A 72,089-nucleotide genomic window follows, 5' to 3' on the forward strand; every position below is an offset into this window, starting at 1 on the left:
GGCATCGAACTGGACGTTGGAAGATTTAACTATTTTCAAAGAAAACGTAAATACGCAGATCCGCGATTGGATTCAAAATTTGTCGAGTATAGACATAAATGTTGCGTTGAGTAAGCTAGAGTTACATACAAATGGAACGTTTTTCGAACGCGCTAATAGGCTCTATAGAAGACTAGATGGCAATTATTCTGCCGAAGATTTTATCGAAACACAAGCTTTCAATCAAGATGAAGATCAAGCTACTATAGAGGCGAGACGCGACGATTTGTGCCGCACATTTATTCTTTCGGATGCCTTTCCGGAGGAAATACGCAAAAATCTTATAACAGCTTTGACAATAGAGGGTGAATTAGCATCAGGCTCCGAAGCAAGTCAGATGGTTGACCACGAGCACGACGACATGTCTTTGACCATGACAGTCGACACTGTACCACATGGTAGACGGGAAAATCGGCAAATTACGAATATGCCTATAGATTTTTCACTCCCTTGTTTAACAAGTATAACCTCTACGTCCTCGGTAACGGCAGTAACAACGAGCGTGAGTTACAGCTCGAACACAAATTCCAATGGGCCAGCGCCAACATATACACACACGTCACACCATACTATAGTAAATAGTACAACATATCCGTCCTCGGCTGGAAATCCAAGGCTCCTCGTACGCATGGCATTGCCAGACGGAAGCGTACAATATATACAGGCCGCTGTAGCTGAAGAATTACAAAAAGCTTGGACAGCAAAAATCCAACTACAACAAGAGACGGAGTATTTAAGAAATCAACTCGCTTCGCAAGCAGTAGAAATAAAAGAATTTTCGACACTGAAGTCATTCTACGACGAGCAGATTAGACAACTAAACGAAGTCGTAAATAGGCTTAGCATAGACAAATCGAGATTAGAAAATTTAAATAAAGAATTGGAAGCGCAGTTAAATAAATTAAAATCAAACGCACAACGACAAACATTAGAAAATGAATTACGCAGCACCTAAGGTCCCCCGCACATTTGCACAACATATTGTTTCAAGTGCCGGCGCAGCTTTTGCCCCTTCCTGCGGCCCTTTAGGATACTCAGCTTGGCAGACACCGCCAGCCTATTCGTTGCATGCTGCCATCCCTGGCCAGCCAGTAAGCTCGATCTGGGGTGGGGGGATTAGGCCGAACGCGACTCCGAATTCGCTCTCGCTTACAAGCCCTCAAGCAGCACACCAGGCGGCCGGAACACTACCGAATAGTACACTTTACTCCGACATCTTTCGTCCTAAAATTCGTAACTTAGGGAAAACTGTGCGGGAATGGAAAATTAAATTCTCGGGTGATAAGGGAATTAGCATAGAAGAATTTCTGGAGCAAGTAGAAGAAAATCGACGGTTAGATAGTGTCTCTGACGAAGAATTACTCAACTCCATGACCCCGATGTTTGAGAAGCCTGCACTCTTCTGGTATCGTACGTTACGACCTTCATGGAATACATATCTAGACTTCAAGCAAGCAGCTTTGAACACGTACAGCAAGACTAGACGTAACAAAAGGAGTCTAATGGTGGAAGCTCATCTACGCACCCAGGGTGCGGACGAGTCAGTGAGAGATTACATTGTATCTCTGCTTACAATCCTTAGTCGATTCGATCAACCGTGGGACACTCAAGATCAAGTTAATTTAGTGATCGATAACATGCTTCCCAAGCTTAAGAAGAAGATGAAAATTTATAAAGGAAAACTAACGAACATTCAGGAACTTCTAGAAATAGCTCAAGAAGCGGAGGACGATGAAGACGGCCAGTGGCGACCGCCTCCTGCAGCTGAACAGAGCATGTTGCCGGAGACTGCCTACAAACCTTCGGCTAAGGCCAATAAAGGCAAGCCCCCAAGTATCGCTTCGATGGATAGTAAAGCGTCTACACTATCCGAGTCTGATCTTGAGAAACAGTTCGAGAAGTTTTTCCAGAAGAAATCTAAGGAATTTGCTTCTTCTTTCCAGTCACCAACGGCTTCTGGATTGAATACGTCCAGAGATAAAGCTACCGCAGCAGGAACCGATTCGCCGTCAAAATCCACAGAATCCCAGCGAGAATCTTCCCGCGGTGGCGGAAGAGGCCGCGGCAGTAATCGCAGTAGGAGTGGCAGACAGGGCAGTAATCGTGTAATTACCCCTAAATCCGATAAGAATGCGGGTAAAGAAGCAGGTTCCGATGGCGATAAAGCCCTCTGCTGGAACTGCAGTTGGCCTGGTTATACCAAGCTTACCTGTCCAGAGTGTTCACAAGGACAGGCAAAAAACGAATCCAGGAGCGAGTAGATAAGGTCCCTACCGCTCCACAGCATCCAGAGACCTTCAACACCGATGGCGTTACAGGAGTAGCGCAGACACCTCACAACGCGGCGAGTAACTCACCGCTAGCAGCGAGTAGCTCGACCGACGTGGAGTCGCCCTGCGACGGAGGTACTGTTGCCAGCGCCTTGGTAGAGAAGTTTCCGAGATGGTGGCTTACCGTAGAAGTAGGCCAATACAAATTTAGAGGACTCTACGACACTGGAGCTTCGCGCACCGTCCTTGGCCCCATAGGCTTATCGATCGCCGCAAGTTTAAATAGGCGCGTAAAACCATATGTTGGCCCTGGCGCTAGAGCCGTTGATGGTCATTATATCCCTATAGTCGGTAGCGTTAAACTGCCCTTTTCTATGGGTGGAGTCACACGATTCGTTGATGTTCTAATTTTAAACGAAGTCGACACCGAGTGCACTTTAGGCGCAGACTTCGTTCGTGCTTTTTCGGCAATGCTGGATCCAGTAACCAATACGCTTAAGCTCAAAGGCACTGACACCGAGGTACCCGCAGTACTCTCGTCGATGCGCACTGAAGAGCTTATGTCTCTAGCTTCGCTAGGCATTGAATTAGTCACCGAAGAGCAACGTGCAGAGATCACGAAGTTGATGAACGAATTGCTACCCGAAGCCTCCTGTGAAAAGTTAGGCTGCACGGGATGGATTCAGCATGATATTGACGTCGGCAGTGCCCGCCCAATCAAACAGCGTTATTACCCTGTTTCGAAAATTATAGAGGACGAGATGCATGCGCAAGTTCATAAATGGCTCCAGGCCGGAATTATTAGAAGATCCACCAGTCAATGGTCCAGTCCAGTTGTATTAGTACGTAAATCTGATGGTACATATCGCTTTTGTATAGATTACCGAAAAGTCAATGCCGTTTCGAAAGTAGCTGCATATCCGCTCCCGTATATGGACGTGATTTTGCGCAAGCTACGACACGCTAAGTATATAAGCGCGCTTGACTGCTCTGGAGCATTTTTGCAAATTCCTCTTACAGAGCGATCCATACCAATTACAGCTTTTACTGTACCCGGACTTGGTTTATTCGAATTCGTTCGCATGCCGTATGGCTTGGCGGGAGGTCCTGCAACCTTTCAGATGTTAGCAGATAAATTGATCACGCCTGAAATGGAACCGCATGCTTTTGCATACTTAGACGATCTTATTATTGCAACCGAGACTTTTGAAGATCACGTCAAGTGGCTGGCTTTCATCATGAAAAGAATAAAAGAAGCTGGTTTGACAATCAACCATAAAAAGTCGAAACTTTGTATGAACGAGGTACGTTACCTCGGTGTATTAGTCAACAAGGACGGTTGCCGTCCCGATCCCGAACGAGTTCAACCAATTATAGAATACCCGGCGCCCAGGAATATTAAGCAGCTCCGCCGATTCCTTGGTATGGCCTCGTGGTATCGAAAATTTTTGAATGATTACGCCACTTTGTGTGAACCGCTCACTGCGCTTACCCGTAAAGATGTCAAATATGAATGGAACGATGAGCAGCAAACAGCCTTCGAGCAAGTCAAAGCACTTATTGCTACGGCTCCTGTTCTCGCTAGACCAGATTTTAATGCTCCATTCATAATAGAGTGTGACGCCAGTGACACTGGACTTGGTAGCGTACTGTTGCAGTGCAGGGACGGCGAAGACCGTGTACTCTGTTTTGCAAGTCGCATTTTGAGTACTACAGAGCGTAAGCTATCGGTGACCGAAAGAGAATGCCTCAGTGTAATTTGGTCAATAGAAAAATTCAGACCGTACGTGGAAGGTTATCATTTCATCGTCGTGACAGATCACCATAGTCTACTTTGGCTTCAAAATTTACGTCATCCAAATGGAAAATTAGGACGTTGGTCTCTTCGTCTCCAAGCATACGATTTCACGATCGTACATCGTAAAGGAAAAGATAATGTGGTGCCTGACGCACTCTCCCGTATGCATGAGACCGAAGAAGAAGAAATTGCTGCTTTAGCATCTCTCACGATCGATGAGTCGATCAAAGACCCTTGGTATTTGAAAAAGGCCAAACAAGTGGTCGATGATCCTACTGCACACCCGTATTGGAAAATTGTGGGTGGAAAACTCTATCATTATAAACCTGATCCAGTTGTAGATGATTTACTCGGACAGGATGAGGATGCTTGGAAGCTTGTAGTACCAAGAGGACAGCGTGAGCAAGTCCTAAGCGAGTGTCATAATGAGCCAGTCTCCGGACACCTCGGTAGATTCAAGACTCTTCAACGAGTCACACTCCGGTACTACTGGCCTAGTCTATATAAAGACACTGCTCACTTCGTTAAACACTGTCAGATTTGTCAGCAGGTAAAAGTTGAACAGTTAGCGCCGGCAGGCCTTATGGGTAAACATATGGTTACCCGTCCTTGGGAAATTGTGGCTGGAGACACTATGGGCCCTTTTCCTAGGTCAACTCAGGGACATGAATATCTGCTCATCTTCATAGATATATTCACGAGATGGATCGAATGTATCCCTATTAGAAAGGCCAACGCGAAGACTATTAAGCGCGAACTTAACGAGAGAGTTTTTCTTAGATTCGGAACTCCCGAAAGGTTTTTATCTGATAACGGTACGCCTTTCAAGAATAAGCTGGTCGACAATTTCTTAGAATCCCATGGAGTTTATCATGGCACTTGTGCACCGTATTCGCCTAAGTCGAACCCGACCGAGCGAGTGAACCGCACAATAAAAACAATGATTGCTGCGTTTATTGAAACCAAGCATACTACTTGGGATGCGCACATTGCCGAATTTGCCTTTGCCTATAATACGGCCATCCATGAAGCTACTCGATCCAGCCCCGCTTTTCTAAATTATGGAAGAAACCCAGAGCCGCCTCATACAACTCGTAGAGAGGAAGAACAATCCGCGAGGCAGAATCTCGAGCGAGCTACTCAGAATGATTGGCATGCTCGTATGGAAAAGTTGGATAATTTCCGAGCTAATGCTCTCGAAAACTCAATGGCCGCTCAGAACAGGCAGGAAAAATATTACAATACAAAGCATCGCGACAACAGTTATGAAATTGGCGACAAAGTGTGGGCCAAAAATCGCGTACTTTCTTCTGCAGCCCAAGCAATTGCTGCGAAGCTAAGTCCCAAGTATGCGGGACCGTTTATTGTCACCGCTCGTCTTGGCATGAATTCTTATCAACTCGAAAACGATAAAGGGATCGACGTCGGTAAAGTCGCCGTTTGCGATCTAAAACCATGCAACGATGAAGAGCAATTTCCAGATCAAACGCAAGAGGCAAATGATAAAGAATCAGGGTCGGAGGCGGAGAAATCACAGCAACTTGAAGATTCAATGCTGTTAGCCTCGCCTAAAGGTGATGTGCACAATACTACGGCGCAGTCCCAACATACGAGCAAATTATTAGATGATCAAATTGTAAGTGCTGCCCAGCAATTGCCCGAAGCCAAAAAGAAGAGAGGTAGGCCCCCCGGCAGTAAGAAGAAAACTGTAAAAACGCGAGATATTTCGCCTAGGCGCCTACGCCCCAGAGGCAATCGTAATTAGCCGAACCACTAGGCCCTAGAGGCCCTGGCCCGGTTGCCCTACAATACAAGGACGCTGTAGTACCCTGCGACAAGATGGCTGGGCCACGCATAGACTTGAGGTATCGCAGACACTGCGACGTCTGCTGTCTCACGGGGGTATCCAGAACCAAGAACTGCCCCAACTACTTCTTACATCCAAGGTTCATCAGCGGCAAATTCAAGAAGTACGAGTACTGAAGAGCTCCAGTTCACAATTTTTTTTTTTTATATGCTTCAAAGCGCCAAGTCAATAATTACTTTAGTTTATTTTGTTAACCTACAGGCGTTTCTCTTTTTCCCTTCTTCCCTTTCTCTATTAGGCACTGACGCCCCCTTTCATTTAAATACATAGTTACCATTATTGTAAGAGAGAGAGAGCCTCGGCATTGATATTTTTTTTTGTACTTTTCTATAATAAATTCACTTATTTCTCAATTTTGAACCATATTACTTGTTCGAGAGAGAACAATATTCTCGAGCTGGTACCTTCTTGCTACCAGCGTCTGGGGGTGGGGGATATAACGAGTTGACGTTCGTACTCTCGTTGTGTCTCTCTCCTCACCATTTATTTGTAATACATTATATATATTACTATTGTCACTCTCGTTATGTACAGCTACACAGCAAGGTAAGTGAGTGTTTTAAGTTTAAGGAGCGACATCTTTTCCTCAGCGTGGGTCTTATGTGTATTATTTCTATAAATGCTACTTGCATATAGCTAGGAGTCAACTATAAAATTGTAGTTTCAACTGGCGTGAGGGAAGCCAGTAAGCCAAAGTCTAGACTTTCGACCCTCGCATTCTGCCAGAAAATGCCTCAGAATGCGTGGATCTTGTACATATTATTTTTATAAAAGCTACTTGAATTTAGCGAGGAGTCAACTATAAAATTGTAGTTGCAACTGGCGTGAGAGAATTTTGTAAGCCAAAGTCTAGACTTTCGACCCTCGCATTCTGACGAAAAATGCCTTACTGTGGCCGCCATCTTGTCGTGGACCCTAATACTTTTGAGTTTAAGGAGCGACATCTTTTCCTCAGCGTGGATCGTAAGTGTATTATTTTTATAAAAGCAACTTGTATATAGCTAGGAGTCAACTATAAAATTGTAGTTACAACTGGCGTGAGAGATGCCAGTAAGCCAAAGTCTAGACTTTCGACCCTCGCATTCTGACGAAAAATGCCTTACTGTGGCCGCCATCTTGTCGTGGACCCTAATACTTTTGAGTTTAAGGACCGACATCTTTTCCTCAGCGTGGATCGTAAGTGTATTATTTTTATAAAAGCAACTTGTATATAGCTAGGAGTCAACTATAAAATTGTAGTTACAACTGGCGTGAGAGATGCCAGTAAGCCAAAGTCTAGACTTTCGACCCTCGCATTCTGACGAAAAATGCCTTACTGTGGCCGCCATCTTGTCGTGGACCCTAATACTTTTGAGTTTAAGGAGCGACATCTTTTCCTCAGCGTGGGTCTTATGTGTATTATTTCTATTAATGGTACTTGCATATAGCTAGGAGTCAACTATAAAATTGTAGTTTCAACTGGCGTGAGAGATGCCAGTAAGCCAAAGTCTAGACTTTCGACCCTCGCATTCTGCCAGAAAATGCCTCAGAATGCGTGGATCTTGTACATATTATTTTTATAAAAGCTACTTGAATTTAGCGAGGAGTCAACTATAAAATTGTAGTTGCAACTGGCGTGAGAGAATTTTGTAAGCCAAAGTCTAGACTTTCGACCCTCGCATTCTGACGAAAAATGCCTTACTGTGGCCGCCATCTTGTCGTGGACCCTAATACTTTTGAGTTTAAGGAGCGACATCTTTTCCTCAGCGTGGGTCTTATGTGTATTATTTCTATAAATGGTACTTGCATATAGCTAGGAGTCAACTATAAAATTGTAGTTTCAACTGGCGTGAGAGATGCCAGTAAGCCAAAGTCTAGACTTTCGACCCTCGCATTCTGCCAGAAAATGCCTTACTGTGGCCGCCATCTTGTCGTGGACCCTAATACTTTTGAGTTTAAGGAGCGACATCTTTTCCTCAGCGTGGGTCTTATGTGTATTATTTCTATAAATGGTACTTGCATATAGCTAGGAGTCAACTATAAAATTGTAGTTTCAACTGGCGTGAGAGATGCCAGTAAGCCAAAGTCTAGACTTTCGACCCTCGCATTCTGCCAGAAAATGCCTCAGAATGCGTGGATCTTGTACATATTATTTTTATAAAAGCTACTTGAATTTAGCGAGGAGTCAACTATAAAATTGTAGTTGCAACTGGCGTGAGAGAATTTTGTAAGCCAAAGTCTAGACTTTCGACCCTCGCATTCTGACGAAAAATGCCTTACTGTGGCCGCCATCTTGTCGTGGACCCTAATACTTTTGAGTTTAAGGAGCGACATCTTTTCCTCAGCGTGGATCGTAAGTGTATTATTTTTATAAAAGCAACTTGTATATAGCTAGGAGTCAACTATAAAATTGTAGTTACAACTGGCGTGAGAGATGCCAGTAAGCCAAAGTCTAGACTTTCGACCCTCGCATTCTGACGAAAAATGCCTTACTGTGGCCGCCATCTTGTCGTGGACCCTAATACTTTTGAGTTTAAGGAGCGACATCTTTTCCTCAGCGTGGGTCTTATGTGTATTATTTCTATAAATGGTACTTGCATATAGCTAGGAGTCAACTATAAAATTGTAGTTTCAACTGGCGTGAGAGATGCCAGTAAGCCAAAGTCTAGACTTTCGACCCTCGCATTCTGCCAGAAAATGCCTTACTGTGGCCGCCATCTTGTCGTGGACCCTAATACTTTTGAGTTTAAGGAGCGACATCTTTTCCTCAGCGTGGGTCTTATGTGTATTATTTCTATAAATGGTACTTGCATATAGCTAGGAGTCAACTATAAAATTGTAGTTTCAACTGGCGTGAGAGATGCCAGTAAGCCAAAGTCTAGACTTTCGACCCTCGCATTCTGCCAGAAAATGCCTCAGAATGCGTGGATCTTGTACAAATTATTTTTATAAAAGCTACTTGAATTTAGCGAGGAGTCAACTATAAAATTGTAGTTGCAACTGGCGTGAGAGAATTTTGTAAGCCAAAGTCTAGACTTTCGACCCTCGCATTCTGACGAAAAATGCCTTACTGTGGCCGCCATCTTGTCGTGGACCCTAATACTTTTGAGTTTAAGGAGCGACATCTTTTCCTCAGCGTGGATCGTAAGTGTATTATTTTTATAAAAGCAACTTGTATATAGCTAGGAGTCAACTATAAAATTGTAGTTACAACTGGCGTGAGAGATGCCAGTAAGCCAAAGTCTAGACTTTCGACCCTCGCATTCTGACGAAAAATGCCTTACTGTGGCCGCCATCTTGTCGTGGACCCTAATACTTTTGAGTTTAAGGAGCGACATCTTTTCCTCAGCGTGGGTCTTATGTGTATTATTTCTATAAATGGTACTTGCATATAGCTAGGAGTCAACTATAAAATTGTAGTTTCAACTGGCGTGAGAGATGCCAGTAAGCCAAAGTCTAGACTTTCGACCCTCGCATTCTGCCAGAAAATGCCTCAGAATGCGTGGATCTTGTACATATTATTTTTATAAAAGCTACTTGAATTTAGCGAGGAGTCAACTATAAAATTGTAGTTGCAACTGGCGTGAGAGAATTTTGTAAGCCAAAGTCTAGACTTTCGACCCTCGCATTCTGCCAGAAAATGCCTTACTGTGGCCGCCATCTTGTCGTGGACCCTAATACTTTTGAGTTTAAGGAGCGACATCTTTTCCTCAGCGTGGGTCTTATGTGTATTATTTCTATAAATGGTACTTGCATATAGCTAGGAGTCAACTATAAAATTGTAGTTTCAACTGGCGTGAGAGATGCCAGTAAGCCAAAGTCTAGACTTTCGACCCTCGCATTCTGCCAGAAATGCCTCAGAATGCGTGGATCTTGTACATATTATTTTTATAAAAGCTACTTGAATTTAGCGAGGAGTCAACTATAAAATTGTAGTTGCAACTGGCGTGAGAGAATTTTGTAAGCCAAAGTCTAGACTTTCGACCCTCGCATTCTGACGAAAAATGCCTTACTGTGGCCGCCATCTTGTCGTGGACCCTAATACTTTTGAGTTTAAGGAGCGACATCTTTTCCTCAGCGTGGATCGTAAGTGTATTATTTTTATAAAAGCAACTTGTATATAGCTAGGAGTCAACTATAAAATTGTAGTTACAACTGGCGTGAGAGATGCCAGTAAGCCAAAGTCTAGACTTTCGACCCTCGCATTCTGACGAAAAATGCCTTACTGTGGCCGCCATCTTGTCGTGGACCCTAATACTTTTGAGTTTAAGGAGCGACATCTTTTCCTCAGCGTGGGTCTTATGTGTATTATTTCTATAAATGGTACTTGCATATAGCTAGGAGTCAACTATAAAATTGTAGTTTCAACTGGCGTGAGAGATGCCAGTAAGCCAAAGTCTAGACTTTCGACCCTCGCATTCTGCCAGAAAATGCCTCAGAATGCGTGGATCTTGTACATATTATTTTTATAAAAGCTACTTGAATTTAGCGAGGAGTCAACTATAAAATTGTAGTTGCAACTGGCGTGAGAGAATTTTGTAAGCCAAAGTCTAGACTTTCGACCCTCGCATTCTGACGAAAAATGCCTTACTGTGGCCGCCATCTTGTCGTGGACCCTAATACTTTTGAGTTTAAGGAGCGACATCTTTTCCTCAGCGTGGATCGTAAGTGTATTATTTTTATAAAAGCAACTTGTATATAGCTAGGAGTCAACTATAAAATTGTAGTTACAACTGGCGTGAGAGATGCCAGTAAGCCAAAGTCTAGACTTTCGACCCTCGCATTCTGACGAAAAATGCCTTACTGTGGCCGCCATCTTGTCGTGGACCCTAATACTTTTGAGTTTAAGGAGCGACATCTTTTCCTCAGCGTGGGTCTTATGTGTATTATTTCTATAAATGGTACTTGCATATAGCTAGGAGTCAACTATAAAATTGTAGTTTCAACTGGCGTGAGAGATGCCAGTAAGCCAAAGTCTAGACTTTCGACCCTCGCATTCTGCCAGAAAATGCCTCAGAATGCGTGGATCTTGTACATATTATTTTTATAAAAGCTACTTGAATTTAGCGAGGAGTCAACTATAAAATTGTAGTTGCAACTGGCGTGAGAGAATTTTGTAAGCCAAAGTCTAGACTTTCGACCCTCGCATTCTGCCAGAAAATGCCTTACTGTGGCCGCCATCTTGTCGTGGACCCTAATACTTTTGAGTTTAAGGAGCGACATCTTTTCCTCAGCGTGGGTCTTATGTGTATTATTTCTATAAATGGTACTTGCATATAGCTAGGAGTCAACTATAAAATTGTAGTTTCAACTGGCGTGAGAGATGCCAGTAAGCCAAAGTCTAGACTTTCGACCCTCGCATTCTGCCAGAAAATGCCTCAGAATGCGTGGATCTTGTACATATTATTTTTTATAAAAGCTACTTGAATTTAGCGAGGAGTCAACTATAAAATTGTAGTTGCAACTGGCGTGAGAGAATTTTGTAAGCCAAAGTCTAGACTTTCGACCCTCGCATTCTGCCAGAAAATGCCTTACTGTGGCCGCCATCTTGTCGTGGACCCTAATACTTTTGAGTTTAAGGAGCGACATCTTTTCCTCAGCGTGGGTCTTATGTGTATTATTTCTATAAATGGTACTTGCATATAGCTAGGAGTCAACTATAAAATTGTAGTTTCAACTGGCGTGAGAGATGCCAGTAAGCCAAAGTCTAGACTTTCGACCCTCGCATTCTGCCAGAAAATGCCTCAGAATGCGTGGATCTTGTACATATTATTTTTATAAAAGCTACTTGAATTTAGCGAGGAGTCAACTATAAAATTGTAGTTGCAACTGGCGTGAGAGAATTTTGTAAGCCAAAGTCTAGACTTTCGACCCTCGCATTCTGACGAAAAATGCCTTACTGTGGCCGCCATCTTGTCGTGGACCCTAATACTTTTGAGTTTAAGGAGCGACATCTTTTCCTCAGCGTGGGTCTTATGTGTATTATTTCTATAAATGCAACTTGCATATAGCTAGGAGTCAACTATAAAATTGTAGTTTCAACTGGCGTGAGAGATGCCAGTAAGCCAAAGTCTAGACTTTCGACCCTCGCATTCTGCCAGAAAATGCCTCAGAATGCGTGGATCTTGTACATATTATTTTTATAAAAGCTACTTGAATTTAGCGAGGAGTCAACTATAAAATTGTAGTTGCAACTGGCGTGAGAGAATTTTGTAAGCCAAAGTCTAGACTTTCGACCCTCGCATTCTGACGAAAAAATGCCTTACTGTGGCCGCCATTTGTCGTGGACCCTAATACTTTGAGTTTAAGGAGCGACATCTTTTCCTCAGCGTGGATCGTAAGTGTATTATTTTTATAAAAGCAACTTGTATATAGCTAGGAGTCAACTATAAAATTGTAGTTACAACTGGCGTGAGAGATGCCAGTAAGCCAAAGTCTAGACTTTCGACCCTCGCATTCTGACGAAAAATGCCTTACTGTGGCCGCCATCTTGTCGTGGAACCCTAATACTTTTGAGTTTAAGGAGCGACATCTTTCCTCAGCGTGGGGTCTTATGTGTATTACTTCTATAAATGGTACTTGCATATAGCTAGGAGTCAACTATAAAATTGTAGTTTCAACTGGCGTGAGAGATGCCAGTAAGCCAAAGTCTAGACTTTCGACCCTCGCATTCTGACGAAAAATGCCTTACTGTGGCCGCCATCTTGTCGTGGACCCTAATACTTTTGAGTTTAAGGAGCGACATCTTTTCCTCAGCGTGGGTCTTATGTGTATTATTTCTATAAATGCTACTTGCATATAGCTAGGAGTCAACTATAAAATTGTAGTTTCAACTGGCGTGAGAGATGCCAGTAAGCCAAAGTCTAGACTTTCGACCCTCGCATTCTGACGAAAAATGCCTTACTGTGGCCGCCATCTTGTCGTGGACCCTAATACTTTTGAGTTTAAGGAGCGACATCTTTTCCTCAGCGTGGATCGTATGTGTATTATTTTTATAAAAGCAACTTGTATATAGCTAGGAGTCAACTATAAAATTGTAGTTACAACTGGCGTGAGAGATGCCAGTAAGCCAAAGTCTAGACTTTCGACCCTCGCATTCTGACGAAAAATGCCTTACTGTGGCCGCCATCTTGTCGTGGACCCTAATACTTTTGAGTTTAAGGAGCGACATCTTTTCCTCAGCGTGGGTCTTATGTGTATTATTTCTATAAATGGTACTTGCATATAGCTAGGAGTCAACTATAAAATTGTAGTTTCAACTGGCGTGAGAGATGCCAGTAAGCCAAAGTCTAGACTTTCGACCCTCGCATTCTGCCAGAAAATGCCTCAGAATGCGTGGATCTTGTACATATTATTTTATAAAAGCTACTTGAATTTAGCGAGGAGTCAACTATAAAATTGTAGTTGCAACTGGCGTGAGAGAATTTTGTAAGCCAAAGTCTAGACTTTCGACCCTCGCATTCTGACGAAAAATGCCTTACTGTGGCCGCCATCTTGTCGTGGACCCTAATACTTTTGAGTTTAAGGAGCGACATCTTTTCCTCAGCGTGGATCGTATGTGTATTATTTTATAAAAGCAACTTGTATATAGCTAGGAGTCAACTATAAAATTGTAGTTACAACTGGCGTGAGAGATGCCAGTAAGCCAAAGTCTAGACTTTCGACCCTCGCATTCTGACGAAAAATGCCTTACTGTGGCCGCCATCTTGTCGTGGACCCTAATACTTTTGAGTTTAAGGAGCGACATCTTTTCCTCAGCGTGGGTCTTATGTGTATTATTTCTATAAATGCTACTTGCATATAGCTAGGAGTCAACTATAAAATTGTAGTTTCAACTGGCGTGAGAGATGCCAGTAAGCCAAAGTCTAGACTTTCGACCCTCGCATTCTGCCAGAAAATGCCTCAGAATGCGTGGATCTTGTACATATTATTTTTATAAAAGCTACTTGAATTTAGCGAGGAGTCAACTATAAAATTGTAGTTGCAACTGGCGTGAGAGAATTTTGTAAGCCAAAGTCTAGACTTTCGACCCTCGCATTCTGACGAAAAATGCCTTACTGTGGCCGCCATCTTGTCGTGGACCCTAATACTTTTGAGTTTAAGGAGCGACATCTTTTCCTCAGCGTGGATCGTAAGTGTATTATTTTTATAAAAGCAACTTGTATATAGCTAGGAGTCAACTATAAAATTGTAGTTACAACTGGCGTGAGAGATGCCAGTAAGCCAAAGTCTAGACTTTCGACCCTCGCATTCTGACGAAAAATGCCTTACTGTGGCCGCCATCTTGTCGTGGACCCTAATACTTTTGAGTTTAAGGAGCGACATCTTTTCCTCAGCGTGGTCTTATGTGTATTATTTCTATAAATGCTACTTGCATATAGCTAGGAGTCAACTATAAAATTGTAGTTTCAACTGGCGTGAGAGATGCCAGTAAGCCAAAGTCTAGACTTTCGACCCTCGCATTCTGCCAGAAAATGCCTCAGAATGCGTGGATCTTGTACATATTATTTTTATAAAAGCTACTTGAATTTAGCGAGGAGTCAACTATAAAATTGTAGTTGCAACTGGCGTGAGAGAATTTTGTAAGCCAAAGTCTAGACTTTCGACCCTCGCATTCTGACGAAAAATGCCTTACTGTGGCCGCCATCTTGTCGTGGACCCTAATACTTTTGAGTTTAAGGAGCGACATCTTTTCCTCAGCGTGGATCTTATGTGTATTATTTCTATAAAAGCTACTTGCATATAGCTAGGAGTCAACTATAAAATTGTAGTTCAACTGGCGTGAGAGATGCCAGTAAGCCAAAGTCTAGACTTTCGACCCTCGCATTCTGACGAAAAATGCCTTACTGTGGCCGCCATCTTGTCGTGGACCCTAATACTTTTGAGTTTAAGGAGCGACATCTTTTCCTCAGCGTGGGTCTTATGTGTATTATTTCTATAAATGCTACTTGCATATAGCTAGGAGTCAACTATAAAATTGTAGTTTCAACTGGCGTGAGAGATGCCAGTAAGCCAAAGTCTAGACTTTCGACCCTCGCATTCTGCCAGAAAATGCCTCAGAATGCGTGGATCTTGTACATATTATTTTTATAAAAGCTACTTGAATTTAGCGAGGAGTCAACTATAAAATTGTAGTTGCAACTGGCGTGAGAGAATTTTGTAAGCCAAAGTCTAGACTTTCGACCCTCGCATTCTGACGAAAAATGCCTTACTGTGGCCGCCATCTTGTCGTGGACCCTAATACTTTTGAGTTTAAGGAGCGACATCTTTTCCTCAGCGTGGATCGTAAGTGTATTATTTTTATAAAAGCAACTTGTATATAGCTAGGAGTCAACTATAAAATTGTAGTTACAACTGGCGTGAGAGATGCCAGTAAGCCAAAGTCTAGACTTTCGACCCTCGCATTCTGACGAAAAATGCCTTACTGTGGCCGCCATCTTGTCGTGGACCCTAATACTTTTGAGTTTAAGGAGCGACATCTTTTCCTCAGCGTGGGTCTTATGTGTATTATTTCTATAAATGCAACTTGCATATAGCTAGGAGTCAACTATAAAATTGTAGTTTCAACTGGCGTGAGAGATGCCAGTAAGCCAAAGTCTAGACTTTCGACCCTCGCATTCTGCCAGAAAATGCCTCAGAATGCGTGGATCTTGTACATATTATTTTTATAAAAGCTACTTGAATTTAGCGAGGAGTCAACTATAAAATTGTAGTTGCAACTGGCGTGAGAGAATTTTGTAAGCCAAAGTCTAGACTTTCGACCCTCGCATTCTGACGAAAAATGCCTTACTGTGGCCGCCATCTTGTCGTGGACCCTAATACTTTTGAGTTTAAGGAGCGACATCTTTTCCTCAGCGTGGATCGTAAGTGTATTATTTTTATAAAAGCAACTTGTATATAGCTAGGAGTCAACTATAAAATTGTAGTTACAACTGGCGTGAGAGATGCCAGTAAGCCAAAGTCTAGACTTTCGACCCTCGCATTCTGACGAAAAATGCCTTACTGTGGCCGCCATCTTGTCGTGGACCCTAATACTTTTGAGTTTAAGGAGCGACATCTTTTCCTCAGCGTGGGTCTTATGTGTATTATTTCTATAAATGGTACTTGCATATAGCTAGGAGTCAACTATAAAATTGTAGTTTCAACTGGCGTGAGAGATGCCAGTAAGCCAAAGTCTAGACTTTCGACCCTCGCATTCTGCCAGAAAATGCCTCAGAATGCGTGGATCTTGTACATATTATTTTTATAAAAGCTACTTGAATTTAGCGAGGAGTCAACTATAAAATTGTAGTTGCAACTGGCGTGAGAGAATTTTGTAAGCCAAAGTCTAGACTTTCGACCCTCGCATTCTGACGAAAAATGCCTTACTGTGGCCGCCATCTTGTCGTGGACCCTAATACTTTTGAGTTTAAGGAGCGACATCTTTTCCTCAGCGTGGATCGTAAGTGTATTATTTTTATAAAAGCAACTTGTATATAGCTAGGAGTCAACTATAAAATTGTAGTTACAACTGGCGTGAGAGATGCCAGTAAGCCAAAGTCTAGACTTTCGACCCTCGCATTCTGACGAAAAATGCCTTACTGTGGCCGCCATCTTGTCGTGGACCCTAATACTTTTGAGTTTAAGGAGCGACATCTTTTCCTCAGCGTGGGTCTTATGTGTATTATTTCTATAAATGGTACTTGCATATAGCTAGGAGTCAACTATAAAATTGTAGTTTCAACTGGCGTGAGAGATGCCAGTAAGCCAAAGTCTAGACTTTCGACCCTCGCATTCTGCCAGAAAATGCCTCAGAATGCGTGGATCTTGTACATATTATATTTATAAAAGCTACTTGAATTTAGCGAGGAGTCAACTATAAAATTGTAGTTGCAACTGGCGTGAGAGAATTTTGTAAGCCAAAGTCTAGACTTTCGACCCTCGCATTCTGACGAAAAATGCCTTACTGTGGCCGCCATCTTGTCGTGGACCCTAATACTTTTGAGTTTAAGGAGCGACATCTTTTCCTCAGCGTGGGTCTTAAGTGTATTATTTTTATAAAAGCAACTTGTATATAGCTAGGAGTCAACTATAAAATTGTAGTTACAACTGGCGTGAGAGATGCCAGTAAGCCAAAGTCTAGACTTTCGACCCTCGCATTCTGCCAGAAAATGCCTCAGAATGCGTGGATCTTGTACATATTATTTTTATAAAAGCTACTTGAATTTAGCGAGGAGTCAACTATAAAATTGTAGTTGCAACTGGCGTGAGAGAATTTTGTAAGCCAAAGTCTAGACTTTCGACCCTCGCATTCTGACGAAAAATGCCTTACTGTGGCCGCCATCTTGTCGTGGACCCTAATACTTTTGAGTTTAAGGAGCGACATCTTTTCCTCAGCGTGGGTCTTATGTGTATTATTTCTATAAATGCAACTTGCATATAGCTAGGAGTCAACTATAAAATTGTAGTTTCAACTGGCGTGAGAGATGCCAGTAAGCCAAAGTCTAGACTTTCGACCCTCGCATTCTGCCAGAAAATGCCTCAGAATGCGTGGATCTTGTACATATTATTTTTATAAAAGCTACTTGAATTTAGCGAGGAGTCAACTATAAAATTGTAGTTGCAACTGGCGTGAGAGAATTTTGTAAGCCAAAGTCTAGACTTTCGACCCTCGCATTCTGACGAAAAATGCCTTACTGTGGCCGCCATCTTGTCGTGGACCCTAATACTTTTGAGTTTAAGGAGCGACATCTTTTCCTCAGCGTGGGTCTTAAGTGTATTATTTTTATAAAAGCAACTTGTATATAGCTAGGAGTCAACTATAAAATTGTAGTTACAACTGGCGTGAGAGATGCCAGTAAGCCAAAGTCTAGACTTTCGACCCTCGCATTCTGACGAAAAATGCCTTACTGTGGCCGCCATCTTGTCGTGGACCCTAATACTTTTGAGTTTAAGGAGCGACATCTTTTCCTCAGCGTGGGTCTTATGTGTATTATTTCTATAAATGCAACTTGCATATAGCTAGGAGTCAACTATAAAATTGTAGTTTCAACTGGCGTGAGAGATGCCAGTAAGCCAAAGTCTAGACTTTCGACCCTCGCATTCTGCCAGAAAATGCCTCAGAATGCGTGGATCTTGTACATATTATTTTTATAAAAGCTACTTGAATTTAGCGAGGAGTCAACTATAAAATTGTAGTTGCAACTGGCGTGAGAGAATTTTGTAAGCCAAAGTCTAGACTTTCGACCCTCGCATTCTGACGAAAAATGCCTTACTGTGGCCGCCATCTTGTCGTGGACCCTAATACTTTTGAGTTTAAGGAGCGACATCTTTTCCTCAGCGTGGGTCTTATGTGTATTATTTCTATAAAAGCAACTTGCATATAGCTAGGAGTCAACTATAAAATTGTAGTTTCAACTGGCGTGAGAGATGCCAGTAAGCCAAAGTCTAGACTTTCGACCCTCGCATTCTGCCAGAAAATGCCTCAGAATGCGTGGATCTTGTACATATTATTTTTATAAAAGCTACTTGAATTTAGCGAGGAGTCAACTATAAAATTGTAGTTGCAACTGGCGTGAGAGAATTTTGTAAGCCAAAGTCTAGACTTTCGACCCTCGCATTCTGACGAAAAATGCCTTACTGTGGCCGCCATCTTGTCGTGGACCCTAATACTTTTGAGTTTAAGGAGCGACATCTTTTCCTCAGCGTGGATCGTAAGTGTATTATTTTTATAAAAGCAACTTGTATATAGCTAGGAGTCAACTATAAAATTGTAGTTACAACTGGCGTGAGAGATGCCAGTAAGCCAAAGTCTAGACTTTCGACCCTCGCATTCTGACGAAAAATGCCTTACTGTGGCCGCCATCTTGTCGTGGACCCTAATACTTTTGAGTTTAAGGAGCGACATCTTTTCCTCAGCGTGGGTCTTATGTGTATTATTTCTATAAATGGTACTTGCATATAGCTAGGAGTCAACTATAAAATTGTAGTTTCAACTGGCGTGAGAGATGCCAGTAAGCCAAAGTCTAGACTTTCGACCCTCGCATTCTGCCAGAAAATGCCTCAGAATGCGTGGATCTTGTACATATTATTTTTATAAAAGCTACTTGAATTTAGCGAGGAGTCAACTATAAAATTGTAGTTGCAACTGGCGTGAGAGAATTTTGTAAGCCAAAGTCTAGACTTTCGACCCTCGCATTCTGACGAAAAATGCCTTACTGTGGCCGCCATCTTGTCGTGGACCCTAATACTTTTGAGTTTAAGGAGCGACATCTTTTCCTCAGCGTGGATCGTAAGTGTATTATTTTTATAAAAGCAACTTGTATATAGCTAGGAGTCAACTATAAAATTGTAGTTACAACTGGCGTGAGAGATGCCAGTAAGCCAAAGTCTAGACTTTCGACCCTCGCATTCTGACGAAAAATGCCTTACTGTGGCCGCCATCTTGTCGTGGACCCTAATACTTTTGAGTTTAAGGAGCGACATCTTTTCCTCAGCGTGGGTCTTATGTGTATTATTTCTATAAATGCTACTTGCATATAGCTAGGAGTCAACTATAAAATTGTAGTTTCAACTGGCGTGAGAGATGCCAGTAAGCCAAAGTCTAGACTTTCGACCCTCGCATTCTGACGAAAAATGCCTCAGAATGCGTGGATCTTGTACATATTATTTTTATAAAAGCTACTTGAATTTAGCGAGGAGTCAACTATAAAATTGTAGTTGCAACTGGCGTGAGAGAATTTTGTAAGCCAAAGTCTAGACTTTCGACCCTCGCATTCTGACGAAAAATGCCTTACTGTGGCCGCCATCTTGTCGTGGACCCTAATACTTTTGAGTTTAAGGAGCGACATCTTTTCCTCAGCGTGGATCTTGTACATATTATTTTTATAAAAGCTACTTGTATATAGCTAGGAGTCAACTATAAAATTGTAGTTACAACTGGCGTGAGAGATGCCAGTAAGCCAAAGTCTAGACTTTCGACCCTCGCATTCTGACGAAAAATGCCTTACTGTGGCCGCCATCTTGTCGTGGACCCTAATACTTTTGAGTTTAAGGAGCGACATCTTTTCCTCAGCGTGGGTCTTATGTGTATTATTTCTATAAATGCTACTTGCATATAGCTAGGAGTCAACTATAAAATTGTAGTTTCAACTGGCGTGAGAGATGCCAGTAAGCCAAAGTCTAGACTTTCGACCCTCGCATTCTGCCAGAAAATGCCTCAGAATGCGTGGATCTTGTACATATTATTTTTATAAAAGCTACTTGAATTTAGCGAGGAGTCAACTATAAAATTGTAGTTGCAACTGGCGTGAGAGAATTTTGTAAGCCAAAGTCTAGACTTTCGACCCTCGCATTCTGACGAAAAATGCCTTACTGTGGCCGCCATCTTGTCGTGGACCCTAATACTTTTGAGTTTAAGGAGCGACATCTTTTCCTCAGCGTGGGTCTTATGTGTATTATTTCTATAAAAGCAACTTGCATATAGCTAGGAGTCAACTATAAAATTGTAGTTTCAACTGGCGTGAGAGATGCCAGTAAGCCAAAGTCTAGACTTTCGACCCTCGCATTCTGCCAGAAAATGCCTCAGAATGCGTGGATCTTGTACATATTATTTTTATAAAAGCTACTTGAATTTAGCGAGGAGTCAACTATAAAATTGTAGTTGCAACTGGCGTGAGAGAATTTTGTAAGCCAAAGTCTAGACTTTCGACCCTCGCATTCTGACGAAAAATGCCTTACTGTGGCCGCCATCTTGTCGTGGACCCTAATACTTTTGAGTTTAAGGAGCGACATCTTTTCCTCAGCGTGGATCGTAAGTGTATTATTTTTATAAAAGCAACTTGTATATAGCTAGGAGTCAACTATAAAATTGTAGTTACAACTGGCGTGAGAGATGCCAGTAAGCCAAAGTCTAGACTTTCGACCCTCGCATTCTGACGAAAAATGCCTTACTGTGGCCGCCATCTTGTCGTGGACCCTAATACTTTTGAGTTTAAGGAGCGACATCTTTTCCTCAGCGTGGGTCTTATGTGTATTATTTCTATAAATGCTACTTGCATATAGCTAGGAGTCAACTATAAAATTGTAGTTTCAACTGGCGTGAGAGATGCCAGTAAGCCAAAGTCTAGACTTTCGACCCTCGCATTCTGCCAGAAAATGCCTCAGAATGCGTGGATCTTGTACATATTATTTTTATAAAAGCTACTTGAATTTAGCGAGGAGTCAACTATAAAATTGTAGTTGCAACTGGCGTGAGAGAATTTTGTAAGCCAAAGTCTAGACTTTCGACCCTCGCATTCTGACGAAAAATGCCTTACTGTGGCCGCCATCTTGTCGTGGACCCTAATACTTTTGAGTTTAAGGAGCGACATCTTTTCCTCAGCGTGGATCGTAAGTGTATTATTTTTATAAAAGCAACTTGTATATAGCTAGGAGTCAACTATAAAATTGTAGTTACAACTGGCGTGAGAGATGCCAGTAAGCCAAAGTCTAGACTTTCGACCCTCGCATTCTGACGAAAAATGCCTTACTGTGGCCGCCATCTTGTCGTGGACCCTAATACTTTTGAGTTTAAGGAGCGACATCTTTTCCTCAGCGTGGGTCTTATGTGTATTATTTCTATAAATGGTACTTGCATATAGCTAGGAGTCAACTATAAAATTGTAGTTTCAACTGGCGTGAGAGATGCCAGTAAGCCAAAGTCTAGACTTTCGACCCTCGCATTCTGCCAGAAAATGCCTCAGAATGCGTGGATCTTGTACATATTATTTTTATAAAAGCTACTTGAATTTAGCGAGGAGTCAACTATAAAATTGTAGTTGCAACTGGCGTGAGAGAATTTTGTAAGCCAAAGTCTAGACTTTCGACCCTCGCATTCTGACGAAAAATGCCTTACTGTGGCCGCCATCTTGTCGTGGACCCTAATACTTTTGAGTTTAAGGAGCGACATCTTTTCCTCAGCGTGGATCGTAAGTGTATTATTTTTATAAAAGCAACTTGTATATAGCTAGGAGTCAACTATAAAATTGTAGTTACAACTGGCGTGAGAGATGCCAGTAAGCCAAAGTCTAGACTTTCGACCCTCGCATTCTGACGAAAAATGCCTTACTGTGGCCGCCATCTTGTCGTGGACCCTAATACTTTTGAGTTTAAGGAGCGACATCTTTTCCTCAGCGTGGGTCTTATGTGTATTATTTCTATAAATGGTACTTGCATATAGCTAGGAGTCAACTATAAAATTGTAGTTTCAACTGGCGTGAGAGATGCCAGTAAGCCAAAGTCTAGACTTTCGACCCTCGCATTCTGCCAGAAAATGCCTCAGAATGCGTGGATCTTGTACATATTATTTTTATAAAAGCTACTTGAATTTAGCGAGGAGTCAACTATAAAATTGTAGTTGCAACTGGCGTGAGAGAATTTTGTAAGCCAAAGTCTAGACTTTCGACCCTCGCATTCTGACGAAAAATGCCTTACTGTGGCCGCCATCTTGTCGTGGACCCTAATACTTTTGAGTTTAAGGAGCGACATCTTTTCCTCAGCGTGGATCGTAAGTGTATTATTTTTATAAAAGCAACTTGTATATAGCTAGGAGTCAACTATAAAATTGTAGTTACAACTGGCGTGAGAGATGCCAGTAAGCCAAAGTCTAGACTTTCGACCCTCGCATTCTGACGAAAAATGCCTTACTGTGGCCGCCATCTTGTCGTGGACCCTAATACTTTTGAGTTTAAGGAGCGACATCTTTTCCTCAGCGTGGGTCTTATGTGTATTATTTCTATAAATGCTACTTGCATATAGCTAGGAGTCAACTATAAAATTGTAGTTTCAACTGGCGTGAGAGATGCCAGTAAGCCAAAGTCTAGACTTTCGACCCTCGCATTCTGCCAGAAAATGCCTCAGAATGCGTGGATCTTGTACATATTATTTTTATAAAAGCTACTTGAATTTAGCGAGGAGTCAACTATAAAATTGTAGTTGCAACTGGCGTGAGAGAATTTTGTAAGCCAAAGTCTAGACTTTCGACCCTCGCATTCTGACGAAAAATGCCTTACTGTGGCCGCCATCTTGTCGTGGACCCTAATACTTTTGAGTTTAAGGAGCGACATCTTTTCCTCAGCGTGGGTCTTATGTGTATTATTTCTATAAAAGCTAACTTGCATATAGCTAGGAGTCAACTATAAAATTGTAGTTTCAACTGGCGTGAGAGATGCCAGTAAGCCAAAGTCTAGACTTTCGACCCTCGCATTCTGCCAGAAAATGCCTCAGAATGCGTGGATCTTGTACATATTATTTTTATAAAAGCTACTTGAATTTAGCGAGGAGTCAACTATAAAATTGTAGTTGCAACTGGCGTGAGAGAATTTTGTAAGCCAAAGTCTAGACTTTCGACCCTCGCATTCTGACGAAAAATGCCTTACTGTGGCCGCCATCTTGTCGTGGACCCTAATACTTTTGAGTTTAAGGAGCGACATCTTTTCCTCAGCGTGGATCGTAAGTGTATTATTTTTATAAAAGCAACTTGTATATAGCTAGGAGTCAACTATAAAATTGTAGTTACAACTGGCGTGAGAGATGCCAGTAAGCCAAAGTCTAGACTTTCGACCCTCGCATTCTGACGAAAAATGCCTTACTGTGGCCGCCATCTTGTCGTGGACCCTAATACTTTTGAGTTTAAGGAGCGACATCTTTTCCTCAGCGTGGGTCTTATGTGTATTATTTCTATAAATGGTACTTGCATATAGCTAGGAGTCAACTATAAAATTGTAGTTTCAACTGGCGTGAGAGATGCCAGTAAGCCAAAGTCTAGACTTTCGACCCTCGCATTCTGCCAGAAAATGCCTCAGAATGCGTGGATCTTGTACATATTATTTTTATAAAAGCTACTTGAATTTAGCGAGGAGTCAACTATAAAATTGTAGTTGCAACTGGCGTGAGAGAATTTTGTAAGCCAAAGTCTAGACTTTCGACCCTCGCATTCTGACGAAAAATGCCTTACTGTGGCCGCCATCTTGTCGTGGACCCTAATACTTTTGAGTTTAAGGAGCGACATCTTTTCCTCAGCGTGGATCGTAAGTGTATTATTTTTATAAAAGCAACTTGTATATAGCTAGGAGTCAACTATAAAATTGTAGTTACAACTGGCGTGAGAGATGCCAGTAAGCCAAAGTCTAGACTTTCGACCCTCGCATTCTGACGAAAAATGCCTTACTGTGGCCGCCATCTTGTCGTGGACCCTAATACTTTTGAGTTTAAGGAGCGACATCTTTTCCTCAGCGTGGGTCTTATGTGTATTATTTCTATAAATGCTACTTGCATATAGCTAGGAGTCAACTATAAAATTGTAGTTTCAACTGGCGTGAGAGATGCCAGTAAGCCAAAGTCTAGACTTTCGACCCTCGCATTCTGCCAGAAAATGCCTCAGAATGCGTGGATCTTGTACATATTATTTTTATAAAAGCTACTTGAATTTAGCGAGGAGTCAACTATAAAATTGTAGTTGCAACTGGCGTGAGAGAATTTTGTAAGCCAAAGTCTAGACTTTCGACCCTCGCATTCTGACGAAAAATGCCTTACTGTGGCCGCCATCTTGTCGTGGACCCTAATACTTTTGAGTTTAAGGAGCGACATCTTTTCCTCAGCGTGGATCGTAAGTGTATTATTTTTATAAAAGCAACTTGTATATAGCTAGGAGTCAACTATAAAATTGTAGTTACAACTGGCGTGAGAGATGCCAGTAAGCCAAAGTCTAGACTTTCGACCCTCGCATTCTGACGAAAAATGCCTTACTGTGGCCGCCATCTTGTCGTGGACCCTAATACTTTTGAGTTTAAGGAGCGACATCTTTTCCTCAGCGTGGGTCTTATGTGTATTATTTCTATAAATGCTACTTGCATATAGCTAGGAGTCAACTATAAAATTGTAGTTTCAACTGGCGTGAGAGATGCCAGTAAGCCAAAGTCTAGACTTTCGACCCTCGCATTCTGCCAGAAAATGCCTCAGAATGCGTGGATCTTGTACATATTATTTTTATAAAAGCTACTTGAATTTAGCGAGGAGTCAACTATAAAATTGTAGTTGCAACTGGCGTGAGAGAATTTTGTAAGCCAAAGTCTAGACTTTCGACCCTCGCATTCTGACGAAAAATGCCTTACTGTGGCCGCCATCTTGTCGTGGACCCTAATACTTTTGAGTTTAAGGAGCGACATCTTTTCCTCAGCGTGGATCGTAAGTGTATTATTTTTATAAAAGCAACTTGTATATAGCTAGGAGTCAACTATAAAATTGTAGTTACAACTGGCGTGAGAGATGCCAGTAAGCCAAAGTCTAGACTTTCGACCCTCGCATTCTGACGAAAAATGCCTTACTGTGGCCGCCATCTTGTCGTGGACCCTAATACTTTTGAGTTTAAGGAGCGACATCTTTTCCTCAGCGTGGGTCTTATGTGTATTATTTCTATAAATGCTACTTGCATATAGCTAGGAGTCAACTATAAAATTGTAGTTTCAACTGGCGTGAGAGATGCCAGTAAGCCAAAGTCTAGACTTTCGACCCTCGCATTCTGCCAGAAAATGCCTCAGAATGCGTGGATCTTGTACATATTATTTTTATAAAAGCTACTTGAATTTAGCGAGGAGTCAACTATAAAATTGTAGTTGCAACTGGCGTGAGAGAATTTTGTAAGCCAAAGTCTAGACTTTCGACCCTCGCATTCTGACGAAAAAAAAGAGCGTGCGTGGACTGTATATAGCTAGTCAACTATAAAATTGTAGTTTCAACTGGCGTGAGAGATGCCAGTAAGCCAAAGTCTAGACTTTCGACCCTCGCATTCTGCCAGAAAATGCCTCAGAATGCGTGGATCTTGTACATATTATTTTTATAAAAGCTACTTGAATTTAGCGAGGAGTCAACTATAAAATTGTAGTTGCAACTGGCGTGAGAGAATTTTGTAAGCCAAAGTCTAGACTTTCGACCCTCGCATTCTGACGAAAAATGCCTTACTGTGGCCGCCATCTTGTCGTGGACCCTAATACTTTTGAGTTTAAGGAGCGACATCTTTTCCTCAGCGTGGATCGTAAGTGTATTATTTTTATAAAAGCAACTTGTATATAGCTAGGAGTCAACTATAAAATTGTAGTTACAACTGGCGTGAGAGATGCCAGTAAGCCAAAGTCTAGACTTTCGACCCTCGCATTCTGACGAAAAATGCCTTACTGTGGCCGCCATCTTGTCGTGGACCCTAATACTTTTGAGTTTAAGGAGCGACATCTTTTCCTCAGCGTGGGTCTTATGTGTATTATTTCTATAAATGGTACTTGCATATAGCTAGGAGTCAACTATAAAATTGTAGTTTCAACTGGCGTGAGAGATGCCAGTAAGCCAAAGTCTAGACTTTCGACCCTCGCATTCTGCCAGAAAATGCCTCAGAATGCGTGGATCTTGTACATATTATTTTTATAAAAGCTACTTGAATTTAGCGAGGAGTCAACTATAAAATTGTAGTTGCAACTGGCGTGAGAGAATTTTGTAAGCCAAAGTCTAGACTTTCGACCCTCGCATTCTGACGAAAAATGCCTTACTGTGGCCGCCATCTTGTCGTGGACCCTAATACTTTTGAGTTTAAGGAGCGACATCTTTTCCTCAGCGTGGATCGTAAGTGTATTATTTTTATAAAAGCAACTTGTATATAGCTAGGAGTCAACTATAAAATTGTAGTTACAACTGGCGTGAGAGATGCCAGTAAGCCAAAGTCTAGACTTTCGACCCTCGCATTCTGACGAAAAATGCCTTACTGTGGCCGCCATCTTGTCGTGGACCCTAATACTTTTGAGTTTAAGGAGCGACATCTTTTCCTCAGCGTGGGTCTTATGTGTATTATTTCTATAAATGCTACTTGCATATAGCTAGGAGTCAACTATAAAATTGTAGTTTCAACTGGCGTGAGAGATGCCAGTAAGCCAAAGTCTAGACTTTCGACCCTCGCATTCTGCCAGAAAATGCCTCAGAATGCGTGGATCTTGTACATATTATTTTTATAAAAGCTACTTGAATTTAGCGAGGAGTCAACTATAAAATTGTAGTTGCAACTGGCGTGAGAGAATTTTGTAAGCCAAAGTCTAGACTTTCGACCCTCGCATTCTGACGAAAAATGCCTTACTGTGGCCGCCATCTTGTCGTGGACCCTAATACTTTTGAGTTTAAGGAGCGACATCTTTTCCTCAGCGTGGGTCTTATGTGTATTATTTCTATAAATGCTACTTGCATATAGCTAGGAGTCAACTATAAAATTGTAGTTTCAACTGGCGTGAGAGATGCCAGTAAGCCAAAGTCTAGACTTTCGACCCTCGCATTCTGACGAAAAATGCCTTACTGTGGCCGCCATCTTGTCGTGGACCCTAATACTTTTGAGTTTAAGGAGCGACATCTTTTCCTCAGCGTGGGTCTTATGTGTATTATTTCTATAAATGCTACTTGCATATAGCTAGGAGTCAACTATAAAATTGTAGTTTCAACTGGCGTGAGAGATGCCAGTAAGCCAAAGTCTAGACTTTCGACCCTCGCATTCTGACGAAAAATGCCTTACTGTGGCCGCCATCTTGTCGTGGACCCTAATACTTTTGAGTTTAAGGAGCGACATCTTTTCCTCAGCGTGGATCGTAAGTGTATTATTTTTATAAAAGCAACTTGTATATAGCTAGGAGTCAACTATAAAATTGTAGTTACAACTGGCGTGAGAGATGCCAGTAAGCCAAAGTCTAGACTTTCGACCCTCGCATTCTGACGAAAAATGCCTTACTGTGGCCGCCATCTTGTCGTGGACCCTAATACTTTTGAGTTTAAGGAGCGACATCTTTTCCTCAGCGTGGGTCTTATGTGTATTATTTCTATAAATGCTACTTGCATATAGCTAGGAGTCAACTATAAAATTGTAGTTTCAACTGGCGTGAGAGATGCCAGTAAGCCAAAGTCTAGACTTTCGACCCTCGCATTCTGCCAGAAAATGCCTCAGAATGCGTGGATCTTGTACATATTATTTTTATAAAAGCTACTTGAATTTAGCGAGGAGTCAACTATAAAATTGTAGTTGCAACTGGCGTGAGAGAATTTTGTAAGCCAAAGTCTAGACTTTCGACCCTCGCATTCTGACGAAAAATGCCTTACTGTGGCCGCCATCTTGTCGTGGACCCTAATACTTTTGAGTTTAAGGAGCGACATCTTTTCCTCAGCGTGGATCGTAAGTGTATTATTTTTATAAAAGCAACTTGTATATAGCTAGGAGTCAACTATAAAATTGTAGTTACAACTGGCGTGAGAGATGCCAGTAAGCCAAAGTCTAGACTTTCGACCCTCGCATTCTGACGAAAAATGCCTTACTGTGGCCGCCATCTTGTCGTGGACCCTAATACTTTTGAGTTTAAGGAGCGACATCTTTTCCTCAGCGTGGGTCTTATGTGTATTATTTCTATAAATGCTACTTGCATATAGCTAGGAGTCAACTATAAAATTGTAGTTTCAACTGGCGTGAGAGATGCCAGTAAGCCAAAGTCTAGACTTTCGACCCTCGCATTCTGCCAGAAAATGCCTCAGAATGCGTGGATCTTGTACATATTATTTTTATAAAAGCTACTTGAATTTAGCGAGGAGTCAACTATAAAATTGTAGTTGCAACTGGCGTGAGAGAATTTTGTAAGCCAAAGTCTAGACTTTCGACCCTCGCATTCTGACGAAAAATGCCTTACTGTGGCCGCCATCTTGTCGTGGACCCTAATACTTTTGAGTTTAAGGAGCGACATCTTTTCCTCAGCGTGGATCGTAAGTGTATTATTTTTATAAAAGCAACTTGTATATAGCTAGGAGTCAACTATAAAATTGTAGTTACAACTGGCGTGAGAGATGCCAGTAAGCCAAAGTCTAGACTTTCGACCCTCGCATTCTGACGAAAAATGCCTTACTGTGGCCGCCATCTTGTCGTGGACCCTAATACTTTTGAGTTTAAGGAGCGACATCTTTTCCTCAGCGTGGGTCTTATGTGTATTATTTCTATAAATGCTACTTGCATATAGCTAGGAGTCAACTATAAAATTGTAGTTTCAACTGGCGTGAGAGATGCCAGTAAGCCAAAGTCTAGACTTTCGACCCTCGCATTCTGCCAGAAAATGCCTCAGAATGCGTGGATCTTGTACATATTATTTTTATAAAAGCTACTTGAATTTAGCGAGGAGTCAACTATAAAATTGTAGTTGCAACTGGCGTGAGAGAATTTTGTAAGCCAAAGTCTAGACTTTCGACCCTCGCATTCTGACGAAAAATGCCTTACTGTGGCCGCCATCTTGTCGTGGACCCTAATACTTTTGAGTTTAAGGAGCGACATCTTTTCCTCAGCGTGGGTCTTATGTGTATTATTTCTATAAATGCTACTTGCATATAGCTAGGAGTCAACTATAAAATTGTAGTTTCAACTGGCGTGAGAGATGCCAGTAAGCCAAAGTCTAGACTTTCGACCCTCGCATTCTGACGAAAAATGCCTTACTGTGGCCGCCATCTTGTCGTGGACCCTAATACTTTTGAGTTTAAGGAGCGACATCTTTTCCTCAGCGTGGGTCTTATGTGTATTATTTCTATAAATGCTACTTGCATATAGCTAGGAGTCAACTATAAAATTGTAGTTTCAACTGGCGTGAGAGATGCCAGTAAGCCAAAGTCTAGACTTTCGACCCTCGCATTCTGCCAGAAAATGCCTCAGAATGCGTGGATCTTGTACATATTATTTTTATAAAAGCTACTTGAATTTAGCGAGGAGTCAACTATAAAATTGTAGTTGCAACTGGCGTGAGAGAATTTTGTAAGCCAAAGTCTAGACTTTCGACCCTCGCATTCTGACGAAAAATGCCTTACTGTGGCCGCCATCTTGTCGTGGACCCTAATACTTTTGAGTTTAAGGAGCGACATCTTTTCCTCAGCGTGGGTCTTATGTGTATTATTTCTATAAATGCTACTTGCATATAGCTAGGAGTCAACTATAAAATTGTAGTTTCAACTGGCGTGAGAGATGCCAGTAAGCCAAAGTCTAGACTTTCGACCCTCGCATTCTGACGAAAAATGCCTTACTGTGGCCGCCATCTTGTCGTGGACCCTAATACTTTTGAGTTTAAGGAGCGACATCTTTTCCTCAGCGTGGGTCTTATGTGTATTATTTCTATAAATGCTACTTGCATATAGCTAGGAGTCAACTATAAAATTGTAGTTTCAACTGGCGTGAGAGATGCCAGTAAGCCAAAGTCTAGACTTTCGACCCTCGCATTCTGACGAAAAATGCCTTACTGTGGCCGCCATCTTGTCGTGGACCCTAATACTTTTGAGTTTAAGGAGCGACATCTTTTCCTCAGCGTGGATCTTATGTGTATTATTTTTATAAAAGCTACTTGTATATAGCTAGGAGTCAACTATAAAATTGTAGTTACAACTGGCGTGAGAGATGCCAGTAAGCCAAAGTCTAGACTTTCGACCCTCGCATTCTGACGAAAAATGCCTTACTGTGGCCGCCATCTTGTCGTGGACCCTAATACTTTTGAGTTTAAGGAGCGACATCTTTTCCTCAGCGTGGTCTTATGTGTATTATTTCTATAAATGCTACTTGCATATAGCTAGGAGTCAACTATAAAATTGTAGTTTCAACTGGCGTGAGAGATGCCAGTAAGCCAAAGTCTAGACTTTCGACCCTCGCATTCTGACGAAAAATGCCTTACTGTGGCCGCCATCTTGTCGTGGACCCTAATACTTTTGAGTTTAAGGAGCGACATCTTTTCCTCAGCGTGGGTCTTATGTGTATTATTTCTATAAATGCTACTTGCATATAGCTAGGAGTCAACTATAAAATTGTAGTTTCAACTGGCGTGAGAGATGCCAGTAAGCCAAAGTCTAGACTTTCGACCCTCGCATTCTGACGAAAAATGCCTTACTGTGGCCGCCATCTTGTCGTGGACCCTAATACTTTTGAGTTTAAGGAGCGACATCTTTTCCTCAGCGTGGGTCTTATGTGTATTATTTCTATAAATGCTACTTGCATATAGCTAGGAGTCAACTATAAAATTGTAGTTTCAACTGGCGTGAGAGATGCCAGTAAGCCAAAGTCTAGACTTTCGACCCTCGCATTCTGCCAGAAAATGCCTCAGAATGCGTGGATCTTGTACATATTATTTTTATAAAAGCTACTTGAATTTAGCGAGGAGTCAACTATAAAATTGTAGTTGCAACTGGCGTGAGAGATTTTGTAAGCCAAAGTCTAGACTTTCGACCCTCGCATTCTGACGAAAAATGCCTTACTGTGGCCGCCATCTTGTCGTGGACCCTAATACTTTTGAGTTTAAGGAGCGACATCTTTTCCTCAGCGTGGGTCTTATGTGTATTATTTCTATAAATGCTACTTGCATATAGCTAGGAGTCAACTATAAAATTGTAGTTTCAACTGGCGTGAGAGATGCCAGTAAGCCAAAGTCTAGACTTTCGACCCTCGCATTCTGCCAGAAAATGCCTCAGAATGCGTGGATCTTGTACATATTATTTTTATAAAAGCTACTTGAATTTAGCGAGGAGTCAACTATAAAATTGTAGTTGCAACTGGCGTGAGAGAATTTTGTAAGCCAAAGTCTAGACTTTCGACCCTCGCATTCTGACGAAAAATGCCTTACTGTGGCCGCCATCTTGTCGTGGACCCTAATACTTTTGAGTTTAAGGAGCGACATCTTTTCCTCAGCGTGGATCGTAAGTGTATTATTTTTATAAAAGCAACTTGTATATAGCTAGGAGTCAACTATAAAATTGTAGTTACAACTGGCGTGAGAGATGCCAGTAAGCCAAAGTCTAGACTTTCGACCCTCGCATTCTGACGAAAAATGCCTTACTGTGGCCGCCATCTTGTCGTGGACCCTAATACTTTTGAGTTTAAGGAGCGACATCTTTTCCTCAGCGTGGGTCTTATGTGTATTATTTCTATAAATGGTACTTGCATATAGCTAGGAGTCAACTATAAAATTGTAGTTTCAACTGGCGTGAGAGATGCCAGTAAGCCAAAGTCTAGACTTTCGACCCTCGCATTCTGCCAGAAAATGCCTCAGAATGCGTGGATCTTGTACATATTATTTTTATAAAAGCTACTTGAATTTAGCGAGGAGTCAACTATAAAATTGTAGTTGCAACTGGCGTGAGAGAATTTTGTAAGCCAAAGTCTAGACTTTCGACCCTCGCATTCTGACGAAAAATGCCTTACTGTGGCCGCCATCTTGTCGTGGACCCTAATACTTTTGAGTTTAAGGAGCGACATCTTTTCCTCAGCGTGGGTCTTATGTGTATTATTTCTATAAATGCTACTTGCATATAGCTAGGAGTCAACTATAAAATTGTAGTTTCAACTGGCGTGAGAGATGCCAGTAAGCCAAAGTCTAGACTTTCGACCCTCGCATTCTGACGAAAAATGCCTTACTGTGGCCGCCATCTTGTCGTGGACCCTAATACTTTTGAGTTTAAGGAGCGACATCTTTTCCTCAGCGTGGGTCTTATGTGTATTATTTCTATAAATGCTACTTGCATATAGCTAGGAGTCAACTATAAAATTGTAGTTTCAACTGGCGTGAGAGATGCCAGTAAGCCAAAGTCTAGACTTTCGACCCTCGCATTCTGCCAGAAAATGCCTCAGAATGCGTGGATCTTGTACATATTATTTTTATAAAAGCTACTTGAATTTAGCGAGGAGTCAACTATAAAATTGTAGTTGCAACTGGCGTGAGAGAATTTTGTAAGCCAAAGTCTAGACTTTCGACCCTCGCATTCTGACGAAAAATGCCTTACTGTGGCCGCCATCTTGTCGTGGACCCTAATACTTTTGAGTTTAAGGAGCGACATCTTTTCCTCAGCGTGGGTCTTATGTGTATTATTTTTATAAAAGCTACTTGCATATAGCTAGGAGTCAACTATAAAATTGTAGTTTCAACTGGCGTGAGAGATGCCAGTAAGCCAAAGTCTAGACTTTCGACCCTCGCATTCTGACGAAAAATGCCTTACTGTGGCCGCCATCTTGTCGTGGACCCTAATACTTTTGAGTTTAAGGAGCGACATCTTTTCCTCAGCGTGGGTCTTATGTGTATTATTTCTATAAATGCTACTTGCATATAGCTAGGAGTCAACTATAAAATTGTAGTTTCAACTGGCGTGAGAGATGCCAGTAAGCCAAAGTCTAGACTTTCGACCCTCGCATTCTGCCAGAAAATGCCTCAGAATGCGTGGATCTTGTACATATTATTTTTATAAAAGCTACTTGAATTTAGCGAGGAGTCAACTATAAAATTGTAGTTGCAACTGGCGTGAGAGATTTTGTAAGCCAAAGTCTAGACTTTCGACCCTCGCATTCTGACGAAAAATGCCTTACTGTGGCCGCCATCTTGTCGTGGACCCTAATACTTTTGAGTTTAAGGAGCGACATCTTTTCCTCAGCGTGGGTCTTATGTGTATTATTTCTATAAATGCTACTTGCATATAGCTAGGAGTCAACTATAAAATTGTAGTTTCAACTGGCGTGAGAGATGCCAGTAAGCCAAAGTCTAGACTTTCGACCCTCGCATTCTGCCAGAAAATGCCTCAGAATGCGTGGATCTTGTACATATTATTTTTATAAAAGCTACTTGAATTTAGCGAGGAGTCAACTATAAAATTGTAGTTGCAACTGGCGTGAGAGAATTTTGTAAGCCAAAGTCTAGACTTTCGACCCTCGCATTCTGACGAAAAATGCCTTACTGTGGCCGCCATCTTGTCGTGGACCCTAATACTTTTGAGTTTAAGGAGCGACATCTTTTCCTCAGCGTGGGTCTTATGTGTATTATTTCTATAAATGCTACTTGCATATAGCTAGGAGTCAACTATAAAATTGTAGTTTCAACTGGCGTGAGAGATGCCAGTAAGCCAAAGTCTAGACTTTCGACCCTCGCATTCTGACGAAAAATGCCTTACTGTGGCCGCCATCTTGTCGTGGACCCTAATACTTTTGAGTTTAAGGAGCGACATCTTTTCCTCAGCGTGGGTCTTATGTGTATTATTTCTATAAATGGTACTTGCATATAGCTAGGAGTCAACTATAAAATTGTAGTTTCAACTGGCGTGAGAGATGCCAGTAAGCCAAAGTCTAGACTTTCGACCCTCGCATTCTGCCAGAAAATGCCTCAGAATGCGTGGATCTTGTACATATTATTTTTATAAAAGCTACTTGAATTTAGCGAGGAGTCAACTATAAAATTGTAGTTGCAACTGGCGTGAGAGAATTTTGTAAGCCAAAGTCTAGACTTTCGACCCTCGCATTCTGACGAAAAATGCCTTACTGTGGCCGCCATCTTGTCGTGGACCCTAATACTTTTGAGTTTAAGGAGCGACATCTTTTCCTCAGCGTGGGTCTTATGTGTATTATTTCTATAAAAGCTACTTGCATATAGCTAGGAGTCAACTATAAAATTGTAGTTTCAACTGGCGTGAGAGATGCCAGTAAGCCAAAGTCTAGACTTTCGACCCTCGCATTCTGACGAAAAATGCCTTACTGTGGCCGCCATCTTGTCGTGGACCCTAATACTTTTGAGTTTAAGGAGCGACATCTTTTCCTCAGCGTGGGTCTTATGTGTATTATTTCTATAAATGTACTTGCATATAGCTAGGAGTCAACTATAAAATTGTAGTTTCAACTGGCGTGAGAGATGCCAGTAAGCCAAAGTCTAGACTTTCGACCCTCGCATTCTGCCAGAAAATGCCTCAGAATGCGTGGATCTTGTACATATTATTTTTATAAAAGCTACTTGAATTTAGCGAGGAGTCAACTATAAAATTGTAGTTGCAACTGGCGTGAGAGATTTTGTAAGCCAAAGTCTAGACTTTCGACCCTCGCATTCTGACGAAAAATGCCTTACTGTGGCCGCCATCTTGTCGTGGACCCTAATACTTTTGAGTTTAAGGAGCGACATCTTTTCCTCAGCGTGGGTCTTATGTGTATTATTTCTATAAATGGTACTTGCATATAGCTAGGAGTCAACTATAAAATTGTAGTTTCAACTGGCGTGAGAGATGCCAGTAAGCCAAAGTCTAGACTTTCGACCCTCGCATTCTGCCAGAAAATGCCTCAGAATGCGTGGATCTTGTACATATTATTTTTATAAAAGCTACTTGAATTTAGCTAGGAGTCAACTATAAAATTGTAGTTACAACTGGCGTGAGAGATGCCAGTAAGCCAAAGTCTAGACTTTCGACCCTCGCATTCTGACGAAAAATGCCTTACTGTGGCCGCCATCTTGTCGTGGACCCTAATACTTTTGAGTTTAAGGAGCGACATCTTTTCCTCAGCGTGGGTCTTATGTGTATTATTTCTATAAATGCTACTTGCATATAGCTAGGAGTCAACTATAAAATTGTAGTTTCAACTGGCGTGAGAGATGCCAGTAAGCCAAAGTCTAGACTTTCGACCCTCGCATTCTGCCAGAAAATGCCTCAGAATGCGTGGATCTTGTACATATTATTTTTATAAAAGCTACTTGAATTTAGCGAGGAGTCAACTATAAAATTGTAGTTGCAACTGGCGTGAGAGAATTTTGTAAGCCAAAGTCTAGACTTTCGACCCTCGCATTCTGACGAAAAATGCCTTACTGTGGCCGCCATCTTGTCGTGGACCCTAATACTTTTGAGTTTAAGGAGCGACATCTTTTCCTCAGCGTGGATCGTAAGTGTATTATTTTTATAAAAGCAACTTGTATATAGCTAGGAGTCAACTATAAAATTGTAGTTACAACTGGCGTGAGAGATGCCAGTAAGCCAAAGTCTAGACTTTCGACCCTCGCATTCTGACGAAAAATGCCTTACTGTGGCCGCCATCTTGTCGTGGACCCTAATACTTTTGAGTTTAAGGAGCGACATCTTTTCCTCAGCGTGGGTCTTATGTGTATTATTTCTATAAATGGTACTTGCATATAGCTAGGAGTCAACTATAAAATTGTAGTTTCAACTGGCGTGAGAGATGCCAGTAAGCCAAAGTCTAGACTTTCGACCCTCGCATTCTGCCAGAAAATGCCTCAGAATGCGTGGATCTTGTACATATTATTTTTATAAAAGCTACTTGAATTTAGCGAGGAGTCAACTATAAAATTGTAGTTGCAACTGGCGTGAGAGAATTTTGTAAGCCAAAGTCTAGACTTTCGACCCTCGCATTCTGACGAAAAATGCCTTACTGTGGCCGCCATCTTGTCGTGGACCCTAATACTTTTGAGTTTAAGGAGCGACATCTTTTCCTCAGCGTGGGTCTTATGTGTATTATTTCTATAAATGCTACTTGCATATAGCTAGGAGTCAACTATAAAATTGTAGTTTCAACTGGCGTGAGAGATGCCAGTAAGCCAAAGTCTAGACTTTCGACCCTCGCATTCTGACGAAAAATGCCTTACTGTGGCCGCCATCTTGTCGTGGACCCTAATACTTTTGAGTTTAAGGAGCGACATCTTTTCCTCAGCGTGGGTCTTATGTGTATTATTTCTATAAATGCTACTTGCATATAGCTAGGAGTCAACTATAAAATTGTAGTTTCAACTGGCGTGAGAGATGCCAGTAAGCCAAAGTCTAGACTTTCGACCCTCGCATTCTGCCAGAAAATGCCTCAGAATGCGTGGATCTTGTACATATTATTTTTATAAAAGCTACTTGAATTTAGCGAGGAGTCAACTATAAAATTGTAGTTGCAACTGGCGTGAGAGAATTTTGTAAGCCAAAGTCTAGACTTTCGACCCTCGCATTCTGACGAAAAATGCCTTACTGTGGCCGCCATCTTGTCGTGGACCCTAATACTTTTGAGTTTAAGGAGCGACATCTTTTCCTCAGCGTGGGTCTTATGTGTATTATTTCTATAAAAGCTACTTGCATATAGCTAGGAGTCAACTATAAAATTGTAGTTTCAACTGGCGTGAGAGATGCCAGTAAGCCAAAGTCTAGACTTTCGACCCTCGCATTCTGACGAAAAATGCCTTACTGTGGCCGCCATCTTGTCGTGGACCCTAATACTTTTGAGTTTAAGGAGCGACATCTTTTCCTCAGCGTGGGTCTTATGTGTATTATTTCTATAAATGCTACTTGCATATAGCTAGGAGTCAACTATAAAATTGTAGTTTCAACTGGCGTGAGAGATGCCAGTAAGCCAAAGTCTAGACTTTCGACCCTCGCATTCTGCCAGAAAATGCCTCAGAATGCGTGGATCTTGTACATATTATTTTTATAAAAGCTACTTGAATTTAGCGAGGAGTCAACTATAAAATTGTAGTTGCAACTGGCGTGAGAGAATTTTGTAAGCCAAAGTCTAGACTTTCGACCCTCGCATTCTGACGAAAAATGCCTTACTGTGGCCGCCATCTTGTCGTGGACCCTAATACTTTTGAGTTTAAGGAGCGACATCTTTTCCTCAGCGTGGGTCTTATGTGTATTATTTCTATAAATGCTACTTGCATATAGCTAGGAGTCAACTATAAAATTGTAGTTTCAACTGGCGTGAGAGATGCCAGTAAGCCAAAGTCTAGACTTTCGACCCTCGCATTCTGCCAGAAAATGCCTCAGAATGCGTGGATCTTGTACATATTATTTTTATAAAAGCTACTTGAATTTAGCGAGGAGTCAACTATAAAATTGTAGTTGCAACTGGCGTGAGAGAATTTTGTAAGCCAAAGTCTAGACTTTCGACCCTCGCATTCTGACGAAAAATGCCTTACTGTGGCCGCCATCTTGTCGTGGACCCTAATACTTTTGAGTTTAAGGAGCGACATCTTTTCCTCAGCGTGGATCTTATGTGTATTATTTTTATAAAAAGCTAACTTGTATATAGCTAGGAGTCAACTATAAAATTGTAGTTACAACTGGCGTGAGAGATGCCAGTAAGCCAAAGTCTAGACTTTCGACCCTCGCATTCTGACGAAAAATGCCTTACTGTGGCCGCCATCTTGTCGTGGACCCTAATACTTTTGAGTTTAAGGAGCGACATCTTTTCCTCAGCGTGGGTCTTATGTGTATTATTTCTATAAATGGTACTTGCATATAGCTAGGAGTCAACTATAAAATTGTAGTTTCAACTGGCGTGAGAGATGCCAGTAAGCCAAAGTCTAGACTTTCGACCCTCGCATTCTGCCAGAAAATGCCTCAGAATGCGTGGATCTTGTACATATTATTTTTATAAAAGCTACTTGAATTTAGCGAGGAGTCAACTATAAAATTGTAGTTGCAACTGGCGTGAGAGAATTTTGTAAGCCAAAGTCTAGACTTTCGACCCTCGCATTCTGACGAAAAATGCCTTACTGTGGCCGCCATCTTGTCGTGGACCCTAATACTTTTGAGTTTAAGGAGCGACATCTTTTCCTCAGCGTGGGTCTTATGTGTATTATTTCTATAAATGCTACTTGCATATAGCTAGGAGTCAACTATAAAATTGTAGTTTCAACTGGCGTGAGAGATGCCAGTAAGCCAAAGTCTAGACTTTCGACCCTCGCATTCTGACGAAAAATGCCTTACTGTGGCCGCCATCTTGTCGTGGACCCTAATACTTTTGAGTTTAAGGAGCGACATCTTTTCCTCAGCGTGGGTCTTATGTGTATTATTTCTATAAATGGTACTTGCATATAGCTAGGAGTCAACTATAAAATTGTAGTTTCAACTGGCGTGAGAGATGCCAGTAAGCCAAAGTCTAGACTTTCGACCCTCGCATTCTGCCAGAAAATGCCTCAGAATGCGTGGATCTTGTACATATTATTTTTATAAAAGCTACTTGAATTTAGCGAGGAGTCAACTATAAAATTGTAGTTGCAACTGGCGTGAGAGATGCCAGTAAGCCAAAGTCTAGACTTTCGACCCTCGCATTCTGACGAAAAATGCCTTACTGTGGCCGCCATCTTGTCGTGGACCCTAATACTTTTGAGTTTAAGGAGCGACATCTTTTCCTCAGCGTGGGTCTTATGTGTATTATTTCTATAAATGCTACTTGCATATAGCTAGGAGTCAACTATAAAATTGTAGTTTCAACTGGCGTGAGAGATGCCAGTAAGCCAAAGTCTAGACTTTCGACCCTCGCATTCTGCCAGAAAATGCCTCAGAATGCGTGGATCTTGTACATATTATTTTTATAAAAGCTACTTGAATTTAGCGAGGAGTCAACTATAAAATTGTAGTTGCAACTGGCGTGAGAGATGCCAGTAAGCCAAAGTCTAGACTTTCGACCCTCGCATTCTGACGAAAAATGCCTTACTGTGGCCGCCATCTTGTCGTGGACCCTAATACTTTTGAGTTTAAGGAGCGACATCTTTTCCTCAGCGTGGGTCTTATGTGTATTATTTCTATAAATGCTACTTGCATATAGCTAGGAGTCAACTATAAAATTGTAGTTTCAACTGGCGTGAGAGATGCCAGTAAGCCAAAGTCTAGACTTTCGACCCTCGCATTCTGCCAGAAAATGCCTCAGAATGCGTGGATCTTGTACATATTATTTTTATAAAAGCTACTTGAATTTAGCGAGGAGTCAACTATAAAATTGTAGTTGCAACTGGCGTGAGAGAATTTTGTAAGCCAAAGTCTAGACTTTCGACCCTCGCATTCTGACGAAAAATGCCTTACTGTGGCCGCCATCTTGTCGTGGACCCTAATACTTTTGAGTTTAAGGAGCGACATCTTTTCCTCAGCGTGGGTCTTATGTGTATTATTTCTATAAATGCTACTTGCATATAGCTAGGAGTCAACTATAAAATTGTAGTTTCAACTGGCGTGAGAGATGCCAGTAAGCCAAAGTCTAGACTTTCGACCCTCGCATTCTGACGAAAAATGCCTTACTGTGGCCGCCATCTTGTCGTGGACCCTAATACTTTTGAGTTTAAGGAGCGACATCTTTTCCTCAGCGTGGGTCTTATGTGTATTATTTCTATAAATGCTACTTGCATATAGCTAGGAGTCAACTATAAAATTGTAGTTTCAACTGGCGTGAGAGATGCCAGTAAGCCAAAGTCTAGACTTTCGACCCTCGCATTCTGCCAGAAAATGCCTCAGAATGCGTGGATCTTGTACATATTATTTTTATAAAAGCTACTTGAATTTAGCGAGGAGTCAACTATAAAATTGTAGTTGCAACTGGCGTGAGAGAATTTTGTAAGCCAAAGTCTAGACTTTCGACCCTCGCATTCTGACGAAAAATGCCTTACTGTGGCCGCCATCTTGTCGTGGACCCTAATACTTTTGAGTTTAAGGAGCGACATCTTTTCCTCAGCGTGGGTCTTATGTGTATTATTTCTATAAAAGCTACTTGCATATAGCTAGGAGTCAACTATAAAATTGTAGTTTCAACTGGCGTGAGAGATGCCAGTAAGCCAAAGTCTAGACTTTCGACCCTCGCATTCTGACGAAAAATGCCTTACTGTGGCCGCCATCTTGTCGTGGACCCTAATACTTTTGAGTTTAAGGAGCGACATCTTTTCCTCAGCGTGGGTCTTATGTGTATTATTTCTATAAATGCTACTTGCATATAGCTAGGAGTCAACTATAAAATTGTAGTTTCAACTGGCGTGAGAGAAGCCAGTAAGCCAAAGTCTAGACTTTCGACCCTCGCATTCTGCCAGAAAATGCCTCAGAATGCGTGGATCTTGTACATATTATTTTTATAAAAGCTACTTGAATTTAGCGAGGAGTCAACTATAAAATTGTAGTTGCAACTGGCGTGAGAGAATTTTGTAAGCCAAAGTCTAGACTTTCGACCCTCGCATTCTGACGAAAAATGCCTTACTGTGGCCGCCATCTTGTCGTGGACCCTAATACTTTTGAGTTTAAGGAGCGACATCTTTTCCTCAGCGTGGATCTTATGTGTATTATTTTTATAAAAGCAACTTGTATATAGCTAGGAGTCAACTATAAAATTGTAGTTACAACTGGCGTGAGAGATGCCAGTAAGCCAAAGTCTAGACTTTCGACCCTCGCATTCTGACGAAAAATGCCTTACTGTGGCCGCCATCTTGTCGTGGACCCTAATACTTTTGAGTTTAAGGAGCGACATCTTTTCCTCAGCGTGGGTCTTATGTGTATTATTTCTATAAATGCTACTTGCATATAGCTAGGAGTCAACTATAAAATTGTAGTTTCAACTGGCGTGAGAGATGCCAGTAAGCCAAAGTCTAGACTTTCGACCCTCGCATTCTGCCAGAAAATGCCTCAGAATGCGTGGATCTTGTACATATTATTTTTATAAAAGCTACTTGAATTTAGCGAGGAGTCAACTATAAAATTGTAGTTGCAACTGGCGTGAGAGAATTTTGTAAGCCAAAGTCTAGACTTTCGACCCTCGCATTCTGACGAAAAATGCCTTACTGTGGCCGCCATCTTGTCGTGGACCCTAATACTTTTGAGTTTAAGGAGCGACATCTTTTCCTCAGCGTGGGTCTTATGTGTATTATTTCTATAAATGCTACTTGCATATAGCTAGGAGTCAACTATAAAATTGTAGTTTCAACTGGCGTGAGAGATGCCAGTAAGCCAAAGTCTAGACTTTCGACCCTCGCATTCTGACGAAAAATGCCTTACTGTGGCCGCCATCTTGTCGTGGACCCTAATACTTTTGAGTTTAAGGAGCGACATCTTTTCCTCAGCGTGGGTCTTATGTGTATTATTTCTATAAATGCTACTTGCATATAGCTAGGAGTCAACTATAAAATTGTAGTTTCAACTGGCGTGAGAGATGCCAGTAAGCCAAAGTCTAGACTTTCGACCCTCGCATTCTGCCAGAAAATGCCTCAGAATGCGTGGATCTTGTACATATTATTTTTATAAAAGCTACTTGAATTTAGCTAGGAGTCAACTATAAAATTGTAGTTACAACTGGCGTGAGAGATGCCAGTAAGCCAAAGTCTAGACTTTCGACCCTCGCATTCTGACGAAAAATGCCTTACTGTGGCCGCCATCTTGTCGTGGACCCTAATACTTTTGAGTTTAAGGAGCGACATCTTTTCCTCAGCGTGGGTCTTATGTGTATTATTTTTATAAATGCTACTTGCATATAGCTAGGAGTCAACTATAAAATTGTAGTTTCAACTGGCGTGAGAGATGCCAGTAAGCCAAAGTCTAGACTTTCGACCCTCGCATTCTGCCAGAAAATGCCTCAGAATGCGTGGATCTTGTACATATTATTTTTATAAAAGCTACTTGAATTTAGCGAGGAGTCAACTATAAAATTGTAGTTGCAACTGGCGTGAGAGAATTTTGTAAGCCAAAGTCTAGACTTTCGACCCTCGCATTCTGACGAAAAATGCCTTACTGTGGCCGCCATCTTGTCGTGGACCCTAATACTTTTGAGTTTAAGGAGCGACATCTTTTCCTCAGCGTGGATCGTAAGTGTATTATTTTTATAAAAGCAACTTGTATATAGCTAGGAGTCAACTATAAAATTGTAGTTACAACTGGCGTGAGAGATGCCAGTAAGCCAAAGTCTAGACTTTCGACCCTCGCATTCTGACGAAAAATGCCTTACTGTGGCCGCCATCTTGTCGTGGACCCTAATACTTTTGAGTTTAAGGAGCGACATCTTTTCCTCAGCGTGGGTCTTATGTGTATTATTTCTATAAATGCTACTTGCATATAGCTAGGAGTCAACTATAAAATTGTAGTTTCAACTGGCGTGAGAGATGCCAGTAAGCCAAAGTCTAGACTTTCGACCCTCGCATTCTGCCAGAAAATGCCTCAGAATGCGTGGATCTTGTACATATTATTTTTATAAAAGCTACTTGAATTTAGCGAGGAGTCAACTATAAAATTGTAGTTGCAACTGGCGTGAGAGAATTTTGTAAGCCAAAGTCTAGACTTTCGACCCTCGCATTCTGACGAAAAATGCCTTACTGTGGCCGCCATCTTGTCGTGGACCCTAATACTTTTGAGTTTAAGGAGCGACATCTTTTCCTCAGCGTGGGTCTTATGTGTATTATTTCTATAAAAGCTACTTGCATATAGCTAGGAGTCAACTATAAAATTGTAGTTTCAACTGGCGTGAGAGATGCCAGTAAGCCAAAGTCTAGACTTTCGACCCTCGCATTCTGACGAAAAATGCCTTACTGTGGCCGCCATCTTGTCGTGGACCCTAATACTTTTGAGTTTAAGGAGCGACATCTTTTCCTCAGCGTGGGTCTTATGTGTATTATTTCTATAAATGCTACTTGCATATAGCTAGGAGTCAACTATAAAATTGTAGTTTCAACTGGCGTGAGAGATGCCAGTAAGCCAAAGTCTAGACTTTCGACCCTCGCATTCTGCCAGAAAATGCCTCAGAATGCGTGGATCTTGTACATATTATTTTTATAAAAGCTACTTGAATTTAGCTAGGAGTCAACTATAAAATTGTAGTTACAACTGGCGTGAGAGATGCCAGTAAGCCAAAGTCTAGACTTTCGACCCTCGCATTCTGACGAAAAATGCCTTACTGTGGCCGCCATCTTGTCGTGGACCCTAATACTTTTGAGTTTAAGGAGCGACATCTTTTCCTCAGCGTGGGTCTTATGTGTATTATTTCTATAAATGCTACTTGCATATAGCTAGGAGTCAACTATAAAATTGTAGTTTCAACTGGCGTGAGAGATGCCAGTAAGCCAAAGTCTAGACTTTCGACCCTCGCATTCTGCCAGAAAATGCCTCAGAATGCGTGGATCTTGTACATATTATTTTTATAAAAGCTACTTGAATTTAGCGAGGAGTCAACTATAAAATTGTAGTTGCAACTGGCGTGAGAGAATTTTGTAAGCCAAAGTCTAGACTTTCGACCCTCGCATTCTGACGAAAAATGCCTTACTGTGGCCGCCATCTTGTCGTGGACCCTAATACTTTTGAGTTTAAGGAGCGACATCTTTTCCTCAGCGTGGATCTTAAGTGTATTATTTTTATAAAAGCAACTTGTATATAGCTAGGAGTCAACTATAAAATTGTAGTTACAACTGGCGTGAGAGATGCCAGTAAGCCAAAGTCTAGACTTTCGACCCTCGCATTCTGACGAAAAATGCCTTACTGTGGCCGCCATCTTGTCGTGGACCCTAATACTTTTGAGTTTAAGGAGCGACATCTTTTCCTCAGCGTGGGTCTTATGTGTATTATTTCTATAAATGCTACTTGCATATAGCTAGGAGTCAACTATAAAATTGTAGTTTCAACTGGCGTGAGAGATGCCAGTAAGCCAAAGTCTAGACTTTCGACCCTCGCATTCTGACGAAAAATGCCTTACTGTGGCCGCCATCTTGTCGTGGACCCTAATACTTTTGAGTTTAAGGAGCGACATCTTTTCCTCAGCGTGGGTCTTATGTGTATTATTTCTATAAATGCTACTTGCATATAGCTAGGAGTCAACTATAAAATTGTAGTTTCAACTGGCGTGAGAGATGCCAGTAAGCCAAAGTCTAGACTTTCGACCCTCGCATTCTGCCAGAAAATGCCTCAGAATGCGTGGATCTTGTACATATTATTTTTATAAAGCTACTTGAATTTAGCGAGGAGTCAACTATAAAATTGTAGTTGCAACTGGCGTGAGAGAATTTTGTAAGCCAAAGTCTAGACTTTCGACCCTCGCATTCTGACGAAAAATGCCTTACTGTGGCCGCCATCTTGTCGTGGACCCTAATACTTTTGAGTTTAAGGAGCGACATCTTTTCCTCAGCGTGGATCGTAAGTGTATTATTTTTATAAAAGCAACTTGTATATAGCTAGGAGTCAACTATAAAATTGTAGTTACAACTGGCGTGAGAGATGCCAGTAAGCCAAAGTCTAGACTTTCGACCCTCGCATTCTGCCAGAAAATGCCTCAGAATGCGTGGATCTTGTACATATTATTTTTATAAAAGCTACTTGAATTTAGCGAGGAGTCAACTATAAAATTGTAGTTGCAACTGGCGTGAGAGAATTTTGTAAGCCAAAGTCTAGACTTTCGACCCTCGCATTCTGACGAAAAATGCCTTACTGTGGCCGCCATCTTGTCGTGGACCCTAATACTTTTGAGTTTAAGGAGCGACATCTTTTCCTCAGCGTGGATCGTAAGTGTATTATTTTATAAAAGCAACTTGTATATAGCTAGGAGTCAACTATAAAATTGTAGTTACAACTGGCGTGAGAGATGCCAGTAAGCCAAAGTCTAGACTTTCGACCCTCGCATTCTGACGAAAAATGCCTTACTGTGGCCGCCATCTTGTCGTGGACCCTAATACTTTTGAGTTTAAGGAGCGACATCTTTTCCTCAGCGTGGGTCTTATGTGTATTATTTCTATAAATGGTACTTGCATATAGCTAGGAGTCAACTATAAAATTGTAGTTTCAACTGGCGTGAGAGATGCCAGTAAGCCAAAGTCTAGACTTTCGACCCTCGCATTCTGCCAGAAAATGCCTCAGAATGCGTGGATCTTGTACATATTATTTTTATAAAAGCTACTTGAATTTAGCGAGGAGTCAACTATAAAATTGTAGTTGCAACTGGCGTGAGAGATTTTGTAAGCCAAAGTCTAGACTTTCGACCCTCGCATTCTGACGAAAAATGCCTTACTGTGGCCGCCATCTTGTCGTGGACCCTAATACTTTTGAGTTTAAGGAGCGACATCTTTTCCTCAGCGTGGGTCTTATGTGTATTATTTCTATAAATGCAACTTGCATATAGCTAGGAGTCAACTATAAAATTGTAGTTTCAACTGGCGTGAGAGATGCCAGTAAGCCAAAGTCTAGACTTTCGACCCTCGCATTCTGCCAGAAAATGCCTCAGAATGCGTGGATCTTGTACATATTATTTTTATAAAAGCTACTTGAATTTAGCGAGGAGTCAACTATAAAATTGTAGTTGCAACTGGCGTGAGAGAATTTTGTAAGCCAAAGTCTAGACTTTCGACCCTCGCATTCTGACGAAAAATGCCTTACTGTGGCCGCCATCTTGTCGTGGACCCTAATACTTTTGAGTTTAAGGAGCGACATCTTTTCCTCAGCGTGGATCGTAAGTGTATTATTTTTATAAAAGCAACTTGTATATAGCTAGGAGTCAACTATAAAATTGTAGTTACAACTGGCGTGAGAGATGCCAGTAAGCCAAAGTCTAGACTTTCGACCCTCGCATTCTGACGAAAAATGCCTTACTGTGGCCGCCATCTTGTCGTGGACCCTAATACTTTTGAGTTTAAGGAGCGACATCTTTTCCTCAGCGTGGGTCTTATGTGTATTATTTCTATAAATGGTACTTGCATATAGCTAGGAGTCAACTATAAAATTGTAGTTTCAACTGGCGTGAGAGATGCCAGTAAGCCAAAGTCTAGACTTTCGACCCTCGCATTCTGCCAGAAAATGCCTCAGAATGCGTGGATCTTGTACATATTATTTTTATAAAAGCTACTTGAATTTAGCGAGGAGTCAACTATAAAATTGTAGTTGCAACTGGCGTGAGAGAATTTTGTAAGCCAAAGTCTAGACTTTCGACCCTCGCATTCTGCCAGAAAATGCCTCAGAATGCGTGGATCTTGTACATATTATTTTTATAAAAGCTACTTGAATTTAGCGAGGAGTCAACTATAAAATTGTAGTTGCAACTGGCGTGAGAGAATTTTGTAAGCCAAAGTCTAGACTTTCGACCCTCGCATTCTGACGAAAAATGCCTTACTGTGGCCGCCATCTTGTCGTGGACCCTAATACTTTTGAGTTTAAGGAGCGACATCTTTTCCTCAGCGTGGATCTTATGTGTATTATTTTTATAAAAGCAACTTGTATATAGCTAGGAGTCAACTATAAAATTGTAGTTACAACTGGCGTGAGAGATGCCAGTAAGCCAAAGTCTAGACTTTCGACCCTCGCATTCTGACGAAAAATGCCTTACTGTGGCCGCCATCTTGTCGTGGACCCTAATACTTTTGAGTTTAAGGAGCGACATCTTTTCCTCAGCGTGGGTCTTATGTGTATTATTTCTATAAATGGTACTTGCATATAGCTAGGAGTCAACTATAAAATTGTAGTTTCAACTGGCGTGAGAGATGCCAGTAAGCCAAAGTCTAGACTTTCGACCCTCGCATTCTGCCAGAAAATGCCTCAGAATGCGTGGATCTTGTACATATTATTTTTATAAAAGCTACTTGAATTTAGCGAGGAGTCAACTATAAAATTGTAGTTGCAACTGGCGTGAGAGAATTTTGTAAGCCAAAGTCTAGACTTTCGACCCTCGCATTCTGACGAAAAATGCCTTACTGTGGCCGCCATCTTGTCGTGGACCCTAATACTTTTGAGTTTAAGGAGCGACATCTTTTCCTCAGCGTGGATCGTAAGTGTATTATTTTTATAAAAGCAACTTGTATATAGCTAGGAGTCAACTATAAAATTGTAGTTACAACTGGCGTGAGAGATGCCAGTAAGCCAAAGTCTAGACTTTCGACCCTCGCATTCTGACGAAAAATGCCTTACTGTGGCCGCCATCTTGTCGTGGACCCTAATACTTTTGAGTTTAAGGAGCGACATCTTTTCCTCAGCGTGGGTCTTATGTGTATTATTTCTATAAATGTACTTGCATATAGCTAGGAGTCAACTATAAAATTGTAGTTTCAACTGGCGTGAGAGATGCCAGTAAGCCAAAGTCTAGACTTTCGACCCTCGCATTCTGCCAGAAAATGCCTCAGAATGCGTGGATCTTGTACATATTATTTTTATAAAAGCTACTTGAATTTAGCGAGGAGTCAACTATAAAATTGTAGTTGCAACTGGCGTGAGAGAATTTTGTAAGCCAAAGTCTAGACTTTCGACCCTCGCATTCTGACGAAAAATGCCTTACTGTGGCCGCCATCTTGTCGTGGACCCTAATACTTTTGAGTTTAAGGAGCGACATCTTTTCCTCAGCGTGGATCGTAAGTGTATTATTTTTATAAAAGCAACTTGTATATAGCTAGGAGTCAACTATAAAATTGTAGTTACAACTGGCGTGAGAGATGCCAGTAAGCCAAAGTCTAGACTTTCGACCCTCGCATTCTGACGAAAAATGCCTTACTGTGGCCGCCATCTTGTCGTGGACCCTAATACTTTTGAGTTTAAGGAGCGACATCTTTTCCTCAGCGTGGGTCTTATGTGTATTATTTTATAAATGCTACTTGCATATAGCTAGGAGTCAACTATAAAATTGTAGTTTCAACTGGCGTGAGAGATGCCAGTAAGCCAAAGTCTAGACTTTCGACCCTCGCATTCTGACGAAAAATGCCTTACTGTGGCCGCCATCTTGTCGTGGACCCTAATACTTTTGAGTTTAAGGAGCGACATCTTTTCCTCAGCGTGGGTCTTATGTGTATTATTTCTATAAATGCTACTTGCATATAGCTAGGAGTCAACTATAAAATTGTAGTTTCAACTGGCGTGAGAGATGCCAGTAAGCCAAAGTCTAGACTTTCGACACTCGCATTCTGCCAGAAAATGCCTCAGAATGCGTGGATCTTGTACATATTATTTTTATAAAAGCTACTTGAATTTAGCGAGGAGTCAACTATAAAATTGTAGTTGCAACTGGCGTGAGAGATTTTGTAAGCCAAAGTCTAGACTTTCGACCCTCGCATTCTGACGAAAAATGCCTTACTGTGGCCGCCATCTTGTCGTGGACCCTAATACTTTTGAGTTTAAGGAGCGACATCTTTTCCTCAGCGTGGGTCTTATGTGTATTATTTCTATAAAAGCAACTTGCATATAGCTAGGAGTCAACTATAAAATTGTAGTTTCAACTGGCGTGAGAGATGCCAGTAAGCCAAAGTCTAGACTTTCGACCCTCGCATTCTGCCAGAAAATGCCTCAGAATGCGTGGATCTTGTACATATTATTTTTATAAAAGCTACTTGAATTTAGCGAGGAGTCAACTATAAAATTGTAGTTGCAACTGGCGTGAGAGAATTTTGTAAGCCAAAGTCTAGACTTTCGACCCTCGCATTCTGACGAAAAATGCCTTACTGTGGCCGCCATCTTGTCGTGGACCCTAATACTTTTGAGTTTAAGGAGCGACATCTTTTCCTCAGCGTGGATCTTAAGTGTATTATTTTTATAAAAGCTACTTGTATATAGCTAGGAGTCAACTATAAAATTGTAGTTACAACTGGCGTGAGAGATGCCAGTAAGCCAAAGTCTAGACTTTCGACCCTCGCATTCTGACGAAAAATGCCTTACTGTGGCCGCCATCTTGTCGTGGACCCTAATACTTTTGAGTTTAAGGAGCGACATCTTTTCCTCAGCGTGGGTCTTATGTGTATTATTTCTATAAATGGTACTTGCATATAGCTAGGAGTCAACTATAAAATTGTAGTTTCAACTGGCGTGAGAGATGCCAGTAAGCCAAAGTCTAGACTTTCGACCCTCGCATTCTGCCAGAAAATGCCTCAGAATGCGTGGATCTTGTACATATTATTTTTATAAAAGCTACTTGAATTTAGCGAGGAGTCAACTATAAAATTGTAGTTGCAACTGGCGTGAGAGAATTTTGTAAGCCAAAGTCTAGACTTTCGACCCTCGCATTCTGCCAGAAAATGCCTCAGAATGCGTGGATCTTGTACATATTATTTTTATAAAAGCTACTTGAATTTAGCGAGGAGTCAACTATAAAATTGTAGTTGCAACTGGCGTGAGAGAATTTTGTAAGCCAAAGTCTAGACTTTCGACCCTCGCATTCTGACGAAAAATGCCTTACTGTGGCCGCCATCTTGTCGTGGACCCTAATACTTTTGAGTTTAAGGAGCGACATCTTTTCCTCAGCGTGGATCGTAAGTGTATTATTTTTATAAAAGCAACTTGTATATAGCTAGGAGTCAACTATAAAATTGTAGTTACAACTGGCGTGAGAGATGCCAGTAAGCCAAAGTCTAGACTTTCGACCCTCGCATTCTGACGAAAAATGCCTTACTGTGGCCGCCATCTTGTCGTGGACCCTAATACTTTTGAGTTTTAAGGAGCGACATCTTTTCCTCAGCGTGGGTCTTATGTGTATTATTTCTATAAATGGTACTTGCATATAGCTAGGAGTCAACTATAAAATTGTAGTTTCAACTGGCGTGAGAGATGCCAGTAAGCCAAAGTCTAGACTTTCGACCCTCGCATTCTGCCAGAAAATGCCTCAGAATGCGTGGATCTTGTACATATTATTTTTTATAAAAGCTACTTGAATTTAGCGAGGAGTCAACTATAAAATTGTAGTTGCAACTGGCGTGAGAGAATTTTGTAAGCCAAAGTCTAGACTTTCGACCCTCGCATTCTGACGAAAAATGCCTTACTGTGGCCGCCATCTTGTCGTGGACCCTAATACTTTTGAGTTTAAGGAGCGACATCTTTTCCTCAGCGTGGATCGTAAGTGTATTATTTTTATAAAGCAACTTGTATATAGCTAGGAGTCAACTATAAAATTGTAGTTACAACTGGCGTGAGAGATGCCAGTAAGCCAAAGTCTAGACTTTCGACCCTCGCATTCTGACGAAAAATGCCTTACTGTGGCCGCCATCTTGTCGTGGACCCTAATACTTTTGAGTTTAAGGAGCGACATCTTTTCCTCAGCGTGGGTCTTATGTGTATTATTTCTATAAATGGTACTTGCATATAGCTAGGAGTCAACTATAAAATTGTAGTTTCAACTGGCGTGAGAGATGCCAGTAAGCCAAAGTCTAGACTTTCGACCCTCGCATTCTGCCAGAAAATGCCTCAGAATGCGTGGATCTTGTACATATTATTTTTATAAAAGCTACTTGAATTTAGCTAGGAGTCAACTATAAAATTGTAGTTGCAACTGGCGTGAGAGAATTTGTAAGCCAAAGTCTAGACTTTCGACCCTCGCATTCTGCCAGAAAATGCCTCAGAATGCGTGGATCTTGTACATATTATTTTTATAAAAGCTACTTGAATTAGCGAGGAGTCAACTATAAAATTGTAGTTGCAACTGGCGTGAGAGAATTTTGTAAGCCAAAGTCTAGACTTTCGACCCTCGCATTCTGACGAAAAATGCCTTACTGTGGCCGCCATCTTGTCGTGGACCCTAATACTTTTGAGTTTAAGGAGCGACATCTTTTCCTCAGCGTGGATCGTAAGTGTATTATTTTTATAAAAGCAACTTGTATATAGCTAGGAGTCAACTATAAAATTGTAGTTACAACTGGCGTGAGAGATGCCAGTAAGCCAAAGTCTAGACTTTCGACCCTCGCATTCTGACGAAAAATGCCTTACTGTGGCCGCCATCTTGTCGTGGACCCTAATACTTTTGAGTTTAAGGAGCGACATCTTTTCCTCAGCGTGGGTCTTATGTGTATTATTTCTATAAATGGTACTTGCATATAGCTAGGAGTCAACTATAAAATTGTAGTTTCAACTGGCGTGAGAGATGCCAGTAAGCCAAAGTCTAGACTTTCGACCCTCGCATTCTGCCAGAAAATGCCTCAGAATGCGTGGATCTTGTACATATTATTTTTATAAAAGCTACTTGAATTTAGCGAGGAGTCAACTATAAAATTGTAGTTGCAACTGGCGTGAGAGAATTTTGTAAGCCAAAGTCTAGACTTTCGACCCTCGCATTCTGCCAGAAAATGCCTCAGAATGCGTGGATCTTGTACATATTATTTTATAAAAGCTACTTGAATTTAGCGAGGAGTCAACTATAAAATTGTAGTTGCAACTGGCGTGAGAGAATTTTGTAAGCCAAAGTCTAGACTTTCGACCCTCGCATTCTGACGAAAAATGCCTTACTGTGGCCGCCATCTTGTCGTGGACCCTAATACTTTTGAGTTTAAGGAGCGACATCTTTTCCTCAGCGTGGATCGTAAGTGTATTATTTTTATAAAAGCAACTTGTATATAGCTAGGAGTCAACTATAAAATTGTAGTTACAACTGGCGTGAGAGATGCCAGTAAGCCAAAGTCTAGACTTTCGACCCTCGCATTCTGACGAAAAATGCCTTACTGTGGCCGCCATCTTGTCGTGGACCCTAATACTTTTGAGTTTAAGGAGCGACATCTTTTCCTCAGCGTGGGTCTTATGTGTATTATTTCTATAAATGGTACTTGCATATAGCTAGGAGTCAACTATAAAATTGTAGTTTCAACTGGCGTGAGAGATGCCAGTAAGCCAAAGTCTAGACTTTCGACCCTCGCATTCTGCCAGAAAATGCCTCAGAATGCGTGGATCTTGTACATATTATTTTTATAAAAGCTACTTGAATTTAGCGAGGAGTCAACTATAAAATTGTAGTTGCAACTGGCGTGAGAGAATTTTGTAAGCCAAAGTCTAGACTTTCGACCCTCGCATTCTGACGAAAAATGCCTTACTGTGGCCGCCATCTTGTCGTGGACCCTAATACTTTTGAGTTTAAGGAGCGACATCTTTTCCTCAGCGTGGATCGTAAGTGTATTATTTTTATAAAAGCAACTTGTATATAGCTAGGAGTCAACTATAAAATTGTAGTTACAACTGGCGTGAGAGATGCCAGTAAGCCAAAGTCTAGACTTTCGACCCTCGCATTCTGACGAAAAATGCCTTACTGTGGCCGCCATCTTGTCGTGGACCCTAATACTTTTGAGTTTAAGGAGCGACATCTTTTCCTCAGCGTGGGTCTTATGTGTATTATTTCTATAAATGGTACTTGCATATAGCTAGGAGTCAACTATAAAATTGTAGTTTCAACTGGCGTGAGAGATGCCAGTAAGCCAAAGTCTAGACTTTCGACCCTCGCATTCTGCCAGAAAATGCCTCAGAATGCGTGGATCTTGTACATATTATTTTTATAAAAGCTACTTGAATTTAGCGAGGAGTCAACTATAAAATTGTAGTTGCAACTGGCGTGAGAGAATTTTGTAAGCCAAAGTCTAGACTTTCGACCCTCGCATTCTGCCAGAAAATGCCTCAGAATGCGTGGATCTTGTACATATTATTTTTATAAAAGCTACTTGAATTTAGCGAGGAGTCAACTATAAAATTGTAGTTGCAACTGGCGTGAGAGAATTTTGTAAGCCAAAGTCTAGACTTTCGACCCTCGCATTCTGACGAAAAATGCCTTACTGTGGCCGCCATCTTGTCGTGGACCCTAATACTTTTGAGTTTAAGGAGCGACATCTTTTCCTCAGCGTGGATCGTATGTGTATTATTTTTTATAAAGCAACTTGTATATAGCTAGGAGTCAACTATAAAATTGTAGTTTCAACTGGCGTGAGAGATGCCAGTAAGCCAAAGTCTAGACTTTCGACCCTCGCATTCTGCCAGAAAATGCCTCAGAATGCGTGGATCTTGTACATATTATTTTTATAAAAGCTACTTGAATTTAGCGAGGAGTCAACTATAAAATTGTAGTTGCAACTGGCGTGAGAGAATTTTGTAAGCCAAAGTCTAGACTTTCGACCCTCGCATTCTGACGAAAAATGCCTTACTGTGGCCGCCATCTTGTCGTGGACCCTAATACTTTTGAGTTTAAGGAGCGACATCTTTTCCTCAGCGTGGGTCTTATGTGTATTATTTCTATAAAAGCAACTTGTATATAGCTAGGAGTCAACTATAAAATTGTAGTTACAACTGGCGTGAGAGATGCCAGTAAGCCAAAGTCTAGACTTTCGACCCTCGCATTCTGCCAGAAAATGCCTCAGAATGCGTGGATCTTGTACATATTATTTTTATAAAAGCTACTTGAATTTAGCGAGGAGTCAACTATAAAATTGTAGTTGCAACTGGCGTGAGAGAATTTTGTAAGCCAAAGTCTAGACTTTCGACCCTCGCATTCTGACGAAAAATGCCTTACTGTGGCCGCCATCTTGTCGTGGACCCTAATACTTTTGAGTTTAAGGAGCGACATCTTTTCCTCAGCGTGGATCGTAAGTGTATTATTTTTATAAAAGCAACTTGTATATAGCTAGGAGTCAACTATAAAATTGTAGTTACAACTGGCGTGAGAGATGCCAGTAAGCCAAAGTCTAGACTTTCGACCCTCGCATTCTGACGAAAAATGCCTTACTGTGGCCGCCATCTTGTCGTGGACCCTAATACTTTTGAGTTTAAGGAGCGACATCTTTTCCTCAGCGTGGGTCTTATGTGTATTATTTCTATAAATGGTACTTGCATATAGCTAGGAGTCAACTATAAAATTGTAGTTTCAACTGGCGTGAGAGATGCCAGTAAGCCAAAGTCTAGACTTTCGACCCTCGCATTCTGCCAGAAAATGCCTCAGAATGCGTGGATCTTGTACATATTATTTTTATAAAAGCTACTTGAATTTAGCTAGGAGTCAACTATAAAATTGTAGTTGCAACTGGCGTGAGAGAATTTTGTAAGCCAAAGTCTAGACTTTCGACCCTCGCATTCTGCCAGAAAATGCCTCAGAATGCGTGGATCTTGTACATATTATTTTTTATAAAAGCTACTTGAATTTAGCGAGGAGTCAACTATAAAATTGTAGTTGCAACTGGCGTGAGAGAATTTTGTAAGCCAAAGTCTAGACTTTCGACCCTCGCATTCTGACGAAAAATGCCTTACTGTGGCCGCCATCTTGTCGTGGACCCTAATACTTTTGAGTTTAAGGAGCGACATCTTTTCCTCAGCGTGGATCGTAAGTGTATTATTTTTATAAAAGCAACTTGTATATAGCTAGGAGTCAACTATAAAATTGTAGTTACAACTGGCGTGAGAGATGCCAGTAAGCCAAAGTCTAGACTTTCGACCCTCGCATTCTGACGAAAAATGCCTTACTGTGGCCGCCATCTTGTCGTGGACCCTAATACTTTTGAGTTTAAGGAGCGACATCTTTTCCTCAGCGTGGGTCTTATGTGTATTATTTCTATAAATGGTACTTGCATATAGCTAGGAGTCAACTATAAAATTGTAGTTTCAACTGGCGTGAGAGATGCCAGTAAGCCAAAGTCTAGACTTTCGACCCTCGCATTCTGCCAGAAAATGCCTCAGAATGCGTGGATCTTGTACATATTATTTTTATAAAAGCTACTTGAATTTAGCGAGGAGTCAACTATAAAATTGTAGTTGCAACTGGCGTGAGAGAATTTTGTAAGCCAAAGTCTAGACTTTCGACCCTCGCATTCTGACGAAAAATGCCTTACTGTGGCCGCCATCTTGTCGTGGACCCTAATACTTTTGAGTTTAAGGAGCGACATCTTTTCCTCAGCGTGGATCGTAAGTGTATTATTTTTATAAAAGCAACTTGTATATAGCTAGGAGTCAACTATAAAATTGTAGTTACAACTGGCGTGAGAGATGCCAGTAAGCCAAAGTCTAGACTTTCGACCCTCGCATTCTGACGAAAAATGCCTTACTGTGGCCGCCATCTTGTCGTGGACCCTAATACTTTTGAGTTTAAGGAGCGACATCTTTTCCTCAGCGTGGGTCTTATGTGTATTATTTCTATAAATGGTACTTGCATATAGCTAGGAGTCAACTATAAAATTGTAGTTTCAACTGGCGTGAGAGATGCCAGTAAGCCAAAGTCTAGACTTTCGACCCTCGCATTCTGCCAGAAAATGCCTCAGAATGCGTGGATCTTGTACATATTATTTTTATAAAAGCTACTTGAATTTAGCGAGGAGTCAACTATAAAATTGTAGTTGCAACTGGCGTGAGAGAATTTTGTAAGCCAAAGTCTAGACTTTCGACCCTCGCATTCTGCCAGAAAATGCCTCAGAATGCGTGGATCTTGTACATATTATTTTTATAAAAGCTACTTGAATTTAGCGAGGAGTCAACTATAAAATTGTAGTTGCAACTGGCGTGAGAGAATTTTGTAAGCCAAAGTCTAGACTTTCGACCCTCGCATTCTGACGAAAAATGCCTTACTGTGGCCGCCATCTTGTCGTGGACCCTAATACTTTTGAGTTTAAGGAGCGACATCTTTTCCTCAGCGTGGATCGTAAGTGTATTATTTTTATAAAAGCAACTTGTATATAGCTAGGAGTCAACTATAAAATTGTAGTTACAACTGGCGTGAGAGATGCCAGTAAGCCAAAGTCTAGACTTTCGACCCTCGCATTCTGACGAAAAATGCCTTACTGTGGCCGCCATCTTGTCGTGGACCCTAATACTTTTGAGTTTAAGGAGCGACATCTTTTCCTCAGCGTGGGTCTTATGTGTATTATTTCTATAAATGCTACTTGCATATAGCTAGGAGTCAACTATAAAATTGTAGTTTCAACTGGCGTGAGAGATGCCAGTAAGCCAAAGTCTAGACTTTCGACCCTCGCATTCTGCCAGAAAATGCCTCAGAATGCGTGGATCTTGTACATATTATTTTTATAAAAGCTACTTGAATTTAGCGAGGAGTCAACTATAAAATTGTAGTTGCAACTGGCGTGAGAGAATTTTGTAAGCCAAAGTCTAGACTTTCGACCCTCGCATTCTGACGAAAAATGCCTTACTGTGGCCGCCATCTTGTCGTGGACCCTAATACTTTTGAGTTTAAGGAGCGACATCTTTTCCTCAGCGTGGATCGTAAGTGTATTATTTTTATAAAAGCAACTTGTATATAGCTAGGAGTCAACTATAAAATTGTAGTTACAACTGGCGTGAGAGATGCCAGTAAGCCAAAGTCTAGACTTTCGACCCTCGCATTCTGACGAAAAATGCCTTACTGTGGCCGCCATCTTGTCGTGGACCCTAATACTTTTGAGTTTAAGGAGCGACATCTTTTCCTCAGCGTGGGTCTTATGTGTATTATTTCTATAAATGGTACTTGCATATAGCTAGGAGTCAACTATAAAATTGTAGTTTCAACTGGCGTGAGAGATGCCAGTAAGCCAAAGTCTAGACTTTCGACCCTCGCATTCTGCCAGAAAATGCCTCAGAATGCGTGGATCTTGTACATATTATTTTTATAAAAGCTACTTGAATTTAGCGAGGAGTCAACTATAAAATTGTAGTTGCAACTGGCGTGAGAGAATTTTGTAAGCCAAAGTCTAGACTTTCGACCCTCGCATTCTGCCAGAAAATGCCTCAGAATGCGTGGATCTTGTACATATTATTTTTATAAAAGCTACTTGAATTTAGCGAGGAGTCAACTATAAAATTGTAGTTGCAACTGGCGTGAGAGAATTTTGTAAGCCAAAGTCTAGACTTTCGACCCTCGCATTCTGACGAAAAATGCCTTACTGTGGCCGCCATCTTGTCGTGGACCCTAATACTTTTGAGTTTAAGGAGCGACATCTTTTCCTCAGCGTGGATCGTAAGTGTATTATTTTTATAAAAGCAACTTGTATATAGCTAGGAGTCAACTATAAAATTGTAGTTACAACTGGCGTGAGAGATGCCAGTAAGCCAAAGTCTAGACTTTCGACCCTCGCATTCTGACGAAAAATGCCTTACTGTGGCCGCCATCTTGTCGTGGACCCTAATACTTTTGAGTTTAAGGAGCGACATCTTTTCCTCAGCGTGGGTCTTATGTGTATTATTTCTATAAATGGTACTTGCATATAGCTAGGAGTCAACTATAAAATTGTAGTTTCAACTGGCGTGAGAGATGCCAGTAAGCCAAAGTCTAGACTTTCGACCCTCGCATTCTGCCAGAAAATGCCTCAGAATGCGTGGATCTTGTACATATTATTTTTATAAAAGCTACTTGAATTTAGCGAGGAGTCAACTATAAAATTGTAGTTGCAACTGGCGTGAGAGAATTTTGTAAGCCAAAGTCTAGACTTTCGACCCTCGCATTCTGCCAGAAAATGCCTCAGAATGCGTGGATCTTGTACATATTATTTTTATAAAAGCTACTTGAATTTAGCGAGGAGTCAACTATAAAATTGTAGTTGCAACTGGCGTGAGAGATGCCATTTGGTAAGCCAAAGTCTAGACTTTCGACCCTCGCATTCTGACGAAAAATGCCTTACTGTGGCCGCCATCTTGTCGTGGACCCTAATACTTTTGAGTTTAAGGAGCGACATCTTTTCCTCAGCGTGGATCGTAAGTGTATTATTTTTATAAAAGCAACTTGTATATAGCTAGGAGTCAACTATAAAATTGTAGTTACAACTGGCGTGAGAGATGCCAGTAAGCCAAAGTCTAGACTTTCGACCCTCGCATTCTGACGAAAAATGCCTTACTGTGGCCGCCATCTTGTCGTGGACCCTAATACTTTTGAGTTTAAGGAGCGACATCTTTTCCTCAGCGTGGGTCTTATGTGTATTATTTCTATAAATGCAACTTGATATAGCTAGGAGTCAACTATAAAATTGTAGTTTCAACTGGCGTGAGAGATGCCAGTAAGCCAAAGTCTAGACTTTCGACCCTCGCATTCTGCCAGAAAATGCCTCAGAATGCGTGGATCTTGTACATATTATTTTTATAAAAGCTACTTGAATTTAGCGAGGAGTCAACTATAAAATTGTAGTTGCAACTGGCGTGAGAGAATTTTGTAAGCCAAAGTCTAGACTTTCGACCCTCGCATTCTGACGAAAAATGCCTTACTGTGGCCGCCATCTTGTCGTGGACCCTAATACTTTTGAGTTTAAGGAGCGACATCTTTTCCTCAGCGTGGATCGTAAGTGTATTATTTTTATAAAAGCAACTTGTATATAGCTAGGAGTCAACTATAAAATTGTAGTTTACAACTGGCGTGAGAGATGCCAGTAAGCCAAAGTCTAGACTTTCGACCCTCGCATTCTGACGAAAATGCCTTACTGTGGCCGCCATCTTGTCGTGGACCCTAATACTTTTGAGTTTAAGGAGCGACATCTTTTCCTCAGCGTGGGTCTTATGTGTATTATTTCTATAAATGGTACTTGCATATAGCTAGGAGTCAACTATAAAATTGTAGTTTCAACTGGCGTGAGAGATGCCAGTAAGCCAAAGTCTAGACTTTCGACCCTCGCATTCTGCCAGAAAATGCCTCAGAATGCGTGGATCTTGTACATATTATTTTTATAAAAGCTACTTGAATTTAGCGAGGAGTCAACTATAAAATTGTAGTTGCAACTGGCGTGAGAGAATTTTGTAAGCCAAAGTCTAGACTTTCGACCCTCGCATTCTGCCAGAAAATGCCTCAGAATGCGTGGATCTTGTACATATTATTTTTATAAAAGCTACTTGAATTTAGCGAGGAGTCAACTATAAAATTGTAGTTGCAACTGGCGTGAGAGAATTTTGTAAGCCAAAGTCTAGACTTTCGACCCTCGCATTCTGACGAAAAATGCCTTACTGTGGCCGCCATCTTGTCGTGGACCCTAATACTTTTGAGTTTAAGGAGCGACATCTTTTCCTCAGCGTGGATCGTAAGTGTATTATTTTTATAAAAGCAACTTGTATATAGCTAGGAGTCAACTATAAAATTGTAGTTACAACTGGCGTGAGAGATGCCAGTAAGCCAAAGTCTAGACTTTCGACCCTCGCATTCTGCCAGAAAATGCCTCAGAATGCGTGGATCTTGTACATATTATTTTTATAAAAGCTACTTGAATTTAGCGAGGAGTCAACTATAAAATTGTAGTTGCAACTGGCGTGAGAGAATTTTGTAAGCCAAAGTCTAGACTTTCGACCCTCGCATTCTGACGAAAAATGCCTTACTGTGGCCGCCATCTTGTCGTGGACCCTAATACTTTTGAGTTTAAGGAGCGACATCTTTTCCTCAGCGTGGGTCTTATGTGTATTATTTCTATAAATGCAACTTGCATATAGCTAGGAGTCAACTATAAAATTGTAGTTTCAACTGGCGTGAGAGATGCCAGTAAGCCAAAGTCTAGACTTTCGACCCTCGCATTCTGCCAGAAAATGCCTCAGAATGCGTGGATCTTGTACATATTATTTTTATAAAAGCTACTTGAATTTAGCGAGGAGTCAACTATAAAATTGTAGTTGCAACTGGCGTGAGAGAATTTTGTAAGCCAAAGTCTAGACTTTCGACCCTCGCATTCTGACGAAAAATGCCTTACTGTGGCCGCCATCTTGTCGTGGACCCTAATACTTTTGAGTTTAAGGAGCGACATCTTTTCCTCAGCGTGGATCGTAAGTGTATTATTTTTATAAAAGCAACTTGTATATAGCTAGGAGTCAACTATAAAATTGTAGTTACAACTGGCGTGAGAGATGCCAGTAAGCCAAAGTCTAGACTTTCGACCCTCGCATTCTGACGAAAAATGCCTTACTGTGGCCGCCATCTTGTCGTGGACCCTAATACTTTTGAGTTTAAGGAGCGACATCTTTTCCTCAGCGTGGGTCTTATGTGTATTATTTCTATAAATGGCTACTTGCATATAGCTAGGAGTCAACTATAAAATTGTAGTTTCAACTGGCGTGAGAGATGCCAGTAAGCCAAAGTCTAGACTTTCGACCCTCGCATTCTGCCAGAAAATGCCTCAGAATGCGTGGATCTTGTACATATTATTTTTATAAAAGCTACTTGAATTTAGCGAGGAGTCAACTATAAAATTGTAGTTGCAACTGGCGTGAGAGAATTTGTAAGCCAAAGTCTAGACTTTCGACCCTCGCATTCTGCCAGAAAATGCCTCAGAATGCGTGGATCTTGTACATATTATTTTTTAAAAAGCTACTTGAATTTAGCGAGGAGTCAACTATAAAATTGTAGTTGCAACTGGCGTGAGAGAATTTTGTAAGCCAAAGTCTAGACTTTCGACCCTCGCATTCTGACGAAAAATGCCTTACTGTGGCCGCCATCTTGTCGTGGACCCTAATACTTTTGAGTTTAAGGAGCGACATCTTTTCCTCAGCGTGGATCGTAAGTGTATTATTTTTATAAAAGCTACTTGAATATAGCTAGGAGTCAACTATAAAATTGTAGTTACAACTGGCGTGAGAGATGCCAGTAAGCCAAAGTCTAGACTTTCGACCCTCGCATTCTGACGAAAAATGCCTTACTGTGGCCGCCATCTTGTCGTGGACCCTAATACTTTTGAGTTTAAGGAGCGACATCTTTTCCTCAGCGTGGGTCTTATGTGTATTATTTCTATAAATGCAACTTGCATATAGCTAGGAGTCAACTATAAAATTGTAGTTTCAACTGGCGTGAGAGATGCCAGTAAGCCAAAGTCTAGACTTTCGACCCTCGCATTCTGCCAGAAAATGCCTCAGAATGCGTGGATCTTGTACATATTATTTTTATAAAAGCTACTTGAATTTAGCGAGGAGTCAACTATAAAATTGTAGTTGCAACTGGCGTGAGAGAATTTTGTAAGCCAAAGTCTAGACTTTCGACCCTCGCATTCTGACGAAAAATGCCTTACTGTGGCCGCCATCTTGTCGTGGACCCTAATACTTTTGAGTTTAAGGAGCGACATCTTTTCCTCAGCGTGGATCGTAAGTGTATTATTTTTATAAAAGCAACTTGTATATAGCTAGGAGTCAACTATAAAATTGTAGTTACAACTGGCGTGAGAGATGCCAGTAAGCCAAAGTCTAGACTTTCGACCCTCGCATTCTGACGAAAAATGCCTTACTGTGGCCGCCATCTTGTCGTGGACCCTAATACTTTTGAGTTTAAGGAGCGACATCTTTTCCTCAGCGTGGGTCTTATGTGTATTATTTCTATAAAAGGTACTTGCATATAGCTAGGAGTCAACTATAAAATTGTAGTTTCAACTGGCGTGAGAGATGCCAGTAAGCCAAAGTCTAGACTTTCGACCCTCGCATTCTGCCAGAAAATGCCTCAGAATGCGTGGATCTTGTACATATTATTTTTATAAAAGCTACTTGAATTTAGCGAGGAGTCAACTATAAAATTGTAGTTGCAACTGGCGTGAGAGATTTTGTAAGCCAAAGTCTAGACTTTCGACCCTCGCATTCTGCCAGAAAATGCCTCAGAATGCGTGGATCTTGTACATATTATTTTTATAAAAGCTACTTGAATTTAGCGAGGAGTCAACTATAAAATTGTAGTTGCAACTGGCGTGAGAGAATTTTGTAAGCCAAAGTCTAGACTTTCGACCCTCGCATTCTGACGAAAAATGCCTTACTGTGGCCGCCATCTTGTCGTGGACCCTAATACTTTTGAGTTTAAGGAGCGACATCTTTTCCTCAGCGTGGATCGTAAGTGTATTATTTTTATAAAAGCAACTTGTATATAGCTAGGAGTCAACTATAAAATTGTAGTTACAACTGGCGTGAGAGATGCCAGTAAGCCAAAGTCTAGACTTTCGACCCTCGCATTCTGCCAGAAAATGCCTCAGAATGCGTGGATCTTGTACATATTATTTTTATAAAAGCTACTTGAATTTAGCGAGGAGTCAACTATAAAATTGTAGTTGCAACTGGCGTGAGAGAATTTTGTAAGCCAAAGTCTAGACTTTCGACCCTCGCATTCTGACGAAAAATGCCTTACTGTGGCCGCCATCTTGTCGTGGACCCTAATACTTTTGTTTTAAGGAGCGACATCTTTTCCTCAGCGTGGATCGTAAGTGTATTATTTTTATAAAAGCAACTTGTATATAGCTAGGAGTCAACTATAAAATTGTAGTTACAACTGGCGTGAGAGATGCCAGTAAGCCAAAGTCTAGACTTTCGACCCTCGCATTCTGACGAAAAATGCCTTACTGTGGCCGCCATCTTGTCGTGGACCCTAATACTTTTGAGTTTAAGGAGCGACATCTTTTCCTCAGCGTGGGTCTTATGTGTATTATTTCTATAAATGCTACTTGCATATAGCTAGGAGTCAACTATAAAATTGTAGTTTCAACTGGCGTGAGAGATGCCAGTAAGCCAAAGTCTAGACTTTCGACCCTCGCATTCTGACGAAAAATGCCTTACTGTGGCCGCCATCTTGTCGTGGACCCTAATACTTTTGAGTTTAAGGAGCGACATCTTTTCCTCAGCGTGGATCGTAAGTGTATTATTTTTATAAAAGCAACTTGTATATAGCTAGGAGTCAACTATAAAATTGTAGTTACAACTGGCGTGAGAGATGCCAGTAAGCCAAAGTCTAGACTTTCGACCCTCGCATTCTGCCAGAAAATGCCTCAGAATGCGTGGATCTTGTACATATTATTTTTATAAAAGCTACTTGAATTTAGCGAGGAGTCAACTATAAAATTGTAGTTGCAACTGGCGTGAGAGAATTTTGTAAGCCAAAGTCTAGACTTTCGACCCTCGCATTCTGCCAGAAAATGCCTCAGAATGCGTGGATCTTGTACATATTATTTTTATAAAAGCTACTTGAATTTAGCGAGGAGTCAACTATAAAATTGTAGTTGCAACTGGCGTGAGAGAATTTTGTAAGCCAAAGTCTAGACTTTCGACCCTCGCATTCTGACGAAAAATGCCTTACTGTGGCCGCCATCTTGTCGTGGACCCTAATACTTTTGAGTTTAAGGAGCGACATCTTTTCCTCAGCGTGGATCGTAAGTGTATTATTTTTATAAAAGCAACTTGTATATAGCTAGGAGTCAACTATAAAATTGTAGTTACAACTGGCGTGAGAGATGCCAGTAAGCCAAAGTCTAGACTTTCGACCCTCGCATTCTGACGAAAAATGCCTTACTGTGGCCGCCATCTTGTCGTGGACCCTAATACTTTTGAGTTTAAGGAGCGACATCTTTTCCTCAGCGTGGGTCTTATGTGTATTATTTCTATAAATGGTACTTGCATATAGCTAGGAGTCAACTATAAAATTGTAGTTTCAACTGGCGTGAGAGATGCCAGTAAGCCAAAGTCTAGACTTTCGACCCTCGCATTCTGCCAGAAAATGCCTCAGAATGCGTGGATCTTGTACATATTATTTTTATAAAAGCTACTTGAATTTAGCGAGGAGTCAACTATAAAATTGTAGTTGCAACTGGCGTGAGAGAATTTTGTAAGCCAAAGTCTAGACTTTCGACCCTCGCATTCTGACGAAAAATGCCTTACTGTGGCCGCCATCTTGTCGTGGACCCTAATACTTTTGAGTTTAAGGAGCGACATCTTTTCCTCAGCGTGGATCGTAAGTGTATTATTTTTATAAAAGCAACTTGTATATAGCTAGGAGTCAACTATAAAATTGTAGTTACAACTGGCGTGAGAGATGCCAGTAAGCCAAAGTCTAGACTTTCGACCCTCGCATTCTGCCAGAAAATGCCTCAGAATGCGTGGATCTTGTACATATTATTTTTATAAAAGCTACTTGAATTTAGCGAGGAGTCAACTATAAAATTGTAGTTGCAACTGGCGTGAGAGAATTTTGTAAGCCAAAGTCTAGACTTTCGACCCTCGCATTCTGACGAAAAATGCCTTACTGTGGCCGCCATCTTGTCGTGGACCCTAATACTTTTGAGTTTAAGGAGCGACATCTTTTCCTCAGCGTGGATCGTAAGTGTATTATTTTTATAAAAGCAACTTGTATATAGCTAGGAGTCAACTATAAAATTGTAGTTACAACTGGCGTGAGAGATGCCAGTAAGCCAAAGTCTAGACTTTCGACCCTCGCATTCTGACGAAAAATGCCTTACTGTGGCCGCCATCTTGTCGTGGACCCTAATACTTTTGAGTTTAAGGAGCGACATCTTTTCCTCAGCGTGGGTCTTATGTGTATTATTTCTATAAATGCTACTTGCATATAGCTAGGAGTCAACTATAAAATTGTAGTTTCAACTGGCGTGAGAGATGCCAGTAAGCCAAAGTCTAGACTTTCGACCCTCGCATTCTGACGAAAAATGCCTTACTGTGGCCGCCATCTTGTCGTGGACCCTAATACTTTTGAGTTTAAGGAGCGACATCTTTTCCTCAGCGTGGGTCTTATGTGTATTATTATTATAAAAGCAACTTGTATATAGCTAGGAGTCAACTATAAAATTGTAGTTTCAACTGGCGTGAGAGATGCCAGTAAGCCAAAGTCTAGACTTTCGACCCTCGCATTCTGCCAGAAAATGCCTCAGAATGCGTGGATCTTGTACATATTATTTTTATAAAAGCTACTTGAATTTAGCGAGGAGTCAACTATAAAATTGTAGTTGCAACTGGCGTGAGAGAATTTTGTAAGCCAAAGTCTAGACTTTCGACCCTCGCATTCTGACGAAAAATGCCTTACTGTGGCCGCCATCTTGTCGTGGACCCTAATACTTTTGAGTTTAAGGAGCGACATCTTTTCCTCAGCGTGGTCTAAGTGTATTATTTTTATAAAAGCAACTTGTATATAGCTAGGAGTCAACTATAAAATTGTAGTTACAACTGGCGTGAGAGATGCCAGTAAGCCAAAGTCTAGACTTTCGACCCTCGCATTCTGCCAGAAAATGCCTCAGAATGCGTGGATCTTGTACATATTATTTTTATAAAAGCTACTTGAATTTAGCGAGGAGTCAACTATAAAATTGTAGTTGCAACTGGCGTGAGAGAATTTTGTAAGCCAAAGTCTAGACTTTCGACCCTCGCATTCTGACGAAAAATGCCTTACTGTGGCCGCCATCTTGTCGTGGACCCTAATACTTTTGAGTTTAAGGAGCGACATCTTTTCCTCAGCGTGGATCGTAAGTGTATTATTTTATAAAAGCAACTTGTATATAGCTAGGAGTCAACTATAAAATTGTAGTTACAACTGGCGTGAGAGATGCCAGTAAGCCAAAGTCTAGACTTTCGACCCTCGCATTCTGACGAAAAATGCCTTACTGTGGCCGCCATCTTGTCGTGGACCCTAATACTTTTGAGTTTAAGGAGCGACATCTTTTCCTCAGCGTGGGTCTTATGTGTATTATTTCTATAAATGCTACTTGCATATAGCTAGGAGTCAACTATAAAATTGTAGTTTCAACTGGCGTGAGAGATGCCAGTAAGCCAAAGTCTAGACTTTCGACCCTCGCATTCTGCCAGAAAATGCCTCAGAATGCGTGGATCTTGTACATATTATTTTTATAAAAGCTACTTGAATTTAGCGAGGAGTCAACTATAAAATTGTAGTTGCAACTGGCGTGAGAGAATTTTGTAAGCCAAAGTCTAGACTTTCGACCCTCGCATTCTGCCAGAAAATGCCTCAGAATGCGTGGATCTTGTACATATTATTTTTATAAAAGCTACTTGAATTTAGCGAGGAGTCAACTATAAAATTGTAGTTGCAACTGGCGTGAGAGAATTTTGTAAGCCAAAGTCTAGACTTTCGACCCTCGCATTCTGACGAAAAATGCCTTACTGTGGCCGCCATCTTGTCGTGGACCCTAATACTTTTGAGTTTAAGGAGCGACATCTTTTCCTCAGCGTGGATCGTAAGTGTATTATTTTTATAAAAGCAACTTGTATATAGCTAGGAGTCAACTATAAAATTGTAGTTACAACTGGCGTGAGAGATGCCAGTAAGCCAAAGTCTAGACTTTCGACCCTCGCATTCTGACGAAAAATGCCTTACTGTGGCCGCCATCTTGTCGTGGACCCTAATACTTTTGAGTTTAAGGAGCGACATCTTTTCCTCAGCGTGGGTCTTATGTGTATTATTTCTATAAATGCTACTTGCATATAGCTAGGAGTCAACTATAAAATTGTAGTTTCAACTGGCGTGAGAGATGCCAGTAAGCCAAAGTCTAGACTTTCGACCCTCGCATTCTGCCAGAAAATGCCTCAGAATGCGTGGATCTTGTACATATTATTTTATAAAAGCTACTTGAATTTAGCGAGGAGTCAACTATAAAATTGTAGTTGCAACTGGCGTGAGAGAATTGTAAGCCAAAGTCTAGACTTTCGACCCTCGCATTCTGCCAGAAAATGCCTCAGAATGCGTGGATCTTGTACATATTATTTTTATAAAAGCTACTTGAATTTAGCGAGGAGTCAACTATAAAATTGTAGTTGCAACTGGCGTGAGAGAATTTTGTAAGCCAAAGTCTAGACTTTCGACCCTCGCATTCTGACGAAAAATGCCTTACTGTGGCCGCCATCTTGTCGTGGACCCTAATACTTTTGAGTTTAAGGAGCGACATCTTTTCCTCAGCGTGGATCGTAAGTGTATTATTTTTATAAAAGCAACTTGTATATAGCTAGGAGTCAACTATAAAATTGTAGTTACAACTGGCGTGAGAGATGCCAGTAAGCCAAAGTCTAGACTTTCGACCCTCGCATTCTGCCAGAAAATGCCTCAGAATGCGTGGATCTTGTACATATTATTTTTATAAAAGCTACTTGAATATAGCTAGGAGTCAACTATAAAATTGTAGTTGCAACTGGCGTGAGAGAATTTTGTAAGCCAAAGTCTAGACTTTCGACCCTCGCATTCTGCCAGAAAATGCCTCAGAATGCGTGGATCTTGTACATATTATTTTTATAAAAGCTACTTGAATTTAGCGAGGAGTCAACTATAAAATTGTAGTTGCAACTGGCGTGAGAGAATTTTGTAAGCCAAAGTCTAGACTTTCGACCCTCGCATTCTGACGAAAAATGCCTTACTGTGGCCGCCATCTTGTCGTGGACCCTAATACTTTTGAGTTTAAGGAGCGACATCTTTTCCTCAGCGTGGATCGTAAGTGTATTATTTTTATAAAAGCAACTTGTATATAGCTAGGAGTCAACTATAAAATTGTAGTTACAACTGGCGTGAGAGATGCCAGTAAGCCAAAGTCTAGACTTTCGACCCTCGCATTCTGACGAAAAATGCCTTACTGTGGCCGCCATCTTGTCGTGGACCCTAATACTTTTGAGTTTAAGGAGCGACATCTTTTCCTCAGCGTGGGTCTTATGTGTATTATTTCTATAAATGCAACTTGCATATAGCTAGGAGTCAACTATAAAATTGTAGTTACAACTGGCGTGAGAGATGCCAGTAAGCCAAAGTCTAGACTTTCGACCCTCGCATTCTGCCAGAAAATGCCTCAGAATGCGTGGATCTTGTACATATTATTTTTATAAAAGCTACTTGAATTTAGCGAGGAGTCAACTATAAAATTGTAGTTGCAACTGGCGTGAGAGAATTTTGTAAGCCAAAGTCTAGACTTTCGACCCTCGCATTCTGACGAAAAATGCCTTACTGTGGCCGCCATCTTGTCGTGGACCCTAATACTTTTGAGTTTAAGGAGCGACATCTTTTCCTCAGCGTGGATCGTAAGTGTATTATTTTTATAAAAGCAACTTGTATATAGCTAGGAGTCAACTATAAAATTGTAGTTACAACTGGCGTGAGAGATGCCAGTAAGCCAAAGTCTAGACTTTCGACCCTCGCATTCTGACGAAAAATGCCTTACTGTGGCCGCCATCTTGTCGTGGACCCTAATACTTTTGAGTTTAAGGAGCGACATCTTTTCCTCAGCGTGGGTCTTATGTGTATTATTTCTATAAATGCTACTTGCATATAGCTAGGAGTCAACTATAAAATTGTAGTTTCAACTGGCGTGAGAGATGCCAGTAAGCCAAAGTCTAGACTTTCGACCCTCGCATTCTGCCAGAAAATGCCTCAGAATGCGTGGATCTTGTACATATTATTTTTATAAAAGCTACTTGAATTTAGCGAGGAGTCAACTATAAAATTGTAGTTGCAACTGGCGTGAGAGAATTTTGTAAGCCAAAGTCTAGACTTTCGACCCTCGCATTCTGACGAAAAATGCCTTACTGTGGCCGCCATCTTGTCGTGGACCCTAATACTTTTGAGTTTAAGGAGCGACATCTTTTCCTCAGCGTGGATCGTAAGTGTATATTTTTATAAAAGCAACTTGTATATAGCTAGGAGTCAACTATAAAATTGTAGTTACAACTGGCGTGAGAGATGCCAGTAAGCCAAAGTCTAGACTTTCGACCCTCGCATTCTGCCAGAAAATGCCTCAGAATGCGTGGATCTTGTACATATTATTTTTATAAAAGCTACTTGAATTTAGCGAGGAGTCAACTATAAAATTGTAGTTGCAACTGGCGTGAGAGAATTTTGTAAGCCAAAGTCTAGACTTTCGACCCTCGCATTCTGACGAAAAATGCCTTACTGTGGCCGCCATCTTGTCGTGGACCCTAATACTTTTGAGTTTAAGGAGCGACATCTTTTCCTCAGCGTGGATCTTAAGTGTATTATTTTTATAAAAGCAACTTGTATATAGCTAGGAGTCAACTATAAAATTGTAGTTACAACTGGCGTGAGAGATGCCAGTAAGCCAAAGTCTAGACTTTCGACCCTCGCATTCTGACGAAAAATGCCTTACTGTGGCCGCCATCTTGTCGTGGACCCTAATACTTTTGAGTTTAAGGAGCGACATCTTTTCCTCAGCGTGGGTCTTATGTGTATTATTTCTATAAATGCTACTTGCATATAGCTAGGAGTCAACTATAAAATTGTAGTTTCAACTGGCGTGAGAGATGCCAGTAAGCCAAAGTCTAGACTTTCGACCCTCGCATTCTGACGAAAAATGCCTTACTGTGGCCGCCATCTTGTCGTGGACCCTAATACTTTTGAGTTTAAGGAGCGACATCTTTTCCTCAGCGTGGGTCTTATGTGTATTATTTTTATAAATGCTACTTGCATATAGCTAGGAGTCAACTATAAAATTGTAGTTTCAACTGGCGTGAGAGATGCCAGTAAGCCAAAGTCTAGACTTTCGACCCTCGCATTCTGACGAAAAATGCCTTACTGTGGCCGCCATCTTGTCGTGGACCCTAATACTTTTGAGTTTAAGGAGCGACATCTTTTCCTCAGCGTGGGTCTTATGTGTATTATTTTTATAAAAGCAACTTGCATATAGCTAGGAGTCAACTATAAAATTGTAGTTTCAACTGGCGTGAGAGATGCCAGTAAGCCAAAGTCTAGACTTTCGACCCTCGCATTCTGCCAGAAAATGCCTCAGAATGCGTGGATCTTGTACATATTATTTTTATAAAAGCTACTTGAATTTAGCGAGGAGTCAACTATAAAATTGTAGTTGCAACTGGCGTGAGAGAATTTTGTAAGCCAAAGTCTAGACTTTCGACCCTCGCATTCTGACGAAAAATGCCTTACTGTGGCCGCCATCTTGTCGTGGACCCTAATACTTTTGAGTTTAAGGAGCGACATCTTTTCCTCAGCGTGGATCGTAAGTGTATTATTTTTATAAAAGCAACTTGTATATAGCTAGGAGTCAACTATAAAATTGTAGTTACAACTGGCGTGAGAGATGCCAGTAAGCCAAAGTCTAGACTTTCGACCCTCGCATTCTGACGAAAAATGCCTTACTGTGGCCGCCATCTTGTCGTGGACCCTAATACTTTTGAGTTTAAGGAGCGACATCTTTTCCTCAGCGTGGGTCTTATGTGTATTATTTCTATAAATGCTACTTGCATATAGCTAGGAGTCAACTATAAAATTGTAGTTTCAACTGGCGTGAGAGATGCCAGTAAGCCAAAGTCTAGACTTTCGACCCTCGCATTCTGACGAAAAATGCCTTACTGTGGCCGCCATCTTGTCGTGGACCCTAATACTTTTGAGTTTAAGGAGCGACATCTTTTCCTCAGCGTGGGTCTTATGTGTATTATTTCTATAGAGCTACTTGAATATAGCTAGGAGTCAACTATAAAATTGTAGTTGCAACTGGCGTGAGAGATGCCAGTAAGCCAAAGTCTAGACTTTCGACCCTCGCATTCTGACGAAAAATGCCTTACTGTGGCCGCCATCTTGTCGTGGACCCTAATACTTTTGAGTTTAAGGAGCGACATCTTTTCCTCAGCGTGGGTCTTATGTGTATTATTTCTATAAATGCTACTTGCATATAGCTAGGAGTCAACTATAAAATTGTAGTTTCAACTGGCGTGAGAGATGCCAGTAAGCCAAAGTCTAGACTTTCGACCCTCGCATTCTGCCAGAAAATGCCTCAGAATGCGTGGATCTTGTACATATTATTTTTATAAAAGCTACTTGAATTTAGCGAGGAGTCAACTATAAAATTGTAGTTGCAACTGGCGTGAGAGAATTTTGTAAGCCAAAGTCTAGACTTTCGACCCTCGCATTCTGACGAAAAATGCCTTACTGTGGCCGCCATCTTGTCGTGGACCCTAATACTTTTGAGTTTAAGGAGCGACATCTTTTCCTCAGCGTGGATCTTATGTGTATTATTTTTATAAAAGCAACTTGTATATAGCTAGGAGTCAACTATAAAATTGTAGTTTCAACTGGCGTGAGAGATGCCAGTAAGCCAAAGTCTAGACTTTCGACCCTCGCATTCTGACGAAAAATGCCTTACTGTGGCCGCCATCTTGTCGTGGACCCTAATACTTTTGAGTTTAAGGAGCGACATCTTTTCCTCAGCGTGGGTCTTATGTGTATTATTATTATAAAAGCAACTTGTATATAGCTAGGAGTCAACTATAAAATTGTAGTTACAACTGGCGTGAGAGATGCCAGTAAGCCAAAGTCTAGACTTTCGACCCTCGCATTCTGCCAGAAAATGCCTCAGAATGCGTGGATCTTGTACATATTATTTTTATAAAAGCTACTTGAATTTAGCGAGGAGTCAACTATAAAATTGTAGTTGCAACTGGCGTGAGAGAATTTTGTAAGCCAAAGTCTAGACTTTCGACCCTCGCATTCTGACGAAAAATGCCTTACTGTGGCCGCCATCTTGTCGTGGACCCTAATACTTTTGAGTTTAAGGAGCGACATCTTTTCCTCAGCGTGGGTCTTATGTGTATTATTTCTATAAATGCTACTTGCATATAGCTAGGAGTCAACTATAAAATTGTAGTTTCAACTGGCGTGAGAGATGCCAGTAAGCCAAAGTCTAGACTTTCGACCCTCGCATTCTGACGAAAAATGCCTTACTGTGGCCGCCATCTTGTCGTGGACCCTAATACTTTTGAGTTTAAGGAGCGACATCTTTTCCTCAGCGTGGGTCTTATGTGTATTATTATTATAAAAGCAACTTGTATATAGCTAGGAGTCAACTATAAAATTGTAGTTACAACTGGCGTGAGAGATGCCAGTAAGCCAAAGTCTAGACTTTCGACCCTCGCATTCTGCCAGAAAATGCCTCAGAATGCGTGGATCTTGTACATATTATTTTTATAAAAGCTACTTGAATTTAGCGAGGAGTCAACTATAAAATTGTAGTTGCAACTGGCGTGAGAGAATTTTGTAAGCCAAAGTCTAGACTTTCGACCCTCGCATTCTGCCAGAAAATGCCTCAGAATGCGTGGATCTTGTACATATTATTTTTATAAAAGCTACTTGAATTTAGCGAGGAGTCAACTATAAAATTGTAGTTGCAACTGGCGTGAGAGAATTTTGTAAGCCAAAGTCTAGACTTTCGACCCTCGCATTCTGACGAAAAATGCCTTA

Source organism: Nasonia vitripennis, assembly GCF_009193385.2.
Source record: "Nasonia vitripennis strain AsymCx chromosome PSR unlocalized genomic scaffold, Nvit_psr_1.1 chrPSR_random0008, whole genome shotgun sequence".
In the NCBI taxonomy this organism is placed as follows: Eukaryota; Metazoa; Arthropoda; class Insecta; order Hymenoptera; family Pteromalidae; genus Nasonia; species Nasonia vitripennis.